Source organism: Dama dama, chromosome 33, assembly GCF_033118175.1.
Source record: "Dama dama isolate Ldn47 chromosome 33, ASM3311817v1, whole genome shotgun sequence".
Lineage (NCBI taxonomy): Eukaryota > Metazoa > Chordata > Mammalia > Artiodactyla > Cervidae > Dama > Dama dama.
The window spans coordinates 66,203,010-66,275,098 of record NC_083713.1 but is presented as its reverse complement, the minus strand read 5'-3'; the positions used below and the strand labels follow the sequence as shown (position 1 = coordinate 66,275,098).

Here is a 72,089-nt window from a genome sequence, read left to right as displayed (position 1 = left end):
TATTCCATGGTGTATATGTACCATAGCTTCTTTATCCATTCATCTGCTGATGGGCATCTAGGTTGCTTCCATGTCCTGGCTATTATAAACAGTGCTGCGATGAACATTGGGGTGCACGTGTCTCTTTCAGATCTGGTTTCCTCGGTGTGTATGCCCAGAAGTGGTATTGCTGGGTCATATGGCAGTTCTATTTCCAGTTTTTTAAGAAACCTCCACACTGTTTTCCATAGTGGCTGTACTAGTTTGCATTCCCACCAACAGTGTAAGAGGGTTCCCTTTTCTCCACACCCTCTCCAGCATTTATTGCTTGTAGACTTTTGGATAGCAGCCATCCTGACTGGCGTGTAATGGTACCTCATGGAAAAAAAAAAAACACATTTTTTTCTTGAGAGTATAGGAATAAGCATTTGGACACTGCCCTTTCAGTTGGAATAGGGAACTAGAGGGTCTCCCCATCCAAATTTTATAGGCTCTTGTCCAGCTGTAGATTTGGCAGATATTGTCTAATCAGAAAAGCATGACACTTACTAATTGGCTAAATTCCATCTCATACTTGAACCTTGCTGTTTCCACTGTAGCCACATAAGTAATTCATGCTTATAGCAGATGGCAAAGGTGTAACTTTCAGGAAAGTACTTTCAATCTTCTTTGCTCTATGGCATTCGAGCAACTACCAAGCCCAAGTTAATATTTCTCACAATATTATACATATGTAGACTGTAAGTCTTTATTTTGAAAACTTCCTAGGACAATTGCAAAACAGAATACAATAAATAGTCATACACTCTTCTTCTAGAGTCTCTAATTGTTAACATTCCACCATATTTGCTTTGTCAACAGCTTTTTATATCTATCAGTACATGCAAGTGCACATATATGTGTCTTATTATTACTACTATTTGTATTGTTGAATCTTTTAATAGTAAGCTGCAGATATCTTAACCCCTTGCCCTTTCCTAATATATCTCCTATGAACAAGGACATTCTCATACATAACCACAGGATGATGACCAAATGTGTTCAGTTTGACACCATAATACTATCTAATGGTCAGTCCGTATTCAAATTGCACCAGCTGGTCTTTCTAGGGTTTTCTCTTTCTGATCCACTGCATTGTGCTTAGTTGTCATCTTATGACATATTTGATACTCTCCTTCTCTTCCTATCTCTGTATTTGGAGCTTTTATGAGTCTTTCTTTCCTCTATTTAGGTCATTAAGCACCAATTGTTTAGCACTTGTTAAATGGTTAGCACTACATTAGGCCAAAGGAGGACCAAAAGAAGATGAGGTGAAATTTCATATTGTATCATCTCTTGGAAAGACAATATTTCCATTCATAAAATGATTAGACTATAGCTTCTAAACTTCATATAGTGTGAGGTAGATTCTACCCAACTGCTCAAGAAATTTAGAGGAGAAAGAAAGAAAGCAAAAGAAGGAAAGAAAGAAAGAAAGTTTAAATATCCCTATAAGGTTTACTGAACTGTCTCCACTACAGTTTTTCCCTGTGGGTAGGATCTGAGGCAGCCCTCAACTCTGCGTTAGGTTTCATATTTCCCTTCTGTATACCTAGCAGAGGTGCAAACTGGTCACCAAAAGTTTTTAAAACTCTCTTTGGAATTCTACATCAGTCCTTAGGTTGAGAATCATTGCACTAGAATCAGAAAACATCACAGTGAGCAAAACCTCCTGTATATTCTTGTACCTTTTTCTGATGTTGGCTAAACTTATTTCTGTTTGCAGGTTTGAGATGTCTATATAAATCCCAAACACTTTATTCCAAGTGATAATTTTCTGCTGGTGGAATCCTCCACAGAGGATTTAGTTTAGTGTTCAGTAAATCTGTAACATATTTCCATTCATTAGACCAAAGCATCTCAACCTCAGCACTATTGACATTTGGGGCAGTGACTATTTGGAGGCACCAGTGGCATTATTATGGAGCTGTCCTGTGTATTAGAGGTGTTGAGAAGCCTTTCTTGCCTCTACCTACTAGAGGTTAGTAGTGCCTTTCTGTTGTAACAACCAAAAATTGTGTCCAGATATTGCCAGATGTTCTTTGTGGGGGGATAAAATTAGCCCATTGAGAACAAGCACGTTAGATGGAGCACTGCAAGAATAGGGGCCATTGCTGACTAATTTGCTATTATGTGGCAAGCACCACACCTGGCACAAAATAAGTACAGGATAAAGAGCAAGCTAATGAATCAAAGCACTAGATTCCCGCTAGTTCGTTTAGTTATTCCTGCTGTGTTTGTACTGAATTGTCTCCACAACAGTTTTCTTTCCAAGAATGGTGTGAGAAAGGGTTGAGTCGAATCCTAGTCATCTTTCTCTTTTCACTTTACTAATTTTTTATTGGAGTAGAGTCGCTTTACAATGTTGTGTTAGTTTCTGCTGTCCGGCAAAGTGAATCAGCCATATGTACGTGTACTGTTTTGCTTTCCTTCCCATTTAGGTCACCGCGGAGAACTGAGCAGGGTTCCCTGAGCTATACAGTAAGTTCTCATCAGTTATCTATTTTACACACAGTAGTACATGTCAATCCCAATCTCCTAATTCAGTCACCCACCCCTTCTCCCCCTTGGTTTCCATACATTTATTCTCTACATCTGTGTCTCAGTTTCTTCTTTGCAAATAAATTCATCTGTACCATTTTTCCAGATTCCATATATAAATGATATCATACAATCTTTGTTTTTCTCTTTCTGAATTTCTTTACCCTGTATGACGGCACGTTTTGATTAAAACTCAAGGCCTTAGCTGACCAATAAGGCCCAGGCAGATACATCCGGCATGGTGTGCGATTAGGTTTAGAAAATGTATTCCTTTCACGTACTTAAGGAAAAAAGGTCATTGACAGTGTAAGTCTGGCTGGGAAGGTGGGGGAATGAAGGCAGCTGATACATCCTACTGATGATGGGAAAGTCTGTGAAATAGCACAGGAGCCGCTTTGAGTGCCCATGGGGCAGTGATCGACTTGATCTATGAGGAAAATTGAAGGGTAATCATGATGAACTATCAGAGACTTACCCTAGCTGCAATAAATGCATGTTGTGAAAAACAAACCTTTTCACTTGTTTATCTTTTTCAGACGAGAAAGGCATGAAAAATTGTCTTCATGTAGAATTTAAAATACTGTCGATCTGTTTAGGGATGTTGGTAGAGGGGAGAAGTTGGGTGGAAGGATTACAGAGAAATTCTTTGTACTTTCTACTTAATCTGATTGTGAAAGTAAAACTGCTCTAAAAAAGTAAAAAATTAACCTTTGCTAAGATGTTAACGCTAAGTTTAGTGGACTCTAACCACATTTTTCAAATTTTCCTAGTTTATGTGTTCTTCTCATACCTAATGACCTCAAAAGTCTATTTCAGTGACAACAGCTGCTTCAAGGAGCCATTAATGAGGCAAATTCCTGGCAGGGGGAGAATCTGAAGTTAAGGTCATTCTAAGATGAGGATTTTCTGAGAATTTTGGCTGCCTGGTCTTCTCATCACCCACAAATTCTTGATTTTGAAAGTAACTATTTTCTCTCTTAATGCTTAACTGAACTGCAATTAAAAATTCTGGAAATCACAATACAGGGGACTTGGGAAGGTGAAACAGAACTGTGGGTAATTTAGATTTTGCAAGGTTTAGCTTTTAAAATCTAACCTAACAATATCCATGTAAGCAAATTGCTCAGTGCATAAAAAATTGCAACCTAGAGATTCTTTTAGGAGGCAAATTAAGGACATTTTCTATAGGATTTCCACTCCCTGCCTCTTGCAAGACATGTCTTGGTTGCTGTGCATGTGTGCCCTCAGTCACTTGGTTGTGTCCGACTCTTTGTGACCTAGAAGTTTTCCAGGCAAGAATGCTGGAGTGGGTTGCCATTTCCGCCTCCATGGGATCTTCCCTACCCAGAGATCGAAACCATGTCTCCTGTGTCTCTGCATTGCAGGAGGATTCTTTACCCGATGAGCCATAGCGACTCCTTATCAAATCCAAGACTGCCATCTTCCTTAGCACTCTGAAAATAATCTTTTAATTTCTCAATTTTCTCTGTATCCACCCTCCTATTCATTCTTCATATGGCAGTCAGAGTCTTTTTTTTTTTTTTTTTAATTTTGTGTTGGCCAGTGCTTACCAGTTAACCCATCTTATACCTCTTCTTGCCCACTGAGGCCTCAGCCACACCTGGTCTTCCTTCTTAAACCACCTGTTATTTCCTCCATTGGTTGCTCTCCCCACAGCTATTCACATTGATGGTTCAATCTCAGTCTTCTGAACACAAGTCACCTCTTTAGACAGGCCTTCCCTAACAGGTCCACTGGAAACTGGTCTCTCCTACTTACTATCACATTTCCATCTTTATTTTCTTCAGAGCACTTATCGCAATCTGTGTTTACTTGTTTTTAGTTTTGTTTATTTATTGCCTACTCCCCACCTCTAGAAAATAAATTCCAGAATATAAGGGCTTTATTTATTTATTTTTAAATATTTATTGATTGATTGTTTGACTGATTTGGCTGTGCTGGTCTTAGGACATTTTCTATAGGATTTACACTCCCTGCCTCTTGGAAGACATGTCTTGGTTGTGCTGGGATCTACTTCTCTGACCAGGGACTGAACCTGGGCCCTTGGTATTGTAAGCACAGACTCCTAGCCAGTGGACCACCAGGGAAGTCCCCAGGGCTTTATTTATTTTATTTACTGTTATATCTCCAGTGCTTTGAAGTTAAAGTCATTTTCAGATAGTCTATTGTCTTGAAAAGAGGGTGAAACATAACAGGCTGTCAAGCAATATTTGTGAGTCAATGAATATATTCCCCCATTGCCTAGCAATGGTCATACAAGAGAGCATCAATAAATAATTTTTGATCAATGGCCACATGAGGACCTATGATAGAAAACAATATCTTTTCAGACTTACAATATGTTTTAAGTTATAACTCTAGAATATTTTATTCCTTGGAATTACCAAGAATTATAGTGTTATGAACTTATGGTGTAAAATATTTAGTATCATAAATAATATATATACATACATTTGTACATACTTGTATTGCACACTTTCTAAAGGGTGTCCTGTGCATAAAAAGGCACTTTTAAATATTTAAAAATATTAAAAATGTAAAAATCAAACCCCTTCATGGACCACAGCCTTGTCATGGTGAAGGGGCTTGTGCAACTCAATGAATTTATGAGCCGTGCTGTGCAGGGCACCCGAGATGGATGGATCATGGTGGAGAGTTCTGACAGAACATGGTCCATTGGAGGAGGGGACGGTAAACCACTCCATATTCTTGCTGCAAGAACTCCATGAACAGTATGAACAGGCAAAAAGATATGACACCAGAAGATGAAGCTCTCAGGTCGGAAGGTGTCCAATATGCTACCGGAAAAGAGCATATTATGAATAGCAATTAGCTCCAGAGAGAATGAGGCAGCTGGGCCAAAGCAGAAACAACACTCAGTTGTGGATGCATCTGGTGGTGAAAGTCTGATGCTGTAAAGAACAATATTGCAGATGAACCTGGAATGCTGGGTACACGAATCAAGGTAAACTGGATGTGGACAAGCAGAGATGGCAAGAGTGTAACCTTGACATTTTAGGAATCACTGACCTACAATGGACAGGAATGGGCAAATTTAATTCAGATGACCATTGTATCTACTACTGTGAGCAAGAATCCCTTAATAAAAATGGAATAGCCCTCATAGTCAACAAAAGAGTCCTGCAATGCAGTACTTGGGTGAAATCTCAAAAACAATGGGATGATCCCGAATAACTGACTGGTTCCAAACTGGGAAAGGAATATAGCAAGGCTGTATATTGTCGTCCTGTTTCTGAAGCCTCCACGGATAAAGGACAAGGCAGAGCAAGGGTTCCAGGGAAGGGACAAGAAAGGTCTTACCTTGGCTGTAATATGACATCTGTGACTTCTGAGAATGGTACAGTGGTGTGTGCTGAAGTTTGCCTATGTCATCCCTCAAGCACTAATCGTTCAATTATTAGGAATTTTGTATGGTTGTTAAATCCAGTCATCATTAAAAACTAAATTATGGACGTCCCTGGTGTTTCAGTGGTTAAGAATCCACCTGCCAACACAGGAGATGTGGGTTTGATCCTTGGTCCGGGAGGATCCCACATGCCATGGTGCAATTAAGCCCGTGCACCACAGCTGTTAAGCCTGCACTCTAGAGACTATGAGCCACAACTACTGAAGCCACTACAATGAGAAGCCTCTGCACAACAATTAGAGAGTAATCCCTGCTTGCTGCAACTAGAGAAAGCCTGTGTTCAGCATCGAAGACTCAGCACAGCCAAAAATAAATAAAAGACTTAAAAAAAAACTATATATAATGTGCTTAGTCGTTCAGTCATGTCCAGCTCTTCGTGACCCCATGGACTGTAGCCCGTCAGGCTCCTCTGTCCATGGGATTTTCCAGTCAAGAATTTTGGAGTGTACTGCCATTTCCTACTCCATTTATATATATATACTTAAGGTTAAATAATTTTTTTAAAATCAGGGATAATATGCAATAGTTCCTAGTTACTTGATTACATTTTTTTCTATTATGTCTGGGGCTTCCACAGTGGCTTAGTGATAAACAGTCTGCAATGCCGAAGATGCAGTTTCAATCCCTAGGTCAGGAAGATCCCCTGGAGGACGACTTGGCAACCCACTCCAGTATTCTTGCCTGGACAATGCCATGAACAGAGGAGCCTGGCAGGCTACAGTTCATGTGGTTGCAGAGAGCTGGACATAACTGAGCAACTGAGCACACACTTCATCTCTGTTCTTGTCTTGAGTTTATTTATATCTACTGTATCTGCATGGTGGAAACACTTTATAAAGGTGTCCTACCATGCCTCTTTCCCACATAAGTTGGCTGTGGCAGGCGACAGGAGCCAAGCAATCACACCATGGAAGGCAGAAATGCTACAAATCTGGACTTTTCCTGAAGATCAGGTGGTAAATCTCTATTGGAACACCACTGGCATGGTATATTCCAAATGCAGATCTTGACTTCATGGAATGCTTCTGCTGGGAAATATTTTCCTGTAGTTCCACTGGCACAGTCCTGTTTCATTTACTTGACCACTTATAATTCCCTCCACCCCCCAAGTAGTTCTCTGTTACAGACCTCATCTCTCTAGGCAGTCCTAGTTGGTAGAGTCACTCTTAAGAAGCCCAGTATGCAATGAAAACTCATTTCCTTTTGTTGATAATATTAAAAAAATATAAGGTAAATAAGTGCTAGGGATGTAATGTAACACCAGGATAAATATAATTAACACTGCTGAATGTTATATATGAAAGTTGTTGAGAACAAATCCTTAGTCCTCATCACAAGGCAGAAACTGTTTTCTGTTTCTTTAATATTCTATCTATCTATGTGAGACAACGGATGTTCATGAAACTTATTGTGGTAATAATTTTATGATGTATGTAAGTCAAATCATTATGTTTAAACTTATACAGTGCCATATGTCAATTTTATGCCAATAAAACTGAAAGAAAAAGAGAAGAAAAAGAAAGAAACCCAGTATGCCTCCTTCCTATGTGGTCCACTTTTGGCCCAGGAGAAGTTCATCTTAAGTTTTGTGCCTGGAAATATAGGCCATTCCCATCAGAATCCTCTTTCCTTGTCCTGCAGACTGAGCAGCAAGGCTCCTATATGCCCTAGTTACATCCTCTTACCCCTGGACTTGGGTACCATGCTTTGTGTCCCTTAAATTAAGAGAACGTGTGCCAAGACTGTGGAATACCCTCTTGAAGTGCCTGCCTCCTCCCTCACTTATCTTGAAATGGGGAGAAACACATCTCCCAAATCTATACAGGGATGCTGATGGGAATATTCAGATCAGGTGGCAACCCGCTTGAAACAAATGCATGCTTTTCCATCTTTAGATCCTTCTCATGGATTCATAGTCTACATATACAGAGTGGATACACGTGGTGTGCTGTCAGTAAAACTGGGTTAGGACACCTCCTTTGCAGTCTAATACCTCACCTTAGAACATGACTGTCTTTGCTCCTTATTTTTATTCTGTGCTTTGGGGCCTCTGCTCAAAGCAGGAGACAACACAAAGAGTCACATCTAAAAGCCTATTACATATATCACAGCCTCAGATTGCTTTTTATAAATTTTCTCATTTGGACATTGAGGCAACCTGGGCTTATTCCAGGGCCACATGGGCGGTGGAAGTGTTCCAGGTACTGTGAAGCACAGGCTGCGTTGTTTGCTTATGGCCTGGCAGCAGATGGGAGCGCAGGTGTTGGTGAAATGATAAGAAAGAAAAGACCCAAGGTCGTACTGGGGAAGTGGTATCAGGTATCAAGTTGTTGATATCGAGTATCATGATCAGAGCATAAGACCAAGATGGGAGAAGAAGAGAGAAGCTGAGGAGGTCAGGATCATGTTGGGAAGTGGATGAGGCTGTCAACGAGCTCCTCATTACCATGCTCTAACCTGCTGGTGAGGCTTCCCTGGTGGCTCAGACGGTAAAGAATATGCCTGCAGAGCAGGAGACTCAGGTTCAAACCCTGAGTTGGGAAGATCCCCTACAGAAGGGAATGGCTACCCACTCCAGTATTCTTGGAATTCCATGGACTGAGGAGGCTGGTGGCCTACAGTCCATGGGGTCACAAAGGGTCAGGCATGACTGAGTGACTAACAAACACAATAACGACCTGCTGCCATGGGCCACTCAGCCGGCAGGACGATGATCAGCTGGCTGGACGTTCATCAGCTGGCTGAAAGCACAGGGTGAGCATGCACAGTGCCCCATTAGATTCCTCAGCCCCAATCAGATGGGGCCCTTATTTCCTTACCTAATTCCTTACCAAGTATGCCTTCAACAGTAAGATATAAAATGAAGTCATACTCAAGTGAGACCATTTTCAAAAAGAGCATCAGCATCAATCTGGTGTCTGGCATGGTGCAGAGTGCTAAGAGGATACTAGACATATATGTTTAGATTCAGTATTTTTTAGCTTAGCAAATACCTGCCTTACTTTGATAATCAGTTTTGTCTCTAACATGGTTTCCTTGAGCGTGATGTCTTATGTAGTGCTCTATTTAAAAGCTCTTAGTTTCTCAAAGTCCAAACTCCCTGAATTAGTTTCTGCAGCTAGTAGAACCTTACCATGATATCTGCAACCTTGATGGAATTTTAATTCCTATTGCTTTGGCCACCTATTGCTCTATATACATGCTGTGTTCTGCCAAGTGTTTTAGTTTTTATTTGGCTGTGCCAGGTCTTAATTGTGGCATGTGAGGTCCTTAGTTGCAACATGTGAACTTACAGTTGTGGCATATGGGATCTAGTTCCCTTCAGTTCCGTTCAGTTCAGTTCAGTCACTCAGTCGTGTCCGACTCTTTGCGACTCCATGAATCGCAGCACGCCAGGCCTCCCTGTCCATCACCAACTCCCGAAGTTTACTCAAACTCATGTCCATCGAGTCGGTGATGCCATCCAGCCATCTCATCCTCTGTCATCCCCTTCTCCTCCTGCCCCCAATCCCTCCCAGCATCAGGGTCTTTTCCAATGAGTCAACTCTTCACATGAGGAGGCCACAGCATTGGAGTTTCAGCTTCAGCATCAGTCCTTCCAACGAACACCCAGGACTGATCTCTTTTAGGATGGATTGGTTCGATCTCCTTGCAGTCCAAGGGACTCTCAAGAGTCTTCTCCAACACCACAGTTCAAAAGCATCAATTCTTCGGTGCTCAGCTTTCTTCACAGTCCAGCTCTCACATCCATACATGACCACTGAAAAAACCATAGCCTTGACTAGACGGACCTTTGTTGGCAAAATAATGTCTCTGCTTTTTAATATGCTATCTAGGTTGGTCATAACTTTCCTTCCAAGGAGTAAGCGTCTTTTAATTTCATGGCTGCAATCACCATTTGCAGTGATTTTGGAGCCCTGAAAAATAAAGTCTGACACTGTTTCCACTGTTTCCCCATCTATCTGCCATGAAGTGATGGGACCAGATGCCATGATCTTAGTTTTCTGAATGTTGAGCTTTAAGCCAACTTTTTCACTCTCCTCTTTCACTTTCATCAAGAGGCTTTTTAGTTCCTCTTCACTTTCTGCCATAAGGGTGGTGTCATCTGTCCCTTACCAGGGATCAAACTGGGGCCCCCTGCATTGTGAGTGCAGCCTTGACCACTGGCCCACCAGCCAAGTTCTCAGCCAAGTGTTTTATAAGTTGCCTCTGGACACGTCTTTTTCTCTTGCTCATGTTGAGGACCAGAATGTGTCATTTTGACATAAGGAATATTTTAAGGGCTTCCCTGGTGGCTCAGACGGTAAAGCATCTGCCTGTAATGCAGGAGACCTGGGTTTGATCCCTGGGTCAAGAAGATCCCCTGGAGAAGGAAATGGCAACCCACTCCAGTACTCTTGCCTGGAAAATTCCATGGAGGGAGGAGCCTGGTACACAACAGTCCACGGGGTTGCAAAGAATCAGACACGACTGAGCAGCTTCACTGGCTCACTGCATTGTGAATGCAGTCTTAGCCACTGGCCCACCAGGCAAGTTCCCTGCCAAGTATTTTATAAGTTGCTTCTGGATATGTCTTTTTCTCTTGCTCATGTTGAGGATGAGAATATGTCACTTTGGCATAAGGAATATTTTAAGTTGGAGGCAAATGAGAATCAATAGATGCGGACTAAGTTCCTGACTAAAAGCAGAAACTTCTGAAAAGGACTGCCACACATACATTCCCTCTCCTTGGTAAGCTTTTTAAAAAAATTAATTTTTGCACTGTGGTGGGTCTCGATGCTGCTCGAGAGGGCTTTCTCTACTTGCAGCGAGTGGGGGCTACTCTCTAGTTGTGGTACACGGGCTTCTCATTGTGGTGGTTTCTCTTGTTGTGGCGCACAGGCTCCAGGCGTGCAGGCTTCAGTAGTTGTGGCTCATGGGCTCTAGCGTGCGAGCTCAGCAGTCGTGGCACATAGGCTTAGCTGCTCCACAGCACGTGGGATCTTCCCAGACCAGGGATTGAATGGGGGAAGCCCTCCTTGGGAAGTTTTACAGCCATGAAGATGACAGAAAGCCAAGATGGAGCTGCACAAACCAACCTTATTCTGTTACCAGTCCCACATATCAATATTTACCTTCCCATGGTTTGCCGCTCATGAAAGTCTGAAACTCTTTTCCTTTGCCACATCTCTACAAATTACTCTTGTTTTGTTAAAGACGCTACATTAGCCCACCTTCTAACCACCAATTTGAGTTACTCTTCATTTAGATTCCTCCCCAATGATTTGCCCTGTAAGTGTTAATAAACTGCTGTTTTCCCCTTGTTCACATGGTTTTTCTCAGTCTAATTTTATAGGACCCCAGCTGGAAAACCAGGAGGGTAAAAGGAAAAAAGAACTTTCCTCCCCTACACTCATATTCTTTTATTAGAAAAAAAATCATTACTCTATCCCATCCCCATTAAAATTCTACCCATTTTAAAATGAAGTTCAGATCCACCTGTTTTCTAAAGTTTTCTTTATATTTACCTGAAGAGATCATGCCTGCAGAACTCTGGTCCATACCCTCAAGGGCATGGCAATGAGTGGCCATTAATCAAGCATTGTCTTAAGATGCCTATTTTATGGGTGTTTAGAATGTTTATTCAATTGTCTGTTGATATTTTGCTCCTCCAAACTGCCTGTAGACTCTTTAAAATGTAGGACTTGATTGTACACAATAAACCCTTAGGACCTTAGATCTAAATCTCAGAACCTCCCAAGGTTCTGACTTACCCTGTAAAATGCAGTGATTCAAATTCAAAAGCAGTCTCTTATGTACAGTAACGAAAACAAAATTGTGAATGCCAATCCATTAGACCATGTGTTAGATACAAATCAATCAATTATTTACTGAGCTTCCGTGCCCAGCATTCTATGATAAAATACAAGCGACAAGAATAGACTGTTGGTCAGCACTTGATGAATAACTGCCAGCTTCCAAAGTTTTTGTCTGGTTTCCAACTTAGAACCAGAGAAAGGCAAATATGCATCCCTCCAACCACAAAGGATGCCTTGTTTCTGGTTAGCTTTCCTTGTTTCCCCATGCCAACCATCAGGGTATACCTGAAGCCTTTCCCTGTTTCTACTGGAAAGCTTTTACACTTCCCTGTCTTTGAATCTCTGCCAAATGCAAGGGATGAGGGCTGACTGCCTTGCTATAGCAAGCTCTGAATAAATCTCTTCTGCTTGTTCTCATTTGAGTGTTCTTTATTTCCACACTTGGAATTCACAGAACTATTATAAGTGGTTTCAACTTAATAGTTGAAAGCTGGAAGCTCCAAAGACTCATGACAAAGCCATTTGTAATTTTACTAAGGCTTGAATTTAAAATGTAATCTTTGATACTGGTATACAGGAGTTAACTATGGACTGCCCCATACACTCACACATGACCTTCATATTCATGTTGTGACACATGTAATTACTGGGGAAATTATATTCTCTATATTTCAGGTAACTTTTTTTAATATATCGGACTTAATAACATGAAGCTTAAGGGTCTACTACTGAGAGATTTCAGAAGAACTTAAAGAGTGATCAACTTTGAAGAGTAAAAAGGAAATTAATAAAAATGAAAAATCAATCTTTTAAGATTGTGAGACTACAAAAATAGTGGTACCAACAGAAATGAAGATATGAGGAAGAAAATAGGCTTCAAAATGTCAAGAGACAGCGAGATGTTCCAGTTTATTCAAGACATTGACCACACTTCTGTGTTAGGCCCCAGTCTAGATGCTGAGGGTATAGTGGAGGATAAAGGCAAAAATTCTTGTTCTTGTGGAATTTATATTTGAAAATGTAGACAGTTGGGATTTTGTAGGGAGGGAAATGTAAAGTTCTTGCTTCTAAGAATTAATCACACAGAAATAAGAGTTAAAATTATACCAGAAATCAGCTTTCTAAGACTTCAAAGTTACTAAGGGCTTGGCCTTGGACAAGATATGTGGGGACATGAGAAAGAAATGCCTGAGTTCAGGATGCCACAGCAGAGAAATCACACCAGGGTCTGTTGACTCAGTAGTCCAGTGGAATTTTCCTCAGAGTGTGCTGGGAAAACACGTTAATGGAAGATTAACCCAGGACTAGAGGCACTGTCCTTTAGCAGATGCTCTGGAAATAAGTGGTAACAATGGTGATTTATATACATTTACAAAGTACTTACATTTGCATTATTTATTTAAGAAATAGGTAACAGTATCAGCATTATTTCTAATGAAGAATTGAGGTAGAGAGAATAATAGTCCTTAAGATCACAGAATAAAGTATGGTCAGATTAAGAAGTACAACCTAATTTTCCTGATTCTTAGATCCTGGAAGGTATTCATAATGCCACTATTTTTCTTCAGTCTACTATGGGCCTGCCACTCTAAAGAAACAAGAATAAAGCATCTACTGGAATAATTTGATCAACGTCTGCAAACAAATTTCCCCTAAGTAATTTAAATGGTTAAGATTTTTCTATTCTGCATGATAACTTTCTGAATATTTATTAGAGGAGCTTAATGCTGATGGTTTATTAGAAATTGACTGGGTCAACACAAAAAATGTTCAATGGTATTGCTTTACTAGTTAATTGAACAAATTCAATATATTCAATCTCAATAAAACAGGAGAAATTCAGAAGATAAGAAATGCACTACATTGTGATTACAGAAGAAAAAAACTTAATTTCTTCACACCACCTCATAAAGATGTTACAAATGCGCTGGTGGTAGACAACTCCAGTGAAGTCTCATTTTCGTTTTCTAAATACATATCAGGACGCTGGTCAAGGCTTTTTCTTATGGGATATTCAAAAGCTAATTTTAAAAATCTGTACAATTTAATAATTATTAACATTTGTGTTCTACCTGCATGAATTATCTAAACGCTTCACATTTGTATGCTCAAGTAATCCTAGCATATATACAAATTAATAGACGAGGCAGGTACTATTATTATGCCCACTTTTCAGTAATCTGAGGGCCAGGGAGGTGAAAAGTTTGCCCTTACTGACAGAATTTCTAATTCCCGAAGCTGGGATCTATTTTACATACAAGAGTTTCCAGAAAGCAAAAGTTCTCCCAGGCCATTCTGCTCTCCAGAAAGCAAAAGTTCTCTCAAGCCATTCTGCTCTTCCGTCCTCTTCTCGAGAAAGAACTCTTGAGAGTTTCCGGACCGAATTTTGTAACAAATGCCGTTGTTAGCTCTTGTCTTGGTGCGGGGCCATCTGGAGGCTCAGTCACCCCCCTCGTCCTTCGCTCCACTTCAACCACCCACGCCTTCTTCCCTCTTCTCATTCCACCGCGCCCTGCTTCCCTTCTTCCCAGCTCCTCTCTGCCGTCCCAGCGGCGTCTTCTGGCTCTGTGCTCAGCGCCTGTCAATAGACAAACCACCCTAGAGGTTCACCCTCACGTGGCCTGCTGTCGCGCAATCGTGACGAAACCCGTGCGCCACCGCCCTTGGGCCAGGGAGAGGGGGCGGGGCCGCAGGCCGGGCTGGCAGGCTGGCCGGCCGGGGGCGGGGCCGGGGCCAGGGTCCAGCTCCGGGCCTCCGCGGCCATCGCTGCCTGCTCGGTTCCTTACCTTCGCCCGGCCCCAGCCCTCCCGAACCGAGGGGAGCCGATTGGCGTCGGCAGCGTCGCCCCGAGGGGCACCGCGGCTTCAGGGGCTGGGCCTCCGCGCAGCGCAATGACAGGCGGCACGAAAGCTCTGTGAGTCCGAGGCCGCGGCCGTGGCCCTGGGCGGCGGCGGGTCCGGGCCGGGTTCGCTCATGGTGCCGCCACGACACCATCCCGGGGCAGGAAGGCCAGGTAAGTAGGCACAGGAGGGCCGCGAAAGCACTTGGAACCGAAGCCGGGGACCGAGGGCCCCGAACGGCCCCACTCTTCAGCCTCTGGTAGCGGCCGAGGTGCTCTGACCGAAACGGCCAGTGTCTGGGGACCTGTTGAGGGGGAGGCTGACAGGGGCGCGCGAGCCCAGTGTAGACTCTGGTAGTTGAGGAAGCTGCCCGGCGTCGCCGCCTCACGGCTTTAATCTCCTTCTCCGGGGAGACGTCACTGCCTTAACTTTTTTTTTTCTTTCCCCCTCCTCGGAAAAAGGAAGATTCCCTTGAACAGCTGTTTCCCCACCCACCTCGTGAATGACTATTTCAGATCGAAATAGTAGACACAGTGACAGGGGTGGGTGGGGGAAGCGTGGAGGATCCTTCTCTTGACCATGTGAGGTGCTTGGAAACGTGCCCTCAATACTCAAAACAAATCACTTCCTCTCACATCTGCCAAGTCCACTCAAGATCAGGGACGAAGACGACACTTAGAAACAGGCGCGTGTCTAGACACTGTCCCAGGGTTGGATACCTCTGGAGAGAGTAGCAAGAGCGGCGAATCCAGTTGTTTTTATGAAACTATTATGAAGCTGTTCTTCACTAGTTAAGTATTCTTAAATATGCTGTTTGTTGAATTTTGCTTTTTTTCTTTGTACCGTGTTCTTTGAGTATAATTTGAAATGTATAGTAGATAACATAAAAGTGTAGAGAAAAATGTCAGTTATATTTCACATACTTTGATATTCTTTCATTTGCTTTTATTTTAAAGGTGAAGAGTGAAAAAGAGCTTATGAGTCTTATTTTGAGTGGTCGATGTTTTCACAAGCATTATTCTGTGGTGATTTTTAGGTGCGCTGAGTTCTTCACCTCCGTTTAGACTCAGATCTGCTAAGTTTTCAGGCATTGCTCTTCAAGATCTCAGAAAGGCCTTTAAAATAAGGTAAATTCAACACTTAAAAAAAAGCAAAACAAAAACTGTATGACTTTGAACATTAGCTTAACAAATATCATACTTCTGTGGTACTTATATTCTCCTTTTTACATGGTTATTTTTTTAAAGATCCTTTCTAATGTGATCTGTATTTTTCTAAAAACAGACTGCAAATGGTGTGTGTGTTTATCATGAACCGAATGAATTCCCAGAGCAGTGGTTTCACTCAGCGGAAGCGAATGGCTCTTGGGATTGTTATTCTCCTACTTGTTGATGTGATATGGGTTGCATCCTCAGAACTTACTTCGGTATGTAAGCTTTATCTAGGAATGATGCTGTGTTATTGAAATATCATTATATCTCTAGCCATTACTGTCTCTCATGCCCACTTAAGTGATATTTTGAATATTGTTAAATTTTCTTTTATAACGAACTAGCATGCATTGGAGAAGGAAATGGCAACCCACTCCAGTGTTCTTGCCTGGAGAATCCCAGGGATGGAGGAGCCTGGTGGGCTGCCGTCTATGGGGTCGCACAGAGTCGGACACGACTGAAGCGACTTAGCAGCAGCAGCAGCAGTATCAATTCAAGTTGAAGCTGAACAGATACTGTTTTTATTGTTTCAGTTTTCTTAAATCCTTAAAAGGAGGTTATTTAGAAAATGAGATACATGCCTATTTTCTTAATATTTGTGGGTTTTATGTGTTTTCTTTCCCCCTAAATTTATTTCTTTTTTTATAAATAGTATTTTCTAGTGGAACAACCATCCAGGAGTCACCATTTAGTAGAAAGGGAAAATACGTTTGGACAAATGAGCGAATGTGATCCGAGTTTTCATGTATGGCCACTATTGTACACATACATGAGTTCATGGACATTTATGTGTTTGCTGCTTTAAACGTTCTTGTGAAGTATATGTATAGAGTGATTGCCTGTAATTAAATTTTATTTTGTTTTTATTGATGACCTATTGGTAGTAATGTGATATTTTGAGTTCACAAGCTAGTTTTTCTTTCGACTTGTATAGGTACTTTATTTACTTTGGTTAATGATCCCTGCAAAAATTTATTTTCAGAAATTATTGTGTTTCAACTTACATGTTGCTATCTTAAGGCAAAAGGAAGAGTAGCATTTATAAAATGAACTTAAATGTCAAAGGAAGCAGTGTGATACTGCTGGTCATCCCAAGTGGTAGCTAAGTAAATGGTTGACATTGACACTGTATCTGATGAATAAATTTTTAGCCTTTTTGGAATTAGACTCTGGAATACATTAGGCCATTGATTTTTCACTCTTCTACAACCTTTTTTCTTTTTCTAAGATTAGCATTCTGTAGTTTAACTACAAAGAACTCTCTTTAATGTTGATAGGGAAATAAGCTTATCTTTAAAATTTTATTTTAGTTTTAAATAGTTTGGTTTTTATCTATTGTCTTGGTTACTTCCTTTGACATCACAACATGAGGCTGGTAATGACTATAAGTCTTACTTTGGATGATGCCAATTTGAGCGCTGTAAGTTCCTCATCAGTCTTTACGTAGTTGTTGAATATCCATATGATTATTGTCCAGATAGAGTATTTAACTAGAGGTTATAAAATGTTGATTTTTCTAAAGAGTATTTAACTAGAGCTTATAAAATGTTGATTTTTCTAAAGAGTATTTAACTAGAGGTTATAAAATGTTGATTTTTCTAAGGGTCATTTCTTCTGCATTTATTAGTTGGAATTCTTTAAAGAGAACTTTTCTGCAACTACTATTTTGTTATCCTGAAACATGGTTCATATAGGAAAGTTTGGATAAATCTTTATTCCTATTCATTTTAAACTAATGTTACCTAGCAACTTCCAGAAATAATCATTGAGCATTTTTTGTATATCATTACACATTTATGGATTTTTGTATGTTTGATGTGTTTTAAACATTTGTGGTTATTAATTACTATATGTAAACTTAGATAGCCAGTGGAAATTTGCTGTATTTGCTGTATGACACAGGGAGCTCAAACCCACTGCTCTGGGACAACTTAATGGGTGGGATGGGGTGAGAGGTGGGAGGGAGGTTCAAGGGGGTGGCAACATACATACATGTCTATGGCTGATTCATGTTGATATGTGGCAGAAACCATTACAATATTGTAAAGCAATTATCCTCCAATTAAAAATAAATTTAAATTTAAAAAAGAAATAGAATTGTGCTTATTATCCCTTTGATGCTTAAACTGCCCTATCTTTGGCCAGTGGGAGCACCTTTAAATTGTCTCTAGTGTCCTTTCAGTAGGACCCCATCCTGTTTACCTTCTGACACAAAATGTCCTAGACTTAGCTCATACATTCCTGCCCCATACTTGGATTTGACCCTTTCTTCAAGGATCAGTGGTTTTTTTGTTTTCAAAATGGCACAGATTATCATCTGGATTCTTGAGGTGCTCATTTCTTCTGGGTTATTTTTTTCTAGGGCTTTCAATGCACATAACTAGGATTTTTTTTTTTAAATAAAAATTATGAGTTCTTTCTGATATTTTCAATTTAAATGATGATTACAAGGATATCGTATATAGCGCAGGGAACTATATTCAATACCATGTAATAACTTATAATGGAAAGAATTTGAAAAAGAATATATTTTTATATATATATATATATATCTACATACACATACACACAAAACTGAATCACTTTGCTGTACATCTGAAACTAACACAGCATTGTAAATCAACTATACTTTAAAAAAATCAAACAAAAATGATAATTGCAGGTTTTTTTTTTTTTTAAATAACTTCCTAATAACTTTAAACTTCATGCAGTTTTCTTATTAGCCCCTATTTTCTCATTGGCTTTCTTTGTGCTATTTCCTCTGTTTGGGCTATTATTTAGCCTTTCAGATATGGATCAAGAATAGCTTCTTTTGGAAAACTTCTATAACCTTCAAAATGCTCTTTCTTTGGTACTCCCATGGTACCCTGAACCCCGCTGTCATGGTATTAGCATATTACACTGTGTATTTTTCTTATCTATATCTATCTATCTATATAAAATCTGTATTTTTATAATCTCCTCTCAGGAAAGCCTGTTTTATTTTGCCTTATCCCCTAATATAAATACTGTTGCATAGTAGGTTTTCAGTGTAAACTGAAAACTTTTTATTGCAAGTTGTTTAAAAATATTATGCTTTGCGTGTAAGAAAAAGACAGTATTCAGAAATGAATTCAAAGTATTTTTGTAATCTCTTTTGATCTTTCCAAACAAACATTTAGAGTTAAAAATCATGTAATAATCTTATTTTATTGTCAATGAGTAATAAGGTTTGTCTCATAGTTTGTGTAACTGTTTTCCTCCACAGTATGTTTTTACTCAGTACAACAAACCATTCTTCAGCACCTTTGCAAAAACGTCTATGTTTGTTCTGTACCTTTTGGGCTTTATAGTTTGGAAGCCATGGAGACAACAGTGTACAAGAGGATTTCGAGGAAAGCATGCTACTTTTGTAAGTTTTAAATTTCCAGTGTTTGTTGGAGAGGACTTTTTCAATTTTTCAAAGTACTAGTTTCTTGAAAGATGTCAGATTTTAAGTTGTTCAGTTAAATGAGTGAAAATAGCATGATATAAGAAAAACCTACTTTTGTCCATACCTTAAAATTTTTTCTAATTAGCATGGTGTCAGAATATTTTGTGAGAGATCAAAGGTACATAATCAGTTTCTTTCCCTTACCTCATGATATCCTGAGTTGTTAAATACTGTTTAACTAGCCCAAATCAATAAATATGGAGAAAATAATGGAAGAGAAGGGATAAGAAGAGTATCTAGAGTTTTGGTCATTTGCAGACTAGATGAATATCATCTAATTAGTTGATTATAGAAGAAAAATAATTCAAAGTTTGTATGTTAAAATGAAAATAACATATTTCAGGGCATTTTTCAGATGTTTGGCTAATCAAGTCATATTCTTTCATTAATGTGACATAACATGCTTGTTTTTAAGTGTTGGAAAAAATGACAGTTTATATAGTGATATATCTCCCTTGTAGTGGAAACTGAATTTTTGATAATGAAGAATATAAAACTATCTCTTACATTCTTTTCTTGTTTTTTTTTAGATTCTCTATCCCTCTCTTTCTTTTTAGAATTGTGGTAACATATACATAACATCAAATTTACCATTTTAATCATTTTTTTCTTTTACCCTATTTTTTATTGTACTCAAATATATATAACATAAAATTTACTGTTTTAACCATTTTAAAATGTGTAGTTCAGTGGAATTAAGTACATTTATTTTGCTGTGTAACCATTACCACTATCCATCTCCAGAACTTTTTTGTCATCCCAAGCAGAAACTCTGCTTGAATGCCCACTCTTTCCTTCCCCCAGCTCTGGGTAACCATTGTTTTATTTTCTATTTCCATTAATCCTTTTCTTTTATGTGTACTACTTTTTGTGAATTAAAACAATATTATTCCTTGTCTTACCTAATGAATGCATGTTTGAGAAATGAACTTTTTTTATTTTTATCGGGCTTTTCAGTAATTTTTGAGGTAAAGACTAGAAATTATACTCCTGTTTACAAAAACTTACCAAAATTATGAATGTGTATATTCCTTACTTTGTAAAAATTAAGATGTATACATTATAGAAATGCATGTTCATTGTAGTATTACATGTAGGAATATGTTACATGTGTATTAAATACATGTATGTTGTTGAAAATTTTAAAGATCTAAAGGAACAAAACAAAGAAAATAATAAATTCTACCATTCAAGGAATAATCACTGACAGTATTTTGGCATATATACTGCCATTGTTTTACATGTGTGTGTTTTTATTTCACTTTTTATAAAAATGAGATTGTACTGTTGCATCTTGCTTTTTGTGCTTGATAGTATATCACAAACAACTTTTTATGAAACTTAACATTGCTGTAACATTTTTCAGTGTTAAGTATTTTTTAATTGCAGTAGTAATAAAGTTCATTATTGGAGACAAATTATGTTAACAGGAAGAATAAGAATAATCTATTCGTACTCTTACCATTCTAAGACCACTATAAATATTTGATACTATCCGTAGATATCTATTTATATGTATATATTAAAAAAGATTTATAGCAGAAATAGGTTTGGTCTATATATATTGCTTTCTAACCTGACTTGATTTTTCATTTACTATATCATGAATACTTTTCCAGACTAATAAATAAGCATTTGTTATCATTGTTTCATATTTTATTTAACTAACAATTTTTAGAGTGTTGTCACTTTCTCTTTTGTTGTAAATAAATAGGAATGCCTTTGTATTCATATGTAGTTATTTACTTAGGCTGGATTCCTAAAAGCATAATTGCTAGGTAAAACACTAGTGTCATTTTATAGCTTTTGATTCCTTTCACTAAATTAGCATCTATAGTAGTTTCACTTGATTCATGTCTGTTAGCAGTGTATAAGATTGGACTGTTAGCAAAACCCTGATGATTTGCCAGTGGGATAGGTAGGCAGTGGTATCTTGTTTAATTTGCATGTTTTTGGTTACTTTTTTCATGTATTTGTTGCACAGTAGAATTCTGTGAGTTGTCCATATCTTGTCCATTTATCTACATTGACCCTTACTGATTTGAGCTGTGACTCACATCAGTTCTACTTTGTAACATGAGTTTAATTGAATTTTATGTCTCATAATTTGTAGTTTGCAGATGCTGAAGGGTACTTTGCTGCTTGCACAACAGATACAAATATGAATAGTTCTTTGGTAAGTGTTTCTTTTCTCGTCAGGGAGAGACTGGGTGGAGTTGACCATGGCGGGAAGGACTGAAATAACTGTGATAGCCCCACAGCTATGTTAAGATAGTTATATCTCCATGTTAGGTGCTCTCCACAAGAGTTGTAATTTGGTACTTTCTTTCCTTTGAGATACCTGGGGCCTAGAAGCAAGCAATTCAGCCACCTCTAAGGGGAGAAGGGAAGAGGAAATTGGTTAAGGAGTGAAAAGAGAAAAGGAAGTCCCTTGTTTCTTACCAGCTTTGTCACATCATGTTTGTTATATTTTATCACTTAGAAGCAAATGCATTTACTTGAAACAGACTCTATAAGCAGATTGTATATTCATTTCACAAATTTTTAAGAGCGCTTAATATGTTAAACACTTCTTCTAGACTCTTGAAATACAGCTTATGTTCCAGTGTGTGTTTGAGGAAGGGAGAGAGACAGATAATAAAGAAGCTTACAAAGGAATTAACATAGTCACTCTATTTAAGCATTTATAATCTTGTTGGAGACAGCATGCAAAAATACTCTTCTTAGATCATTACTAAGGTATCTATTTAAAATGTATCATTCCAAGTGTGGTATTCTATTTGAGAAAGATTTTAAAGTTACTCTAAAATTTAATACCAATTTATGAAGCACTAGCTTGGTGACCTTATTGACAGTACTGTTTTTTAGTTCATCTGGCTCTTAGAACTATGGTTGCTTGCAAGGTAGGTTACTTGATGCATTGTAGGGTTGTTGAACTTAGAGAAAGTGTCATTTCTTTTCTCTCTGGGATCTTTAGTGCCAACAAGACTAATAATTGGGAATTCCCTGATGGTTGAGTGGTTGGGACCCTCTGCTTTTACTACCAAGGGTATGTGTTTGATCCATGATCAGGGAACTAAGATATCACAAAGCTGCACAGCGCAGCAAAAAACAAAACAAAACAAAAACAAATCACAAAATAACAACAGGAAAAAGAAAACTAGGGAGAGAAAACACAAGACTGTTATCAGTTGTCTCTGTCAGTGTAGAAGACAGAGTTGAAATGGCAGCCTACTCTTCTACTCCTGCTGTGCTGGGCTCAGTCGTGTCTGACTCTTGGGACCCCAGGGACTGTAGCCCTCCAGGCTCCTCTGTCCATTGGATTTTCCATGCAAGAGTACTGGAGTGGATTGATCTTCCTGATGTACAAATCAAACCCCATCTCTTGTGTCTCTTGCATTGCAATATTGCAGATGAATTCTTTACCACTGTGCCACCTGGGAAGCCCTACTCTTTTGCTAATTTTTGCTGTTATCAGTAAGATAGACATGTCAAATTGTTCTAGGCCAAATGCTGTAATGCAACAAAGAGACTCTATTTCCAAATCCTGTTATCTCTTCATTTACTGAATATTTTTAATTGACAGAGTCTGTATCAGGAGTTAAATAAAAATAAAAAATATTTTATGTTTATTTAAGAAACAGTGTGTTTGGAGAATTGTACCTTGAATACAGATCATCTGAGAAACATTTGCAAAAACAGTTGAGGCATTTAGAACCACTTAAAAATGTAGAAAGAAAGCTGAGCACTGAAGAATTTATGCTTTTGAACTGTGGTGTTGGAGAAGACTCTTGAGAGTCCCTTGGACTGCAAGGAGATCCACCCAGTCCATCCTAAAGGAGATCAGTCCTGGGTGTGCATTGGAAGGACTGATGTTGAAGCTGAGACTCCAATACTTTGGCCACCTGATGCGAAGAGCTGACTCATTTGAAAAGACCCTGATGCTGGGAAAGATTGAGGGCAGGAGGAGAAGGGGATGACAGAGGATGAGATGGTTGGATGGCATCACCGACTCAATGGACATGGGTTTGGGTGGATTCCGGGAGTTGGTGATGGACAGGGAGGCGTGGCATGCTGTGGTTCATGGGGTCACAAAGAGTCAGACATGACTGAGCGACTGAATGGAACTGAAAAATGTAAATCTTTAGAGTATGGTTAGACAGAACTGAATTTAATTCTGTTGTCTACCACTCAGTTATTTTATATCTCAACTTCTAGAAAAGTTCCTTTAAAATTCCACTTTATAAAGTTGTGAGGACTGATGAGAAATATAAGTTTACCTACTCTGGACATGATAAGTAAGAACTGATAAGAGGAAGCTATTTTTCTATCTATTAATCTAGTTAAGATTTTTAGGAGTTTTTGGTGTTAGGTGACTCAAGTAGTAAGGGGAAGCAATTTGGCAAATTTGTATACATATTATACATGTGATTATCTGTTCATTATCTGCCTTCCCCATTAGACTGACTGATCATTGAGAACAGAGATTTTGTTTCTATTCACTGTTACATCCCCAGGACCTAGAACAGCACCTGACACAATAGGAGCTCAATATGTGTATCTTAAACAAATGAATGAAAAGGAAGGGAGATAATCTATTAGCTGAGAGAGGTCTGTTTTTATGACATTTAAGTGTTAAATATCGTAATGTGCCAGTGCTGTCCAATCACATTTCTAAACTTTAACTTGTTCTTTCTGTCTTTGTACCTGAGTGGATCATTTGAGTTTCTTTTTTAAGTCTTGAAAATGCATTTTGGGAAAATTATGCTGTATAAGCATAGTGGTAAAAGGCTCTGTTTTGGGTGGTATCTGTGTCTATAGACCATTCACTTAAATTTAGCCAGTGTATATTATACTTGCTGTTTATATTTGTTTCTGTTTTTGCTGTATTCCAGAGTGAACCTCTATATGTTCCTGTGAAATTTCATGATCTTCCAAGTGAAAAACCTGAGAACACAAGCATTGATACTGAAAAAAGTAAGCAAAACTTAGAATTTCATGACTTAAAAATGAATGAAAATTTTAGCTTTTCATTCAAGCCATCCCAAAACTTAGTGGTTCTGTGGGTTGCCTGAGATCACCTGGCAGGTCTTCTGTTCCATGTGGTATTGGCTCAACCTATAGTTGTCTGGTAGTTTGACTGGAAATTTTCATTAATTCAGTGGAAATAGCTTCCAAAATACCAGAAATCTCTATGGTGTTATTATAAACATAGATTTTTTTTTTAATGAACAATATCTTCTCCAACAAGGCCATCAAAGACATTGATAGTGAATTATGGGAGTTTTGCCAGTTGTGAACGTGATAAGGAAAGCCAGCTTCAGTGTAAGGTGCAGAACTTATCCATGATATTCTCTTCCAAGTAGTGGAATTGTAGAAGAATGTTCTGCATGCTTGACTAGGAAAATAATTCTCATAAATTGAATATCTATGAGGAAAAATCCAAATAAGGTTTTACTATAAATGCTGGGCTGGATGAGTTACAAGCTGAAATCAAGATTGCCAGGAGAAATAATAACCTCTGATACGCAGATGACACCACTCTAACGTCAGAAAGCGAAGAGGAACTAAAGAGCTTCTTGATGAGGGTGAAAGAGGAGAGTGAAAAAGCTGGTTTAAAACTCAGTATTAAAAAAGTTAAGATCATGGCATCTTGTCCCATCACTTCATGGCAAATAGAAGGGGAGAAGATAGAAGCAGTGACAGATTTCCTCTTCTTGAGCTCTAAAATCATTACTAGGTCCTAGTCAGAGTCAAAGGTCCTAGTCAAAGCTATGTTTTTTCTAGTAGTCATGTCTGGATGTAAGAGTTGGACCAAAAAGAAAGCTGAGTGTGAAAGAATTGAAGCTTTTGAACTGTGGTGTTGGAGAAGACTCTTGAGAATACTTTGGACTGCAAGGAGATCAAACCAGTTAATCCTAAAGGGAATCAGTCCTGACTATTCATTGGAAGGACTGATGCTGAAGCTGAAACTCCAGTACTTTGGCCACCCGATGCGAAGAACCAACTCATTGGAAAAGACCTTGATGCTGGGAAAGGTTGAAGGCAGAAGGAGAAGAGGGCCACAAAGGATGAGATAGTTGGATGGCATCAGCGATTCACTGGACAGGAACTTGAGCAAACTCTGGGAGATGGTGAGGGACAGGGAGGCCTGGCATGCTGTAGGCCATGGGGTTGCAAAGAGTTGGACATGACTTTGTGACTGAAAACATAAATGCTAAAATAATATTCATACTATATCCTGAATCAGGCAGTTGTGTGTGTATACAGTTGAAACTTTATTTGAATATTGGTCTCATTTTGAAATCTTCAAAATGGTTTATAAATGGAAACATTTTTCCTGCAAACTCTTTTGAATAAGCAGAGCTGTCCCATATAATAACGTAACTGGTTTTTTTGGACTGTTCAAATGTGATCATAGATTTATTAAATTATATGCATTTATCCTTATATTAAAACTTGTGACTTTTGTTGGGTGTGAGGGAAATGTTTAATGATTTTGTACTATACTTTTCCTTTTAAGTTCCCAAAAAGTCTCGTGTAAGATTTAGTAATATTATGGAGATTCGACAACTTCCATCAAGCCATGCATTGGAAGCTAAGTTGTCTCGCATGTCATATCCTACTGTGAAAGAACAAGAATCCTTACTCAAAACTGTGGGGAAACTTACAGCAACTCAAGTAGCAAAAATAAGCTTTTTTTTTTGTTTTGTGGTAAGTCTTCTCTTTATTATATGTTTGGAATTTGAATTTTAAGAAGTATACATACCAACAATATACTATGGGAGTGTAAGACAATTTTGGTTGCTTAATGATAACTAAACTTTGTTATCTGTCATCAGAGGGAAATTAGAGTATTAAAGTTAATAAATACTAGTCATATGTGAAAGAATTTAATAAATACTGTACATTGCAACTACTCATATATATTTAGAATTTGAATAATGAATAGTTATTTTATACTATGATATATGTTAATACAAATGCTAGTAAATATCCATATAAGAGTTTGCATTGACTGCATTGATTTCTTCAAATAATTGCTTTTGTAGTTTTACTTTAAATTCATATGTGTGCTGTCGCTTCAGTTGGGTCTGATTCTTTGCGAACTTAAGGACTGTAGCCCACCAGGCTCCTCTGTCCATGGGATTCTCCAGGCAAGAATACTGGAGTGGGTTGCCATTTCCTTTTCTAGGGGATCTTCCCAACCCAGGGATCAAATCCGGATCTCTTATGTCTGCTGCTTTGACAGGCGGGTTCTTTACCACTAGTGCCACCTGGGAAGCCATATAAGTGTGGTCAAAATTTTACAAGTATTCATAGTAAACATTTTTTCAGAATATTTTATTATAGCTTCTCAATTATTTTGATATAGAAACCAAAAATATGCTTAATGTTTCACATACAAATTCATTTAGCAAATAAAATATTATTTTAGGCTAATCTTGGATTAGACAACTTGTCTGAGTTAGTAAAAACTCTGATTTACAGTTTAAAAATGAATTTTAATGCTCAACCTATTCCAAGGTTGTTTTGTATGAACCTTTAGGATTTAAATATATACTGAGCATTTAAAGACACTAGGTAGTGATGCAGTGCTAATGTCAATATTATTAGCCTGATTATTAGATTTTTTTTTTTTTACATTACAGTTTTACTTCATATATACTGCATAGCCAATTTTTCATCATCCTCTGCCTGAATAACCTCTGTTTTAGTGATACCTTGATTAATATATTCAGGAATGCAAATCAAAGAATCTTTGGGAGTTGTAATATGGTAACTACACATGTAATAAGGTTAACTTAAAGGCTCATATATTTAGATTATGCTATTATGATTTCTGTTACCTTGTTTTAAATGTGTAAGGCAAGACTAAAATTAATTAATTTTATCTCTTAACTTTTAAAGGAGACATGAGGTGAAATGCAAGGAATCTGTATAGTAAAAGTTTAAAAGGAGGAGGGAGATGAGAACCAGATTAAACAGATGATGTCTGTATAGGGGGCAAACCGACTGTGGAATGGGTTGATTGTGTCAGAAACTTCCGCTGAGAGGAAGCACGCAGTTTATCTCTAGGCAGTTTGACAGAAAGGGAAGAAGGAAACCTTTCTGATTTACATAGCTTGTTGTCTATTAAAAAGAAGTATTTCTCTTTATTGATATAGTTAAGTTTTCCCAACTCAAAACTGAGAGAATAAATTTCATAGGCAGTAAGACATTGTTCTGTATAGCAGATTTACAGGTAGATATGCACAGATAATAACCTTTTAGAAAGATTGAAGTAAAATATACATATCACAAAGCTTACTATTTTAATGATTTTTGAGTATACAGCCCAGTGGCATTAAGTACATTCACACTGTTTTGCAAACATCTCCAGTGCCTGTCAGGAGAACTTTTTTCATCTTGCAAAACTGAAACTCTATACCCATTAAATGATAACTTCCCTTTCCCACCTCCCTCAGCTGCTGACAGCTATCATTTTATTTTTTGTCTCTATGAGCTTGACTGCTCTGAGTACCTCATTTAAATAGAATTATACAACATTTTCCCTCTTGTGACTGGCTTATTTCACTTTGTAATTTAATAAATTATTCTTCAAGGTTTATCTTTGTAGCATGTGTCAGAATATTTTTCTTTTTAAGGCTATATAAAGTCCATTCTTGTATATACCACATTTTGTTTATCTGTTCATCCATTGATGTACACTTGGATTGCTTCCACATTTAATAGTCTTTTTTGAAAAATCAACCTTAAGTAAATTATTAATATAAGAGCAGGGAGCTATGTTAATCTTTAGTAAAGGCATTTCTATAGGAAGTCAGAGTAATATAGTCCAGGAATTCAACTTTTTAGAAACCTGACTCAATAGAGTGATAACCTTAGTTGAGGTCTAGAGCAGTGCTATTCAATAGAAATATAATGTGAGCCTCAAATATAGGTCATATCTGTATTTTTAAATTTTCTAGTAGCCACGTTAAAAAAAGAGAAAGTTATTTTTTTTCTTGTATCCTTATTTGAGAATTATTTGAAACTTTAGATGTTTTAGAATTTTGCCAACCATAAATGAGTTTTCATCAACTCCGGGGCCCATAATGAGGCTTTGTACTTAGTATGATGTCTTTCATCCTTGGCCTTTGAAACACTTTATGGGCCTTAATTAATTCTTTGTTTTTCTTTTACTGGAGTATAATTACTTTACAGCGTTGTGTTAGCTTCTGCTGTGCAGAGTGAGCCAGCTATATGTACACACATACCCCTCTCTCTTGAGCCTCCCTGCCATCCGCTGCACCCCGCTCCTCTGGGTCATCCAGAGCACTGAGCTGAGATCCCTGTGCTGTGTGGTGGCTTCCCGCTAGCTGTCTGTTTTACACGTGCTAGGGTATGTACATCAGTCCCAACCTCCAGTTCACCCCACCCTCCCTCCTGCTGCATCCACAGGTCTGCTCCAAGTCTGCTTCTCAGTTTCCACCCTGCACGTAGGTTCATTGGTCCCGTGTTTCTAGATTCCGTATTATTCATCAATATATGATATTTGGTTTTCTCTTTGTGAGTTACCTCGCTCTGTGTGACAGACTCTAGGTCCATCCACACCACATAAGTAAAGTTAATTTTAATGCTATATTTTTATTTAATCCACTGTATATAAAACACTTCAACATACTATTGATATAAAGATGATTGATGAGATAGTTTGCATTCTTTTTTTGTACTAAAATCTTCTAAACATTTAAATTTTTAAATATTTCTTTTTCTATTTCATTTCAATTTCTGTTTTTATTTCAATTTCTAAACATTTCAATTCAAGCTAGCCACGTTTCATTTGCTTAATAGTGACATGTGGCTGCTGGCTAGTGTATTGGACATTGCAGTTCAAAAGGAGTTAATGATTACTGTATTTGCCAACCCTCCTTTAATTCTTTTGTCTCATTAGGGCTTATGGTGTTACAGCTGTTTTTCTGTAAAATATAATTTAGGTCTCACAGGCTTTTACGTTAGTTTTAAAATTAATTGCCATTCATGAAATAATGAGGTATTATATAAATTATTTGTGATAGCTCAATTATTAGTAAGTGGTTATCCTCAACTCTGAAATAATGAAGAGAAACATTGTAACAATAATTTTTACTGGAGGGTAATTGAGATGGTCTTCCTTTGTGATGAGGCTGCCTTGAGTTTGAGAGCCAGAGAATGGAGTTTGGGGAGAACTGGAGAGTGGGAAGGTTTTTCTGGAAAGAGTTCATAGCTAATGAGTAGTTAGAATCTTTGAGTTTCTACCATCTAAATGGTCTGATTTTATTTCTTTATCTTGCATTAGCAGAGAGCAGTGAGATTGTTTGGAAAATGAGCACAGTATTTAAGTATTAAAGTGGTAAGGAAAGTAGGTCAAGAAAGCTAATTATCACCTGATAAGCATTACCTATTCTTGCAGAAAATCTCCAAAAGATAACTAAAGGGCAGAATCTTCTGCTTCTTGTTTAGTGCATCAACTGCAAGCAATTGTGGCCCCTTTTTTCCACATATATTTGATATTGCCCATCATACCAGTTGCTAACCTCATTTTCTTATTTAGATAGTCAAGTGAAATTAGGATGTCAGAAGACTACAGATGGAATCAGAGTCTCTGCTGTGCTTTCAGTCTGGCTTTAGCTTTGAGTACAGTGTAGACTGAATGGAGACTTCTAGGCTCTCAACCATCTGCTGCCTCTTAGCAGTGCGCTAAGATCATGTGTCTGTACTGCTTCTTTGAAATATAAATGCTGATAATCATACCATTCACTTAACTAAAAGTTCTGAAAGAGATCAGGAGATGTCCCTTCTTAACAGAGACAAGTCATTGTCCAGCAGAACATGATTATCCAGTCCATCTGTTTAAGCAACAGAAAACAGGTAGACAAGCAGTTAATTTACTTAGACCAGCAGTCTGCTTCTTAATGTATGCTACATTAGGGACACTCATGCACATGTGTCCCAGGAGGCGTATGCTAAAATGTTCTTGGCAGCATTGTTTGGTATAGTCAAAAAGTGTCCATCAACAGAAAATGGATAAGTTGTTGTAAATTGCATTAGAATATCTGATGGCAGTGAAAATAACTTTATATGCACATACATACAAACATCAGGCTTCATCAAAAGAGGCCTCATTTCTTATTCTTTAAATCAAAATGGGCCCAGCATTGGGAATATAAGGATACTCTAGCCTTGATGAGCAAAAGGGAAGAAAGAAGGGGAAAAAATCCCCATAACTGTAAAACCTCCTTTATTATATCCAAAGTTATGAGAACTTTTGGTATTATGTCTCAAAACTGAGAATCAGAGAAACAATTACAGTTAGCCAGTAAATTCACAGTATTCTTGGACATTCTAAAATTTCCAAAGTGAATACAGCCTTTTGTCTGTATCAGTCTGGCTAGTTCCATTCCCTTAAGCATCACCTGTTCAATCGATTTCTCTTAAATTTGATTTAGATAAATTTAATACTATCAGTGCTTAGATAAACCAAATTTCAATGTTGATTTGATATTCAGTTTATCCTAATATTTAAAGAAGCCTGAAAAGTGCTAATTTTTAACCAATTTGTTCATTTCTTAAGGAAAATTGGATAGCAAAGATTTTTGGTCTGATATAAGTGTTTGTCTTCTTTTTAGACCTGTGATTTTTCAATGCAAAACAAAATTGAAACTTCTTATAATAGTATTTAGTGGGAGAAAAGAAGGAGGGGACTATAGATTATAATGACAAATACAAATAAGTAATTTATTAGGTTTCATTATTTTCTGTTTCTTCAGTGGTTTTTGGCAAATTTGTCATATCAAGAAGCACTTTCAGACACACAAGTTGCTATAGTTAATATTTTGTCCTCAACTTCTGGTAAGAAATCTGTCTTATCTGTATTATAACTCAAGGCCTATTTCTGATATATATGTGTACATATAAATATTTTTATCTTGTTATGAATTATTTCATTCTTTTAAACATATATTAATGTATTATAACTACTACTTAATCTTTAAGTTTAGTACCATAACCTTGTACTGTTTATATTCCTTCTAATACTTTACAGTATTTTCTATGCAACAAAAATACATTGTATATAAAGTTTTACAGGCTGACCCTTTGTATTGTAGCTATCTTTCCTTTCACATATTCTTTCTAAGGATATTTTTTTTGACCCTTTGGCTAAATGTGGTTGCTTATTTCAGATCTATAATTTGCCCTATGAAAGGTGTTTTATTTTTAAAATTGAATCACCTTCCAGGTCTAGAAGATAAAAAAAGGATTTTTGAGCTGTAAAAGTAACTTTAGCACACATGCTTGATTATGATGAGGTCAGAATGTTACTCTGAATGCTGAGTCTAACTCTCTTAGTAGTTTTAAAATAAATAGGACTGTACTTGATCTGTATTGGTGAGATAAACAGTTTAATTTGGAGACTGTTTCCATGTATGGTCTTTTTTCAGCCTCGGTAACTGTAGTTGTATTCTTAGTCGTTTAAAAATGACAAGATTTAAAAGTTAGGTAATAAGTAATTTACTTATTTAAGCAATCAAGTTGGTAATAAATAATTTTGACAGTATTTATTTAAGCGAATGTATCTTTTTAAAAATCTTTTTCTTTCCACAGGACTTTTTACCTTAATCCTTGCTGCAATGTTTCCAAGTAACAGTGGCGATAGATTCACTCTTTCTAAACTTTTAGCTGTAATCTTAAGGTAAGAATATAATACAATAGCTAGTTCTTAAAAATGCAGTGTTTAAAGCATTTCTGGTAGTGATAGAGGAGGGTTTATATTATAATATATAGGCAGAGAAAGATGAAGATAAAAGAAGGTTTTAAATGAACATCAGCTCTGCATCACATCCTTGGCTAGTTTTAGTTTTCAAAACCTTCCTAGGGCGTATAACTGAAGGGAGGATCTTAAAGGGGCCTTGGTTCCCATTCATGAGACTATGAACTTAACTAAGTATTGTACTGACATTCACGTTTAACTGCATGTTATTCACCCTCATAACCTCCCAAGTTTCTGTTTCCTTTTCCTAAAGCAAGCTTCCCTTTTTGTTTAGTTTTTAGTTTTTACTTCTCCCATTTATAGAAATCTAACATGCAGTCTTCTCTGATTGTCTCAGCCTTAATCTTTTAGTTATTTTCTGTATAAACCATCTGGCAATTTTGTTTTACTATTTGTGATAAAGTACATAAGTACCATTAGTAACTAATTTAAATCTTTTCTTTTTATTTGACTTTGTATGTATTTGTCTTGTCTTCCCTAGGAGATTGTAAACCGTTGAAGGCTAAATCCTTGTTTTCTGCTGCTTTGTGTTATCAAAGGCCTAGCATAGGGCTTTGCTTACAGTCAGTACTCAAGAAAGATATATTGATTTGATGAAACTCTTGTTTTTGTAAGAGAAAATCAGAAATCAGAGAAGGTACCAGAATAATTTACCAGAAAGATTGGTGTTTTTGAGCTATCAGAGCTGGCTTTGAATCAGAGCTCTGTTTTCCCCTGGCCACTTCCCCTTAACTCTCTGAGAGGATTTCCTTGATGACAAAATGATGATAGTATCATCTAATTTACAGTTTTGTTTTAAAGTTTGAAAGTATCTATATAAAAAGTGATTATTATAGAGACTGGTTCTTGACAGTCACATAAGTGGTGTTTCTCTCTTTTAGATGCAAGGGTAAATTGGTAGTTTTCATGGGCGGTCTGGTTGAGCCAACTGATTTACCAGTTAGACTTCATGGATGCTAGAAATTTATTCTTTTACATGACTGGCTCATGATTTAGCCAGATGAATTTTTACACTAGGAAAATACAGTATATTTATATTAGGGAAGTAATGAGGTTTATCCAGCTTTGTTCACAATTCATGCCTATTTCTAACTTTTTTTTGTGTTGTCTTAATAAAAGTAGAAAGATGCACAGAAATAGAAAGACAATATAAGGCTCCATGAGGATGGGAATCACATCTCTCTTGTTCAATGCTTAACCTAAACTATTGCTCAATAAGCAACAGTTGAATGAAGAAATAACCTCTGATTTCTCTGCCTCCTTTATTTGGTCTTATTTTATCCATTAAAATGATGGAATTATTTATTTAAATATTTAAGATTAATTTTATTATTAATTTTGATTTTACCTGGTGGCTTAGTGATAAAGAACCCGCCTGCCAATGCAGGAGATGCAGGTTTGACCCCTGGGTCAGGAAGATCCCCTAGAGTAAGAAATGGCAACCCACTCCAGTATTCTTGCCTGGGAAATACCATGGACAGAGGAGCCTGGTGGGCTGCAAGCCATGGGGTTGTACAGTCAGACACAACTTAGTGACTAAACACATAATAATAACAAGAGTTATTACTATTGCTAGGTTTATATAGGTTTAATACACGTACATTAAAAAAAAAAAAGATTGAAGGAGGGATGACGAATTGACTTTTTCCTAATTGAAAGGCAGAAGATAGCATAGCAAGTTAAGAACACTAGACTCTGGAAGTAGACTGCCTGCGTTTCAGTCCTAGCTATGTGATTTTGGTCAAGTTACTTCATTTTTTTGTGCGTTAGTTTTCTCATGTGTAAAATGGGAATGGTAATGATAATAATACCTTCCTTATAAGGTAATGTCAGTCATTTTATGTGGATTAAATTAATTAATACAACCACAGAACTTATAGTATACTGATATTATTCAGTATTAATTAAATCATGAATTCTTTGATGGTTTGACCTAAAGTTAAGATTAGTCTTTATTACTTGTAAATAACTTTGATCTTTATGATTAGTCTTTTAAAGGAATTTATTATGTTACTCATCAGTAATGACTGTTATTTCTCATAGCATTGGAGGTGTTGTGCTGGTAAATCTGTCAGGATCTGAAAAATCTCCTGGAAGAAACACAATAGGTAAGTATCTGACTCTGAATTCTTCCTGTTAGAATATACAAGAAAGACCTGTGCATATCATCGTGCATGTGCACATACACACACGTGTATGCATATGCACACGTGTGCACACACATACACACAGGGTGGGCACTAATAAGGTTTTATTAAAAAAGTTTTCCTTTGGAAATAATGTAAGAAAATTAAAAAATAGAACACAAAACTCTCATATAACCTTCACTCAGATTCTCTTAACTGTTTATAACATACATAGCTACAGATTTAAAAATCAGGAATTAACAGCTATTACAGTCATTTTTATTTAGTCTGTAGGTTCTTTTCAAATTTCACCATTTTTTCCCACTAATGTTCTTTTTCTGGTCCAAGATCATTTGTTGCATTTAGATATCATGTCTCCTTGGTTTTCTTTAATCTGTGACTATCCCACTGTCATTTTTTGCCTTTTATAACTTTAATATTTTTTGAGAATACTGTCCACTTTTTTTGTAGAATGTCCTTCAATTTATTTTTCTGGTATTTCTTTATGGTTAAACGTATATTGTGCATTTTTGACAAGAATACCATGGAAGTGATATTGTGTCCTGACAAATCCATCATATCAAGAAGGCTCATGATATTTATTTGTTGTATTACTAATGACATTAATTTTAAAGTGATGTCTGTCAGGTTGCTCTAGTGTAGCTCCTAGTTTTTCCCTGTGTAAGTAATCAGCATTTTGTTAGAGATATGGAGACTATACATATATCCTGCCCATCATGCTTGCAGCCACTAATTTTGTCATTCACTTCTGATTTTTACCTGAAACAATTACTACTATGGTAAGCACTTAGTTTTTGATCCATTGTTTAGATTTAGCAGAAGAATCCAGCTTCCTTGGTTTCCTTCTGTATACTTTCTTTAGATATTTAAAGTCCACTGAATAGAATAATGCTTTCTAAACTATTCCTGGATAGTGCCCAGGGAGCTGTGTCTCTTGAACTGTCTTAGCTCTTTCTCACCTAGAGTAGCTCTGTATGTTTAAAACAATGTATGTGTTTTGTGTGTGAGATTTTGTTGACAGACTTTCCTTTATAGCACTAATAAATAGATTTATTGAAACGTTGAACCTTTGGATAATTGATTTAAAGTATTGAATGTGGTCACTTGGCAAATAGCACCTTATTATAGGTGTTTTTTAAAGGCTTACTTAAATGTTTTTGAGAGTGAGTTAATATATTAAAGAGAATCAGTATTCATTACGCAGGAAGGAACTGCTGGTCGTACATTATGTTAGATATTTTAGAACATTAAAAAGTATAAATTATGTGTTTGCAGTTGTCAAGAAGTTTTTCTTTTAATCAGTATATATGATTGACAAAATGAAACCCCTAGAGAATAAAATCATACTACATTCAGCTGTAGTATTAAATTGTCTAAAATAGAAGACAAGCAGGATGGAAGTTTAGTGGAGTAGAAAGAGGATGCTTGGTGACAGTGTGGAACTTTAAAAGAGTCTTGAAGATGGTGGTAGAATGTGTATTAAAATGATACATGGCAGAGGGGAGAACAATATAAATAGCCTAGAGTGGGAAGAAAACATTGTTAAGTTGGCTATGTCAGGTTTCAGAATTGTTTATGTAGGGGAAGATAGGAAGTATGTACTTCAAAATTAAATACCAAAGTGTTGGTATTATAACATGTATAACTGATTGGTTAAATCATCAAGGTGAATGATTTTGTATTTGTTGGTTTATACTTTAAAGTCCTTCCTATATTCCTGGAGGACATGGATAAGGTGGGTTATACTTTATCTTTTCATATTTGAATAGCACTCATTTCTTGAAATAGGACCTGACTGTGTCAGATTTTAATTATGTGTTGAATGAGTTCATGAACAAATACTTTATTATATTGACTTTTACAGGTTCCATTTGGTCTCTTGTTGGAGCCATGCTCTATGCTGTTTATATTGTTATGATTAAGAGAAAAGTAGACAGAGAAGATAAGTTGGATATTCCAATGTTCTTTGGTAAGAATATGTTTAACTTGTTGAGGCTATGTACTCTGAATGATTAACTTAGAGTTTTGTTTTTGCTTTTTGGAGGGAGTAGGGAAGGCTCCCTTCCCACTCCCCCATGTAATTCTTTAAAACCATTAAACTTTAAAGATTATGAAGTCCACTCTCAGTGTTTTTCTCTTATCTTGGTTCTGCATAATTGTGGACCTGGAGGAAATGTTCACTCTCCCAATGTGAGGTAAAAGAAATTCTTTTAATGTACCTTTTTCAAATTAATATCTTTAACCTGTAAATCAGATATTTTCCTCATTGATATCACTGGTTATGCTGTTATAAGCATGTGAGGGTTTACCTATTGTGTTATACATTTTGCCATTTTTGAATTGTTAGAAGCATAGGATTGGGGAAACTGCCCCAAAATGATGTCTAATACTAGTTCTGTCTATGAGCTAATTTTTACTAAAAATTGTAGGTCATTTGCACTTTAAGACTCAGACTCTTTTATGACATAGATTTTTTAATTACCCAATTACAGTTTCTGGCATCAATTCTTAATTTTGGTAAATGCCTAATATAATTTATAAATTCTTATTTGCCTGAAATGAGCTCAGTAAAGAAGTCCGATATCTAGGATTACAAAAGAAGAGTACATTGACATGATATGTTCCAATATCAATAGATAATGGAGCCTAGGGATGAGAATTCAAAGTACAGCTTACAGGAAACCAGGAGACCTGGACTCTAGCTGTTGTAACTTCATTTATCTCAAACTCATCTGAAAATGAGGAGATTAGACTAGGTTAGTAGCTGATTTATGAAGGATCCTGGGAAGATTGGAAGGAAGTGGAGTTGCATGTATGAGTTTGGTTCCCAGACTGCTCTGCTGCTTGTACTGAAGCAATTCTGCTTTGTTGTTTTTTTAGCATTATAAATTAATTTGTAGAGATGATTTTTCTACTAAAAGTTTGAATATCTGTACCTAATGATTAACAAAAATAAAACCTTTGAAAACCCACCAGACTGGGTGATCACTCAAGTCCTTTCAAGTAGAGAATTCCTAAGTATACCTTAAATATGAAGATAATTTTAATGACATCTTATTTTGAAGTCATAGAAAAGTCCATCTGGAATGAATTGAAATGCTAATATTTTGCAGTTTTTTGTTTTTTTTTTTAAAGATTGGCAGCTTTGAAGAAAAATCACTTCTTTACTCTTACTGGAGAGTATATGTAGATATATGCCATGATATGGAAAGCGATATGACTTTGACCTGAGCTTTAGAATAGACAGAATTAGAGAAGAAGTAGTTAGAATTGGGATGTGGAAAGTTCTTTGGGCATCACGGTGTGAGCAGAGCAGAGCAGGGAATAGTGAGTAGATCCAGTGTGCTGGAGCATTCAGTTGAGGAAAGAAGAGAAGCGTATGAGGCGTATGAGACTCTGCAGAACTGGTGAAGTGATTTGGACCTTTCATCTCTAGATCCAAAGGTTGTCACTTCATGTGGAATTTCACAGGCTTCAAGTTCAGGGAACAAGAAGAGATCTGCTTCTTGATAATGCCAAAGTGAAAGTAAAGTTGCTCAGTTGTGTCCGACTCTTTGCAATCCCGTGGACTGTAGCCTACAAGGCTCCTCCATCCATGGGATTCTCCAGGCAAGAATACTGGAGTGGGTTGCCATTTCCTCCTCCAGGGGATCTTCCTGACCCAGGGATCAAACTTGGGTCTCCTGCATCGCAGGCAGAAGCTTTACCCCAAAGTTTGGTGTTTTAACTACAACAATTTTTTAGTTATACAAGCTTTTTGTGTGTGTGTTGTTTATTTTTATCATTAGGTATCTTAAGTCAGTTTTCCTAGAAGCAGGATATGAGACAGTAATTTGGTGTGGGAGATTCATGGAAGGGGTGCTCTGCAGGAAAGACTGACAAGGGAGAGAAAGAAGCAGACCAGGGAGGGGGCAAGAACCATGTGATCTCTGGTGCAGCTGAGGCTTAGCCAGCTTGTCATAGGTCCCTGGGCAGGGAGCATAGCGGAGCAGAGGCAGTCCTCAAAATTGTCCTAGCCTAGAGCCGTTAGGGTTTGGCTGCAGATGGTGTGGAGTGGGGAGAGGGTGGGATCTTTTTGGGAAAGACAGACTTGGTCGCTTGCTCTCCAAGACAGTCTTTCAGAGAAGGCAGGTACTGTAAGTCTTAGTGGCAGATAGAGTGGGCGTTCCAGCCATATTACAATTTAACTAGGCATCCTAAATACAAGTTTATTATTTAGCAGCAAATATAAAATATATATCTACTGTAATTTAATTTTCTTTTAGGAAAGCTCTATAATTACCTCTGGAGCCACAGTGAAACTGTGATGTTAAATTGTATAGAAAGTTCAATAAAAACTACTATAAAATTATAACATTTGTGTCTTTACATTTCCATGTGTGTAGTCATATATAAGCTCACATTTCTATATTTAAAATAATAGTTAGCATTTGTTGACTGTTTACTCATGCCATGTATTGTGTTATATTTTTGTCTAATCTTCCTAGTAACCTAATTAAATATTATTTTATACTTATAGATTGGAAAACCGAGGTTTGCAAGAGGTTAGCATGTTGCCTAAAGATTACAGTAGGAGTGAATGGTAGAGTGGGACTGGATCCCAGGGCAGTCAAACTGCAGAGCATGCGCTTAACCACTAAATGGTATACCCTTCCTTTACACACAGACCATGCTTAGTTCATACTTACATAGCTATTTGTGTGTGTATGTAATCTCACAGACCAGCTTATGAGCTCTAGGAAGGCAGGAAACAAGAATTTTATCTTTTTTTGGAACCTTCCTCCATTATCCCTAGCATAGCATGGGTGCTTTAAACATAAATAGAGATTGAATCAGAGAGTAAACAGTGTATGTAGTTCCTCATAATAATTTACACTGAACACATGTGCACACACATATGCACGAGTTACTCCTTCTAAGTTCCAGGACTCTATATTATCATAATCTAAGGTTGACAGCCAATCTTTTTGAATCGCTATAAATGTTTTTTCTTCAGTAGTTGCTCTATGCAGTAGGGATAGTTGAACCTTGAAGACTCCGTTATCCCCAGTCACTTGATAAAGTTTTTGCTTGTGTTCATCTCTCCGCAGGACTTAACTTAAAAACAAAAGTAACAGAACTTTCAGTTAAGGAAACCTAATGAAGCTCATTATGGGAAACCTAATGTTTTCTGATTGTAGAGCTGCAATTTTGAAAGATTGAAATGAATCACAGTTACTAACTTTTGTCTCTTGTATGTGTTTAGGTTTTGTAGGTCTCTTTAATCTGCTGCTGTTATGGCCAGGTTTCTTTTTACTCCATTATACTGGATTTGAGGACTTTGAGTTCCCCAATAAAGTAGTGTTAATGTGCATTGTCGTTAATGGCCTCATTGGAACAGTGCTCTCAGAGTTCCTGTGGTTGTGGTATGTACTGTTTATTACCCCGTGATTTATTAGTTACGAATTTATTGACTTTTGGCTAGTTTAAGCATTTCTATTTTTTCTGTCTTCTGATGGCCCTTCCTATGCACTTTCTCACCTTATACACTTACAACTTAACACAGTAACTCCGTTAGAGCAGGAACTTTTTTTTTTTTTTTAATTTCTGTGTTCCCATTGCATAGAGTAGTGGCTTGCATATAGAAGTTCATAAATCTTTGTTGAATGATTAGATGAATATGAATGACCTATATTTATAGAACTGCTTTATAAAGTAGAGTGTTATGCAGATTAAAGGCATCATTTTCTAATGGACACTCACACTTAGGAGATGTGTATCCCAGGTATGCATATGTGAGTTCTAAGTGAGAATCTGGGAACTTTGCTTATTCAGGTGTCTGGAATGTCTGATTGTTCAGACTTTTGTTTATTCTCAGGATTTTTCATATGAGTGAGGCAGATATATAAACCCTAAGCTTTAGGGTTTGATTAATTTGAGATTTTAACATACTTTGATGTAATATCAACTATGTTGATATGTGATAATAATCTTAAAATAGTTTGAAGACAATATCATATATAGTGTTTAAGAAAACCTTCAAATACAGAGCTTAACACTTAGTTCTATTTCCATCTAATAGAAACTTAGAAACACAAATCGTACTTAACCTCCTGAATGAATTTTATTACATACCATTTAAAACTACTGATTAGTTTTCCCTTGCAAAAGACTGCAACAAAAACAGCCTTTTCCATGAAGCCTTGCTTAATGCTCTGCCTGCACATCTCTCCCTTCTCCAATTAGGGAAGTATCTCTTTCCTTGATGTCCTCCACTCTCACTCCCTTTTATGTAGTACTTAAAGGTTTAGTTTATGTTGTAGTAATTCATGTAATTGAGTTTTCCGGATAGCTCAAACAATAAAGAATCTCTCTACAGTGCAGGAGACCCAAATTCAATTCCAGGGTCAGGAGGATCCCCTGGAGAAGTGAGTGGCTGCCCAGTCCAGTATTCTTTCCTGGAGAATTCCAGAGACAAAGGAGCCTGGCAGGATACAGTCCGTGGGATTGCCAAGACTGAGCATGAGGTTGTTAGGCCGAGTAACACACACACACACACACACACACACACACACACAATCTATGTAATTATCTCAAATTCCTTTGTTGATCTAAAACCCTTTGGTATCAAAATCTATTTCCTCATTTGTACAAATTATTTCAGGTGCTCATTTTTTTTTTTTAACCAGAAGGACTTGCTCTTTTAATGTGTTAATATGTATCATATGTCTTGTTCTTTTATCCTATCACTTCTTTTGTTACATCATTTCTCTTGTCTCTTTCCACTCTTGGTTCTGGGCTGATGAAACTACTTACTGGTGATGTTTTGAGTGTACTTGGTTGAGCCATAAGGAATTGTTGATCTTCAGCCATTTTTTATGGCTGTTTGAGAGGGTTCAACTCAGTGAACCCTATGCTTTAAATGATTATGCACTCACTGTATTTTAATAGAAGTTTATATTCTGTACTAACTTTAGTTTAAATTAGAAAATTTCAAAGCAAAGAGTTCTTACATATTTGAAAGAAATAATTTTTTAAAATTTTGGATATTAGACTAGAGAAAGGTTTATTATGGTTCATATTACATTAAGATTTATAGTAAACATGGACAATGCCACTTCCAAATATTAAAATACTCATTCCTTATTGAGAGCTTTATTTTAATAAATATATAGAATAGAGTTCATTATGCCAGCAGATTTTAATGTAGGCTTTGAGAATGAATAAATACTAGTTGTGACATATGTATGGAGAAGACAATGGCACCCCACTCCAGTACGCTTGCCTGGAAAACCCCATGGACAGAGGAGCCTGGTAGGCTGCAGTCCATGGGGTCGCTAAGACTCTAAGAGTCGGACATAACTGAGCGAGTTCACTTTCATGCATTGGAGAAGGAAATGGCAACCCACTCCAGTGTTCTTGCCTGGAGAATCCCTGGGATGAGGGAGCCTGGTGGGCTGCCGTCTATGGGGTTGCACAGAGTCGGACACGACTGAAGTGACTTAGCAGCAGCAGCAGCAGTTACATGTGTAAGCTCTCTTATGTGAGCATTCTAAGTTTGCACACTTGGAAAATTTTACTCTTAAATAATAAAAGAACATGTTTTGAAGTATTCTTTTTTTTTTTTCCCATTTATTTTTATTGGTTGGAGGCTAATTACTTTACAGTATTGTAGTGGTTTTTGTCATACATTGACATGAATCAGCCATGGATTTACATGTATTCCCCATCCCGATCCCCCCACCCACCTCCCTCCCCACCCCATCCCTCTGGGTCTTCCCAGTGCACCAGCCCCGAGCACTTGTCTCATGCATCCAACCTGGGCTGGTGATCTGTTTCACCCTTGATAATATACATGTTTCGATGCTGTTCTCTCAAAACATCCCACCCTCGCCTTCTCCCAGAGTCCAAAAGTCTGTTCTGTACATCTGTGTCTCTTTTTCTGTTTTGCATATAGGGTTATCGTTACCATCTTTCTAAATTCCATACATATGCGTTAGTGTACTGTATTGGTCTTTATCTTTCTGGCTTACTTCACTCTGCATAATGGGCTCCAGTTTCATCCATCTCATTAGAACTGATTCAAATGAATTCTTTTTAATGGCTGAGTAATATTGCATGGTGTATATGTACCACAGCTTCCTTATCCATTCGTCTGCTGATGGGCATCTATGAGTATTCTTTTTTATATTTAACTTTTTTAAATTTAAAGAGAGTAATAAATTTTTAAAAATGTACAAAATGGATTATAATGAAAAGATAATCTTTCCCTTCTACCCCAAATTTTCATTTCTTTTTCTCAAAGGCAACCACTGTTAATTTCTTAGCCTTCTACAATACAGAATTATCTGTACATACAGAAGTGTGTATCAATCTCTTGATCCTCCCCCCTCCAATTTGTTTTATTTTTAACGTGCAAACTGTGGGTATCATTCTATACTTTTCTTTGTTCCCACAAGTTGTTGTCTTGTAAATCCTTACATATCAGCCACTAGATTCATTTTTTAAAGCCTGTGTAGTATTCTAATCTGTTATGCTCCAATCCATTATGTAACATAATGCATAGAACATAATGTGTTTTACCAGTTCCTTCTTGAGAGACGTTTTTGTTTGTAGTCTTTTGCTTTGAAAGTAATATGGTATTAAGCATCCTTATATATGTTTCTGCATATACATGTAATTATTCTATAGGATAAATACTGAAAAAACTGAATCAAAACATGGACTTCTGATTCTGATAGAGAGTTACAAAATATTCTCCACAGAAGGAACACAGTTTATGTTCCCAAGTGTGTATATGAATCTTTGTTGTTGAAAAAACTGGACACTCAAAGTCATATATTATGATCAAAGCTACTTGGGCTGGATTTTTCAGGACTTCAAAAAAGTTTTATTTTTCAGATATACTTCTAAACTCAAGCACTTAAGAGTACTTTTAGTAACAACTCAGTAGCAGTAAATTAATCTGTAATGGAACACATTTCATGTCCCTTAAATTCTAGGTGTTATTGTAACTCAAAACAATTATAAGAAGCATATCTATATGTTTTATGTCATTTTATATCTTAAAAATGATTAAATTACAAGTCATAATCTACGTGTATGATGATTTCTTTCTTTTTAGGAAGGCAAGATTATCATATGTTAACTATAAATAGACAACTAACTTTAGCATATATAATCATGTACTGAGTAGCATACTCAAGATTTAAAAGTGCAGTTGTTAATTTTTTTGGAAATTAGAGATGTGTACTTGTCACTCATTGTTTATTTAAAAAATTTTTTTCAAGTGCACCGTTAACTCCATATACTGTACTGCTAGTGTAGATGAGAGGTTATCCACCTAGTCCTTGATCTCCGCATTTCCTGAAGTGTACTGAATGGATAATAGATCAAATGAATTCAGCCATCAGCTAAATTGGGAAACCTGCTATAAGTCAAATGGGTTTTTTAATACTTCATCTCAGACTCGGTCTGGTATTGCTTTGCACTATGAATCTCTAAGAACAAATGTATTTAAAAAACTCAGGACTTCCCTGGTGGTCCAACAGTTAAGAATCTACCTTCCAATGCAGGCAGTGCGGGTTTAGGATCCCTGGTCAGGGAACTAAGATCCCAAATGTTGTGGGGCAACTAACCTCACATGCCGCTTCTAAAGAGCAGCCCACGTGCCGCAACGAAGAGCCTTCGAGCCACAAAGATCCCACTTGCCGCAGCTAAGACCTGACACAACCAAATAAATAAATAATTTAAAAAAAAACAAACCCTCGGGGAATTCCCTGGGGATACAGTGGTTAGAACTCAGTGCTTTCACTGCCAGTCCAGGCCTTGGTTCTGGTCAGGGAACTAAGGTGCTGTAAGTTGTGTGGCCAAAAAAAAGAAAAGACCAATAATAATTTTTTAAACCCAGTATTTGATCCCCCAATACTCTTTTCACAGAGAAATTTATGAATTGTGGGCTATCTCTTGAATTCTGTTTACACATCAATAAGAACTAATTGTCCAGCCTCTGTTGAACACTTAAAGTGACACACTTTATCAAGAGTTAGCCTCTTTTATTTCAGGACAATATTTTTATCCCTAACAGCTAGAATTTACTTACCTATAATTTCCATAGTTCTACAGTCCTAACTATATATATTACAGCTTTATAATTAATTTCTATACACTCAATATCTATTCAATACAATGCTTTTCTTCATTTTTTTATTCAGTTATATAAAATTATATTTTATATTTATATATTTATATATTATATATATAAATATATAAAATTATATATTCAGTTATATAAAATTTATATTCAGTTATATAAAATTATATGCAGTTGATATGTCAGAATTTGATACTAACATTGATAACTCAATGTGAAAATAAAATGAAGAGCTTATGTTTTGGTTATATCAATTACTAGAAAAGTGAAAAACAGCAAGGAAATATCCTTAAAAAATACTCAGTTCTTTATTTCTGATACTAAGCCAAACCAAAAGAGCAACAAACATCTAAAGACTACTTAATTTTTAATGAGGGCAAGATATTTTTGCTTTAATGACAGACTCACCTGTTGGTTATCACTTTCTTACTGTGTTATAAGTTATTGTCCTGAACTTTTATTATAGCTGTTTCTTTTGTTATCTAAGTGTCATTATCATGAAACTAAGAATTTTTCTGACAGTTTTATAAAAAATGTTAACAAAATATAAGTTATACATCCAAAGTTGAATATCATCTGTAAGCAGATTTAGAAAATAGGATAAAATATTTTGAAATTTATATATTGGATTTTTAATATTTGAAGATGAATTTTAAGAATTATCCTAGTAACTTTATTTTTTATTATGTTAGTCCATCCTAAGCTTTTATCCTGATCTCTCTTGCCTATATGGTAGGATAATTTTTATTTTTTAAAAAAAGACTTTTTGGATGTGAACCATTTTTAAAATCTTTATTGGATTTGTTACAATATTGCTTCTGTTTTATGTTTTGGAGTTTTGGCCACAAGGCATATGGGATTTTAGCTCCCCAACCAGAAATCAAATCTGCACCACTTGCGTTGGAAGGTGAGGTCTTATACTGGACCATCAGGGAAGTTCCCCTAGGATAGATAATTTTTGATCATTGTTTTTCGTTGGTTCTTTTGTGGTTTTGGTATGGAAATGTATATTTTCTTTCTTTTATTTTTTTAGGGGCTGCTTTCTTACCTCATCATTGATAGGCACACTTGCACTAAGCCTTACAATACCTCTATCCATAATAGCTGACATGTGTATGCAAAAGGTAAGGTAAACTATTTATTAGATATTTTAAGTATATTATTAAATCAGAGCTAATAATGAAAGTTAAGGGATGTGACTAAATTATAAAGATGACCATGAATAATACTTGGTGCCTTCTCTTCCAAACTGTTTTACTACATAGAGATATAAAAAGTACCAAAGAAATGGTCATCTTTGTAATTTAGTCGCATTTAGTTTTTTATCTAAAAAACAATTCTTTGTTATTTAATTTTGTTTTCTGATTCAGTAGTTTTTTTATTTGCTGTGGTTAAGAATGGAAATCTCTGTAATTGAGAATTAATTATTCTACATATACCATGATTTTCAAAGTGTGAATATTATAAAATATATATAACACTAAAATCATACATCATATAATATCCAGGCCTTTCCACATCTTCAGGTCATAATCTTGAATATCAACTAAAATTAGTCAAACTAGGGAAATGATGCTTATCAAAGGATTTTGGTAGCTGCTGTGTAAATGTACTTTACCATACTGATATTTTGAAAAATCAGTTTTTTTGCAGATTTGAAAAATAAAAGTTGAAGATTAATTTTATTTTTGAATTTTTTAAGAAGACCTGTAATAGCGAATTTAATTTTAGTAAATGCTACTGTAATTTGTTCAAATACTTTAAGATGGAGGCAAAACAGAAGGGAAAATATATGTATATATAATTGATTAGAAAAACACACCGACAGTCACTTCTTGATTGCGCATCAGGCATTTAGTTAAATGAGTAGGCTGGGCCTTTGGTGGGAATTGAGGGCAGAAGATACATTCTGGAAAAAGTAGCAGGGTGTGTCCCAGAGCTGCAATAGAAACATGGTGGGAGTAACTTACTTTCTTAGGTTTTTTTAATTCTAATAGTCAAGTGTATTTATATATATCAATAGTTTCTGAAATTTTTGCATTCATTAACTTTATTTATTGTGCTTAAGATACTTATTTTTTTAACTTATTGATATTTGGTATAATAGGAAGCATCCCTGATTGCATTCAGACTTACATTCATATATATTCAGAAATTAGACTTTTTTTTGTTTACTTGGGCAGTTTTCATTTGATAAATGTCTTCATTTTTTTAAAAAAATTTGTCCTTATAGCTTGCTGGAAATCAAATTAGAAGTTTTTTATTATTTGGCAACATAAAAATAACTGCGTTGTTAAAAGTGAACTTTGCCTGTAAAAGTCATCTAGAGTTTTATCTATCTTTATGAAGTTTGGTTTTTTTCAGTAAGATTTTTTTAGTTGAATAGTCATGATATCATTCTGTCATCTATATTTGCGTTTTTAACTCTCATTAGTCGTAAGTTTTTTTATGCTGCACTTTTTCTGTTCTTAGGTCATTTAAATTAATCATGGTTTTTCTAGATTATTAAATATCCTGCAAATATTCCAAGAATATGTTATACCAATAGTTTGATAACACTGTGAAGGGCTTTTAGTACTGACTGCTGGGTGTTCTTAGGCTGACTCAGCCTGTGTGTATGTACCATATGAGAAGAATGTGCATGCTGAAATTTGTCAGTGGTTTTCCTTGGATTTTCCTGGTGGCTCAGAGGTTAAAGCATCTGCCTGCAATGCGGGAGACCCAGGTTCGATTCCTGGAGAAGGATCCCCTGGAGAAGGAAACGGCAACCCACTCCAGCATTCTTGCCTGGAGAATCCCATGGACAGAGGAGCCTGGTGGGCTACAGTCCACAGGGTCACAAAGAGTCAGACACGACTGAGCGACCTAACTAACTTTCCTTGTGTTATGCATTATGAGTCCTTTGTAAATAAATAATTATTTTCACAAAACTCCTTTACTCTGACTAAAGCTAATATGAAATGAAATAGTACATGTTTCCCACAAGAGAGAGTCTTGCCTTTGATTGTAAAGCTCATTTCTTTAATACTTAGAAAGGGTAAGCAGTTTTTCTTCCCTATTTTAAAGATAGGAGTCACTGTTTTCGTCATTATTTTGAAAGCAAACTACTAGTGTGTTGCAGCTGAGTCTCAATAATTAATCAGTGTAGGCTTTTTTTGGCAATTGTTTTTGATCCTAAGTTGAATCTAGGTGGTAAAGGAAATAATTTTGTTTTTATAACTTTATGGGATCTCATTATTTTTAATTTTCTTGATGACCCAGGTAAAATGATGGTTTGGAGGGTCAGGATTAGCAATCTGAGAGCTCCTCACCACTGAGGCTTTGTCTGTTTCCTTTGGCTCACATTTCCTAGTAAAAGTATTTCTCTTGGTAGTCTTTATTTTACTTAGTCGTGATTTCCTTTGGAATCTTTTTCTTTTCAAGCTATATTTCATCTGTAAATTGTTTGCCAAAGTTTCACTTAAGAGTTTCATCTGTTTTCAGTACTGTCGTAAGAAAAGACCCATACCATAACACAGCATCACAGCTATAGCATAACTTAGTTTTTTATAGATGGGAATTAAAAAAAAAATGACTTCAGAAACTAGAGGGGAAGAATCAACTTGAAAATAGTCAGTAAAGAACAAATGGGCAGTGTGATGTGTAAGACAGATGCTTAAAAATTTGTAATTCTGTTTCTGATGTACTCTGCCTAATAACTGAAAAGCATGCTTTCCTCTCTTTCCTTTAGGATATTTTCTAAGTAAGAGGTATTTTTGTTGGTAATTGAAGCAAGTGATTAGTATAAGTAAATCCTTATATTTAATAATAGCATTCTTAATATATTGTCAGTGCTTAGTATTATTTTCTTGGTGTTTTATTTGTCCAAGTTATCACAAATAGAAAAGTTGTGTTTAAGGAAAAATTGTCTTAATGATAATTGTGGGTTTTTTTTTTTTTTCTTTTTTCCTATCTCTTATTTTTAGGTGCAGTTTTCTTGGTTATTTTTTGCAGGCGCTATCCCTGTATTTTTTTCATTTTTTATTGCAACTCTCCTGTGCCATTACAATAATTGGGATCCTGTGATGGTGGGAATTAGAAGAATTTTTGCCTTTATATGCAGAAAACATCGAATTCAGAAGTAGGTTAAGTTCCAATATAAATTTTTCAAAATGTTTGCTAAGTAAGTTGGGAATCATACCATGCTGACCTAGCTTTTAGAGATTCTGTGAAGAATTTTTAAAAGATTATAATATTATATATACAATGCCAGTTAAAAGAATTTGTTTAGATCTATGGGTGATAGGATAATTTCTTCAAAACTGCTGTTTTTAAAAAAAATGTTTTAATTCACAGGTGAAATCAAAGTGCTTACAGTTTTGCTGTAACAAATTTAAATGTAGAAAACATTTATTGATGTGAACAAAATTCATAATAAAATATGGTAACATTGCCTCATTTTCTTTTTCATTTTTTTTTAAGAGAGAAAGTGTTTTATATTCTCTAAAACATTGTATTGCAGAATGTAAAGAACTTACATTCTGTAAAGAACTTGGGACAGTCTTGCTGTAGTCTTAGGTTTGACCTCAGGCATTAGCCAGTGGAATAGATCATTTGTAAAAGTTCCTTTCAGGTGTAAAGCTTTCCTAACTATTGTCTTTTTTTCTTTTTTCTTTTTTTTTTAAGGGTTCCAGAAGACAGTGAACAGTGTGAGAGTCTCATTCCTATGCATGGTGTTTCTCAGGAGGATGGGGCTAGTTAGCTATAGTCCAGGTTTGTATGTTAGTGGACATTAGTACTGAATAAGGTTCTTATTCTTTTAAAAATTGTATTTATTTTTATTTTTGGCTGTGCTGGGTCTTCGTTGCTGTGCAGGCTTTTCTTTAGCTGTGAACAGGGGCTACTTGGTTGCAGTGCACAGGCTTCTCATCACGGTGGCTTCTCTTGTTGCAGAATAGGCTCTAGAACACACAGGCTTCAGTAGTTCTAGCATCTGAGCTCATTAGTTGCAGCACCTGAGCTCTCGAGCACAGTCTCAATAGTTGTGGCACACAGGCTTAGTTGCTCCACAGCTTGTGGGATCTTCCCAGATCAGCAATCGAACTCACATCCCCTGCATTGACAGGCAGATTCTTTACCACCGAACCACTAGGGAAGCCCAGGTCCTTATTCTTGTATTGCTCAAATACAGAATCGATTTCCTATAATTAATTTCTTTGAGAGTTGATACAGCTTAGAGGCTGAGAAAGTCCAACTCTAGAGTCAAACTGCCTGGGATCCAATTCCAGCCTTTGTGTGTACTAGCTGTGTGACCTTATGCAAGGTTCGTAACCTCATTGTGCCTCAGTTTTCTTCTCTGTGAATTGGGGTTGCGGAAGAACCTCCCTCACAAAGTAGTTAGAAGTATTAAATACTTGGTAAGTTTAAAACACATGAAATATGGTACCTGACCCAAATAAGTGATTCCCAAGCATATCCAGTCCTTTCTCCATGCATGTGTGTGTTTACCATAACTGGCATGATACATCCAACATATCCTGATTCTCTGACTATGCTTTTTCACTTAACAATGTTTCGAGAACATTTTTTTTTTAAATTTTAAGAAATAGTATCTTTTATATTTCTTACATGACAGAAAGAGTTTTGTTGTGTTTTGGCTGCTGTGTCTTCACTGCTATGTGTGGGCTTTCTCTAGTTGCCGCAAGTGGGGGCTACTCTCTAGTTGCGATGCATGGGCTTCTTGTGGTGGTGGCTTCTTTTGTTATGGAGCACAGACTCTCGGGCCTGCAGCTTTAATAGTTGTGATACGTGGGCTTAGTTGTTCTATGGTGTGTGGGATCTTCCGAGACCAGGGATCAAACCTGTGTCCTCTGCATTGGCAGGCGGATTCCTAACCACTGGACCACCAGGGAACCCCTGATTGGTCACTTTTTATTCTAGATTTTACTCTTAGGATGGCTATACATGCAATAGTGTGAAGAGTTAAGAGTTCTACAAGACTTCTTGTCTCCTGCCCTGCCTATACTGCTCTCATTTTTTTTCCCACCCTGAGGAGTCCCTTTAAACTCCTCATTGATTCTTTCTGTATTTTCCTCTCCATCTAAGTACCATGCTTATACTTCTGTTTCTTGCTTTCTCAGTTTCAGGCATCTTCAGTTGATTTCCCCACTATGGCAGTGTAAGATAGGTTACTTTCAGCTTCCCCCTCCTCTGCTCCCACTCCACTTGCCTGCCTTCCTTCCTCCTCATCATCCAGGATAGTTACCGTGTGGTTTGGACAGATGTGTTATCAGTGTTTACCAAGTTATGACCATATCAATGTTATTTTTCCTGAACCGTGTAGGATTGTGCCTGGCATTTAACCAGTCCAAGACCCTTTCTTCCTACCCCTTTCAGAGAATTAACCTTAGATCTTCCCCTGGGATAGAGAAGAGGCACTTGACTAGCTGTGAAAAGTGAGGGGAGGGCATCTGAGTATCTAGTTGCCTTTTTCTATAAACTTTGTACCAATTTTAGTACATTTTTAGTTGTACATTTTTTTTGTTTTTTAGTTGTACATTTTTAGTTGAGGCTGAGCAGGCTGAGCAGGGACCTCAGATTGGAGAAGGCAATGGCAACCAACTCCAGTATTCTTGCCTGGAGAATCCGGTGGACAGAGGAGCCTGGTGGGCTGCTGTCCATGGGGTCGCACAGAGTCGGACATGACTGCAGCGACTTAGCATGCATTTTTAGTTGTTTCTTTACCTCTCCCTACAGAGATACGTGGTTGTATTTCTTCATTGCTAACTAAGAATTAGCTGCTATATTCTTGTCTCTGTTCTTTGTCCATGTGATTTAAACCGTTAAAAGAAAATCCCTTTATTGTCGTTTTCCTGAGGTTTTGGAGATAGTAGAACTAAATATGTATTTTGCCATATTTAAATTTTTTTAAAATGCAAATAGGTATTTAAAGCTTTTTTAGAAAATATGTTATTTACTTATTTCACTGTGTTGGGTCTTAGTTGCTACACCTGGGGTCTTTCACGGAGGCAGGTTTGCTTCTCCCAAGATACGGCGCATGGGCTCTTGAGTGCACAGGCTCTCTAGTTGCAGGGCACAGCCTTAGTTGCCCCACAGCATGTGGGATCCAGTTCCTTGACCAGGAATTGAACCTGCATCCCCTGCATTGGAAGGTGGATTCTTAACCACTGAACCATCAGGGAAGTCCCTCTTTCAATCTTTTGAATGTTTTAATTTATGCATTTTCCCTCCCTGGTATGCTGTGTATCATTTTCATACTCACGTTCATACCCACTCTCACCCAGAAATTTTTGGAAGTGAGAGCAGGATAAAGAGAAGATAGTGAAGACTAAAGAAGATAGACTACAATAGAGTAGAATAAGGTAGGCTGGGTTAGAGGAGTCTTTGTCTCCACAGGGATAATGGTAGGATGTATTATGAGTAAAACTGTTATTTTGTGATCTTTAAAATAGCATTAGATGTCAGTGAACATGTAGAACTCACTTAACATCAGTCCTTAGTACTCACCTCAAGTTCTAGTATCCAGTTATTAAGTATATAGACTGTATTTGATATATATTTCAATGTTAAGATAATTTGCTTTTTAAAATATAAATTAGAAAATTAAAGCTGACAGTTGTAATCTAATGATGATTATGTGTTTATTTTTATTTTTAGCTTGGTGATGGAATAGTATACAGCGAAGAGACAATCTCTGGCAAGTTTTTGTAGAAAAATGTTTCAGTGCCTAGTCTGAAAAATAACAGTTTCAGTTCTTTGGAACTCTAAAACATATTTTCCTCATATCTTTTGTCTTCATTTTCATAATGAAGTACTTTGCTATGTAGCTGTGTACATACCACTACAGTTATAGGAAATTTCAGTCTACAGTCCATCTAAAGGACCAACCTGCCTTATACATCTCAAGGAATTCAACTGATAAAATAATTTGAACTAATCAAAGGATAAAATTTTAATGTTCTGGAGACTTTATTTTCACATATTATTTGTTAAATGCTGGACTATATTAGGAAAATGTTTTCAGAAATCATTTTAAGTATATAGATCAGTGTTTCTTACAGGTAAAATGCTCAAATAAGCTGCCTATAATAGGTACGAATTATATTTTTGAGTTTTGTAGAATATTACAAATTAATAAAAAATGTTTAATTTATGCAACAGATATGTTCACACAAATTTGGTAGGACTTTAAAAAGAATCAACGTTTGACAGAAGATCTGTTTCATTTACACTGCATATACTGTATTATCCTTTCATAGCATTAGGTGCCTTGTACTTTAAATCTGTGACAAACCATGACGAATTTTTAAAGGGGAAGTATTACTGTAAAATGAAGAATTATGTATTTCTAAAGGCTGTAATGCTGTAAGTTTAATTGATAAAGCTCTGCTTATTTAGAGTTTTGAAGAAATATCCTCTCTTCAATTAAACATTTTCATAATGGAATGATGTAAATTGAAGTGATAAAGTATTATTAAAATAAAATGTTTATATATATATGTGTGTGTGTGTATTACAGATCTACCAATTGGTTTCTGGTTTTTTCATATATAAATATGCAAAATTGTACTAGAACTGGATGTCTCTTTTTAAAATAATTTTAGTTTTCCTAAATAAATTTTTATGGTTAAAAACCAAAGAAAGAAGGCAAGAAGAAATTCTACTTTAAAAATTACAGTTGAACTTTTCCTCTACCAAGATTAAATTAATTATAAAATACTCCTGATTTAACTCTTAGATCTACGTCCTTATTGTGCAGCTGCTCCTGGACTTTACTCACTGTAGACCTCAGAGGATGAATGTATATCCCAGATCCATTCAGTCTTTTGATTAATCAGAGCCCATTTCCTTCTCAAGTTTTGTGAGACTAGTTCATTTCTCTTTAGAATTTCTTAAGAATTGAATTATGATTCAATTCAAAGAATTATGATTTTTAAGAATTCCCTTTGTAATGCTTAGCTTCAGTTTGTCTTATTCATAATCTTAAAATTGCTTTGTTGTTACTATAAGTCTAAAGTGAAGTTTAGCTTGTCCTGAGAACTTTTATATTACATTAATTTAAAAGACTTGTTTCTTGCTAACATTAAATTTAAAAAATAGACATCTGTTCTCCTATTTGGTGCCACCAATAAATCTTATGCTGAAAATCATAATTGATTTTGTTAGCTTGACACAGGTTAAAGCATGTAAAGAATGTGGAATTATAAGAAATTTTATCCTGGAAAGAACTACTGAAGTAACATTTAAGTTGCTCAAAGACTAAGTTTGGTTGAAATTTATTATCTGTATACCTCTCTACTTTCTATTTTTGCTGTTTTGACAGTTTGCCGGTACCTCTTGGCAATTACAGGATGAAATAGTTGAAACAGTGATGGTGAAATTAAATTATTCTCTAAATATGGTAGGAAAAGAAATTAAAGTCAAAAGTTTTTATTTGTCCATGTGCTCTATGTTCATATGCCGTACAGATCATGTGTTGTCACTCAGGATTCCAAGAAGTAGTAAACCTTCTTAATATATTGGAAAAATCTTGAGAGGGTCTTCTTCCACTTGGCTATTGTGCTTTTTATCAATGAGCAGCCTCTTTAGAAGGAAGCAGTGTTATTGCTTACCTGAAAGTATGAATTACTACTGCTTTGCAGTATTATCTTCTCTCCTAGTTATATTTATCTTAATGATTTTTATATTTGAATACTGTAACCATGGCAAATGAGCAGTTGAGGACTTCCTTCCTGCATCTTTGTAGTTGAGGGTTCATCTTCTCAAGAAATAAGTTATGGTAGATTACTTCCATGCTGTGATTACCTGGAAATCTAGGTGTCAGGGCTCTAGGGTGACAGCAGTCACATTGTGGACCTTTGTAAATATTGGGAGAGGCTACACTGAAGCATTTGCTAATGTCCTTCATCTCTGTTGGGACAGTGTTGGCCTGTGATTATATTTTTCTGAATCTAAAGACCAAAATAGAGATTTCTAATACCTTGTTTCAGTCTTCTACTTTTCTTCCCATACATAATTTAAATCCCATTATTGTATAATGTTTCAAATTATGACCTTGATGAAAGGGAGTCTGCTGTTTTGTCAGACTTTCTGTTAAATGAACCTCAGAATCTCTATTAAAACAAAACCGAAAAACGAGGCAGCTTTAAAAGCTTAGGTGAATGCTTTTTGAAGCTTAGAAAAGCCATTAGCGGTGCATAAGACACCTATAATTACTCCTGTAAATAAGTTTTGATTTTTAAAAAATTTATTTTTTTATTGACTTCTATCAGCCTGATTAACCCCTTAAACTGATTTTTCCACTGGCAGGGAACGAATAATTTTCATTGTTTCTATAGAAGTGAGCTCACAAGGTAAAATGAATATTCTCAGAGTTACACAGTCTTATTTCAGGAAGAATGCTAATGCCTACTTTATAGTCGGTTTTGCAGAGCCAGTTTGGGGATGTAAAGTATGTCTTCTGTGGAATCTGAGGTTCTTTGTAAGGCACTTCGGTAGGGTCTGTAACACTAATTCTCAGTGTGCTGGTTGGGGAAACAAAATGTCCTTAAAGAAGGATAAAGTAGGAAATTAATTTTAAAATATATTTCCGAGAATCATATTAGCAAATAAATGAAATGTTATTTTTATATCAAGCAATTCTAGTTGTTGTAATCCTGCATCATTTCTGCCTACTTTCTTTTTGAAATAGTTATTACTAAATAATATTATAGAAGAGTGAAAAAAAAAACCTAAGAAATGATTGTTACTTGTGACATCTGCAGATGTAACTTATATGGCTAACAACTGTGTGCCGGCTTTTCTTCAGTAGACACAAGGCGTACGTGCAGAATTTGAAGGTAGGGTTCTACTTTAGTATGTCATGAACCAAAGATTCCATTCAGATAAATTGAGGTACATTTTTTAAGACTTGCAATTTTTAGACCCGCCCCATTTCCTTTTTTGTACTATTAGTTTCATTAATCTGTGGAAAAATTAATAACAAGTATTTCATAGTTCATACTCTATATGTACTCTATAGGAAATTTCCTTTTAAATATTGGGAACCTTTGAAAAACTGGAGATAGAAAAGGGGTTCGTTATAAATTTGAAGCAAATAATGACCATTGAGAATTTACTGTTATATTAACATAAAACTTTTTTTTTTTTTGTCATCAGGCATCAAGATTACATGATAATTGAAATCTCTATTTTAATTTTAACTCATTTTAATGATTACCTTATTTTCATTGTGATTTTTTTGTTTCCTAAGAAAAAATTGTGCTTTATGTATCTTGGAAACTTATCTTTTAATGTCATTGCATTTATAAAACAATGCTTTCCTATAAATTTCCTATATGAAATATGCATATTAGAATGGCAGCTAATGAAATCATTGCCATATATTTAAGGGAAAATTGCATATGAAAAGAAATTAGTATTCTCTGCTTAGGCATATTTGCCAAAATGCTAAAATGAAATGGCAAAATCTCCAATGAGAACATTTTGAATTTTTGTAACATAAATGATTTTATTTTTCATATGGGGGTTTGGAGTGGAGAAGTACTCAGATGATAACAGGATTTCCTTCATGATGCTAATATTTTAAAGGTGGAAAAGAAAACCGTCCAAATTGAAACTTTGCACAAGGTAATTCACTAAATTCCTACTTGGTTTTCCTATACCTAGTTTTAATAATGGCAAGTAATAATAAAGTTAGGCACTGGTATTTGTTAACTTCAGTGGATCTTTGTAAGACAGGCAGAGATTTCTGTTTCAAGAATCTTATTTATTTTAGAAATAAGGTGAAACAGTCTCAGAATCTTACTGCCAGTATTTGTTTATTCAGAATAACTCTCAATTTTCTTTTTTTCTCAACAAAAAAATTCAGTGTCAGTTAGATCATGTAACATCCAAAGCAAAATTTTGTTGAAGGCTATCTATGTCATGATATTCTGGTATGAAGGGTAATACACTAAGTTCTTGTGACCTCTGCAGTAGTTTAGTGTAAAATTACATGTATTTTAATATACGTGTTCCAAGTAGAGTTTTTGAGAGACAACGTGCTAAAAGAGCAGTGGCTCTAAAGCTTGAGGATTTCACCAGCACCACTTGCAGGGCTTGCTGGTCCCCATTCCACAGTTTCTGATTAAGCACTGTTAGAGAAGCCCTAGGAATTTGTATGTCTAACAGTTTCCAGGTAATGCTCCTGTTGCTGGTCCTAGGAATCATTTGTGAATCATTATCCTGAGGAAACAGTCTTGTTCTGATGGGTGGGGCCATGCTCAGTAAATCCAATTTTCTGTCTCCCTTGGGTGGGGCTGTGTTCCCTCCCTGTTGTTTGACCTGAAGCCAAGTGCTGGTGGAGGTAATGAAGATAATGGCTGCTGCTGCTGCTAATTCGCTTCAGTCGTGTCCGACTCTGTGCGACCCCATAGACGGCAGCCCACCAGGCTCCCCTATCCCTGGGATTCTCCAGGCAGGAACACTGGAGTGGGTTGCCATTTCCTTCTCTAATGCATGCAAGTGAAAAGTGAAAGTGAAGTCGCTCAGTCATGTCCAACTCTTAGCAACCCCATGGATTGCAACCCACCAGGCTCCTCCGTCCATGGGATTTTCCAGGCAAGAGTACTGGAGTGGGGTGCCATTGCCTTCTCTGGAAGATAATGGCAACCTCCTTCAAAAGGAGGATTAGAGATTTACTGAGCATGGCCTCTTCTGCCAAGAGAATGCACTGGTCATAGCAAACACCCTCTTCCAACAACACAGAGAAGACTCTACACATGGACATCACCAGATGGTCAATACCAAAATCAGGTTAATTATATTCTTTGCAGCCAAAGATGGAGAAGCTCTATACAGTCAGCAAAAAAAGACCGGCAGCTGACTGTGGCTCAGATCATGAACTCCTTATTCCCAAATTCAGACTTAAATTGAAGAAAGTAGGGAAAACCACTAGACCATTCATGTATGATCTAAATCAAATCCCTAACAATTATACAGTGGAAGTGAGCAATAGATTTAAGGGACTAGATCTGATAGACAAAGTGCCTGATGAACTATGGGCAGAGGTTCGTGACATTGTACAGGAGACAGGGATCAAGACTATCCCCAAGAAAAAGAAATGCAAAAAAGGCAAAATGGTTGTCTGAGGAGGCCTTACAAATAGCTGTGAAAAGAAGAGAAGCAAAAATCAAAGGAGAAAAGGAAAGATATTCCCATTTGAATGCAGAGTTCCAAAGAATAGCAAGGAGAGATAAGAAAGCCTTCCTTAGTGATCAATGCAAAGAAATAGAGGGAAACAACAGAATGGGAAAGACTAGAGGTCTCTTCAAGAAAATTAGAGAAACCAAGGGAACATTTCATGCAAAATGGGCTCAATAATGGACAGAAATGGTATGGACCTAACAGAAGCAGAAGATATTAAGAAGAGGTGGCAAGAATACACAAAAGAGCTATCCAAAAAAGATCCTCAAGACCTGGATAACCACGATGGTGTGATCACTCATCTAGAGCCAGACATCCTGGAATGCGAAGTCAAGTGGGCCTTAGGAAGCACCACTAGGAACAAAGCTAGTGGAGGTGATGAAATTCCAGTTGAGCTATTTCAAATCCTAAAATATGATGCTGTGAAAGTGCTGCACTCAGTATTACAGCAAATTAGGAAAACTCAGCAGTGGCCACAGGACTGGAAAAGGTCAGTTTTCATTCCAATCCCTAAGAAAGGCAAGGCCAAAGAATGCTCAAAGTACCATACAGTTGCACTCATCTCACACACTAGCAAAGTAATGCTCAAAATTCTCCAAGCCAGGCTTCAACAGTACGTGAACCGTGAACTACCAGATGTTCAAGATGGATTTAGAAAAGACAGAGGAACCAGAGATCAAATTGCCAACATCCACTCGATCATTGAAAAAACAAGAGAGTTCCAGAAAAACATCTACTTCAGCTTTATTGACTATGCCAAAGCTTTTGACTATGGATCACAAAAAACTGTGGAAAACTCTTTAAGAGAAGGGCATACCAGACCGCCTGACCTGCATCCTGAGAACTCTATATGCAGGTCAGGAAGCAACAGTTAGATCCAGACATGGAACAACAGACTGTTTCCAAACCAGGAAAGCAGTCCATCAAGGCTGTATATTGTCACCCTGCTTATTTAACTTACATGCAGAGTACATCACATGAAATGCCAGGCTGGATGAAGCACAAGCTGGAATTAAGATTGCCAGGAGAAATATAAATAACCTCAGATATGCAGGTGACACCACTCTTATGGCAGAAAGCAAAGAAGGACTAAAGAGCCTCTTGATGAAAGTGAAAGAGGAGAGTGAAAAAGTTGGCTTAAAACTCAACATTCAGAAAACTAAATCATGGCATCTGATTCCATCACTTCATGGCAAATAGATTGGGAAACAGTGGAAACAGTGAGAGACTTTATTTTTTTGGCTCCAAAATCACTGCAGATGGTGAGTGTAGCCATGAAATTAAAAGACACTTGCTCCTTGGAAGAAAAGCTATGACCAATCCAGACAGCATATTAAAAAGCCAGAGACATTACTTTACCAACAAAGGTCCATCTAGTCAAAGCTATTGTTTTTCCAGTAGTCATGTATGGACGTGAGAGTTGGACTATAAAGAAAGCTGAGCGCCAAAGAAGTGATGCTTTTGTTTTTGTGTGTGTGTGTGTTACTTTTTATTTTTATTGAATCTTCAAGGTGTTATAAAAGTCAAATATTTAAGCAGAGTACTTGAAAATAAAGAAAAATAATAATTGATGGTGTCATCCAGTCATCTCATCCTCTGATGCCCTCTTCTCCATACGCTGTCAGTCTTTCCCAGCATCAGGGACTTTATGAAACCTCTAAAGCCCCTATATGAAGCCACTTAGGGCCCAGATACAGAACCATTACTTTGGGTTTTTTTTTTTTTTTCTTTTTACTGTGGTGTTTGAGAAGACTCTTGAGAGTCCCTTGGACTGCAAGGAGATCAAACCAGTCAATCCTCAAGGAAATCAGTCCTGAATATTCATTGAAAGGACTGATGTTGAAGCTGAAACTCCAATATTTTGCCCACCTGATGTGAAGAACTGACTCATTAGAAAATACCCTGATGCTGGGAAAGATTGAAGGCAGGAGGGAAAGGGGACAACAAAGGATGAGATGGTTGGATGGAATCACTGACTTGATGGACTTGAGTTTGTGCAAGCTCTAGGTGTTGGTGATGGACAGGGAAGCCTGGTGTGCTTCAGTTCATGGTGTTTCAACGAGTTGGACACAACTGAACTGAACTGACCCTGAGGAAAGAGCAGTAGCTTGAAGATGGTATCCCCTTGTTCTCCATTAGTGGATTTATTGGGAGGCATTTAATCCAGATAGGTCTGCATTTCCTTAGCTGTAAAATGGAGGTTAATGCTACCTACCTGGGACTGTAGGAAATGAGATAGCCAAGTTGGAAGTGCCCCGTCCTGCATACCTGAGACTCGATAAATGCTGATTCCTTTGGTTCATTCTTCCCTTCCTATTCTCAAGTGGAAAGTAAGGGACTAAACTTAGCATCTTCTAAGTTCCTGTCAACTCTCATGTTCTATGTGTCTGAAAGTTCTCTAGTTTAAGAGACAATGCCAAACAGTGTTTTGGTGCTTGATAGAGTGGTGTGGTGGTAACATTGCATAGACCATAGTTTTGTTTTTTGCTTTTGTTACAGCTCAGCATCTAAACTCTAAAAGTTTTCAGTCAGATTTATAAAGCAGCATTGAAGAAGTTGTATCTGAATTTGTGATGGTTTCTGGATGCTGAGGGTATCAGATATATGGGTACACTTTTCTAAGTAACTGGCCTTGTTAAATCTGTACTATGTTGCCTCCTATAAGGCATTCTCAAATATATAGTTTTCATTATTTCCTTTATTTTCAGACAGTGTTAAATAAACTAGAAAACAAATTCAAGCTAAAATTGTAAGCATATAATTTTTATAGCATGAAATTGTTCAATGTTTTAAAAATAATCACTAGTGTTTTATTCACTGTTGTGAATTTATAATCTGAAAACTTGGGGATGCTCAAAGTACTGGGCTAAAATGCTATTAGATGTGTTGTGCTGTTTAATTCCACCTTATTAAAGACAATAATCACAACTAGGGTCCTTTTGCCTCCCCTCTCACCTACCATCTAAATCTATAGAGTAAATATGGGGATGAGTACATATAACATAACAAAAAGCATATGCGGCTAATTGGTTGGAGTTTGGAGACATATGTGGAACTTGAATAAAACATTTGCATCCATCCATAATGGTCTCCTTACACTGCAGACTGCTGGGGGCCTGCAAGATGAGCACTGGAGACTTGGGTGGGAGAGCTTTCCCCTTATGTTGTAGGCTCCGACTGCATTTGAAATACCTATTTTTAAAAACGTGAGCAGAAAGAGGCTAGTAAGAATGCAGATAGGACATTGAAATGCTAATTCCCTTGGTTAGTATAACATGAAAAATCTGGTAGTGGCAAAACAAAAAAAAAGTCAAATGTCAGGATGCAATGTAAGGTAAAACTTCATCTAGTATAATCTAAAGTGGGTCTTCATATTCAGATTAGTGTTAAGAGATTAGGCAGCAGTATTTTTGTGGGACCAGGAATATGTATTTATTTCGCATTTCTTTGTAGTCACCCTGGTACATTCTTGTGGAAGCTTGTTTTGCTCCCTAGATATTTTCTATGCAGTTGACTCTTGAACAGCATAGGGGTTCACCTGCATGTAATTTATCATCGCCTTCCGTACCCACGGTCCCACCACATCTGTGTGTTCACCAACCACAGACCTTATGGTCCTGTGCTGTGCTGTGCTTGGTTGATTTGGTCCTGTCTGACTCTGCGACCCCCTGGACTGTAGCCTGCCAGACTCCTCTGTCTATGGGATTCTCCAGGCAAGAATATGGAGTGGGCTGCCATTTCCCCCTCCAGAGTATCTTCCCAACCCAGGGATAGAATCCATCTCTTAAGACCCACCATCTCTGAAGTCTCCGGCATTGGTAGGAGGGTACTTTGCCACTGGCGCCACTAGGAAGCCCTTATAGTATTTACTGTTGAACAATATTCACGTGTTAGTGAAGCTGTCCAGTTCAGACCTGGACAGTTGTTCAAGGGTCAACTGTATTAAAATTGTATATAGTATATTCTTAATCCCCTTTGGTTAGTAAACTAAGGCTGAAATTATCATGTGTCAACAAATTGTGATTTGTATTTTTACATAAGACAAGAATGCATCGTTCTGGTCAAGTTGCCACATTTTTTTATCTGATAGTTCTGTATTGAGTGATCAGTAGCTAAGTGCAAATACTCCCATCCCTGTAGTAGAGATCATTTTATATAAAAGTCACCTTAATTACTAGAACTAGAAGGCCAGAGGTAATGAAAAGTAGGAAGATGAAATGTTAATGATAAATTAAAGGGAATAATCTTAGATAGATTTTATTAAGCATAACTTAATGCAGACTTTTATCTCAGATTTGTTATTAAACTGATAATTTTATTCTTCCACCTGTTTAATAAAATGAATATTTTCAGATTTTCCAAACTTGGCATATTTAAAATTTAAATATAAAAATTAATTCAATTACTTATGTTATAAATTCTGTTCTAATACAAGGTCAGAATTATCCCAATTTTGGAGGCAATTTGAAACATTGCTTATTTTTATACTATATGATTTGGGAAAGATTATCGACTGAATAACCTAATGTAAAAGATATATGATTTTTTTTAATGCATTTGTGTAAAATCATTTGTATATTCTACTTACAGTTTGTAGTTTCTGTTTCAGTAAAAATACGTGAAAAGTTCAGATATATCCTTGTGCAAACCACTATTTGATTTCTAAAGTTTTTTTTTTTTTTAATTTTTTTTTGCACAAGATCAATTTAATGGGAACAAACTTTTGTTTACAAAAGCATGTGCTGATTCACAGAAGAAAACATTGCTCTTACTTGGGTCTCAATCTAGAATGCACAAATTCTAGTAAGTCAATGAAGTTTTCTTTTATTGAGACATCTGCACTTATTCTTTCATGCCTGAATCTCCAAGATATATCTCCTGTGATAAAGCAGATCTTCCTGTAGAACAATGTGGTTCAGCTTTAAGAGACCAAACATTAAGCACGATGAGTTGCATATTATACTTGGCAAGGTCTAAACCCTAGTGGCTCAGATGATAAAGAATCTACCTGCAATGTGGGAGACCTAGGTTTGATCCCTGGGTTGGGAAGATCCCCTGGAGGAGGGCATAGAAACCCACCCCAGTATTCTTGCCTGGAGAATCCCATGGACAGAGGGGCCTGGCGGCCTACAGTCCATGGGGTCGCAAAGAGTCGGATACAACTGAAGTGACTAAGCACAGCATAGCACAAAGCCAACTCACGAGGTGACATTTTTGAATAATTACTCTTGGGAAGGTTCCCTGTAGGAGAACCACATTCTATCTCACAGTAAGGCCCTTCCAGTGAGTTTTCCTCCAGACTTGAAACAACCCACTATTTTACTGAGTATTATAACAATCATTTCCACCCAGAGAACAAAAACTACTCAAGTATTTTAAACAGGGATTTTAAAACAAGATTGATGCTGTTGTGTTAAAAGAGCTGAGAGAACCAGCAAAAGACTGAAGCAGCTTGGAAGTAAGCATCAGCAGGAAGCCAGTCCTCTCTCTAGGTTGGTGGGACAAAGCCCACAGCCAGGTCTGCAGGAGAAAGGTGAACCTCAACAGAGAAGAGCAGGAGCTGTTCATGTGAGACAGCTAGAAACAAGGCAAAGACTCTGTTTTCCCTTTTCTTTCTGCCACTGACTCCCACTGCAGGACTTGCCTGGAAGCCAGTTGCCACAAGAGCTTGGAAATTGGAGCCTTTGGATGTCAACTTGTCTGAGTTAGAGAGCAGAGGTCATGCAGGCCAGAGTTGGCACAGGTACTAAGTAGCTGGCTTGCACTTGGAGGCCCAATTGTGTGGAAAACATATATCTCTAAAAAACAGAGTTACAAAAAAAAAAAAACAGAGTTACAGTACCTGAAGATGTCATGTACTGTGACAAGAGTACGAGAAACACTCTGAAACAGGATTGGTTTTGTTCATCTCAAGTCCACTCCAAAAAGAGGAATTGGGGGAAGATGCCTGCCCTGGACATCTGTCATCATTCCTGTCCCTCCTCCTCCATTTCTCACTGCCATCCTTTCCTCTCTTCCTAAAAAAACTGGCTGCTTTAAAACCAAACATAAATATAGAACATGGAAAACATTTTTTTAGTGACTGAGAGTTTAATAACTAGAGCATTCAGGATAGTGTATTCGTGGAAGTGTTGGAAAGAGGAACTAAAACAATTTCTTAATTTCTTGAAAGACTCTTGAAAGACTGAAAATAGAATCTTAAGGAGATAGTGTTTTGAAAACTTTGCTCTATTTAAAACTCTTCATCTTAATTTTTTTTTGAACAGCCATTAAGCACTTGTCAATTCTCACCATTAGAGATAAATATTTTAAACTGGTTTGCTAACCATAGGATCATTGTTTTATAGTTGGAAGTTTCTCTACAGAATATTTAGTGATAGAATTGGGGTGACCATATATCCCAGTTTGTAGAGGACAGTCCTGGTTTATATCTGTTGTACTAGCATAATCATTAAGAAGGCTCCAATGAAGAATATAATTTACATTCAATTAATGATATACTGGGCTTCCCTGGTGGCTCAGTGGTAAGGAATCTACCCGTCAATGCAGGAAACACAGGTTCTATCCCTGAGCTGGAAAGATCCCCTAGAGAAGGAAATGGCAATCCACTCTAGTATTCTTGCCTGGGAAATCCCATGGACAGAAGGCTGGTGGACTGCAGTTCATGGGGTCAAAAAAGAGTCAGACACAACTTAGCGACTAGACAACAACAATTATATGGCTGCCCTAATGTACTCTATGTTTCCTGACAAGTAGGCTACGGACAAATTTCACATTCTCTGACTCCGAGTCTAGTGTTCGTTACTCTAGATCTGTGTGCTTGCATGAAAGAAGCCATATTGAGCAACGATCTTGGGTCTTTTGATCAGGAAGATAACTCCTGTCTCTAAGCAGTTTTCCTCTTTGAAAAGAATGCTAGGAGACTTCATGGAGGGTAAGTGAAGAACCTGATTATCTGCTTGCTCTATTGGCCCAAATTATTCTTTCTAGGGCCATAAACCAGTTATTAAACAAATTAACAAGCAAATTTTTGTTTTTCAAATTTATTGAGGTATAATTGAAAAACTCAGTTGTATGTTTAAAGTGTGAGGATTTGATCCATGTATACATTGTGAAAGGATTTTTACTATAAAGTTAATTAACATGTCCGTTACCTCACATAATTATTTATTTTTTGATGAGAAAGCTCAAGATCTACTCTCAGCAAATTTCAGTTATACCATAAAGTATTATCAACCATAGTCACCATGCAATACATTAGATCCTTAGAACTTAACTCATTTTATAACTGAAAGTTTGTACCCTTTACCAACTTCTCCCCATCTCCCTCAACTCCCAGGCCTTGGAAACTACTGTTCCACTATTTGTTGTTGTTTTCTTTTTAGATTCTACATATGAGTGATACCATGCAGTATCTGTCTTTCTTCTGTCTGGATTATTCACTTATCATAGTGCCTTCCAGGTTCATCTGTGTTGCAAAGGGTAGGATTTCCTTCTTGTTGAGGTCTGAATAATATTGCATGTAAATATTATGCACACACACATATATACAGACATTTGGGTTTACCTCAGCCATTGTGAATAATGCTGCAACCAACATGGGAATACAGATATTGCTTTGAGATAGTGATTTTGTTTTCTTAGGATATATATCTAGAAGTGGAATTGTTGGGTCATATGGTAGTTCTGTTTTTTAATTTATTGGGAAACTGCTTTAATATTTTCCATAGTGGCTGTTGTACCATTTTACATGTCTGCTAACAGTGTACAAGGGTTTCCTTTTTTATATATATTTACCAACTTCTGTTATCTTGTCTTTTTTTTATAAAAGCCATCAGGCTGCGAGGTGATATCTTACTGCAGTTTTGATTTGTATTTCCCTGATAATTAGTGATGCTGAGTTTCTTTCCATATACCAGTTGAACGCTTGTATGTCTTCTTTGGAAAAATGTCTATTCAGGTTCTTTGCCCATTTTAAATTTAAATTATTTGATTTCTTTTGCTATTGAGCTATATGAGTTCCTTTTATGTTTTTGCTATTAAAAAAGCCATTTTTGACAACCCCACAGCTAACTGCATGCTCAACAGTGAAAAGCTAAAGGTTTTTCTTCTAAGTTCAGAAAGATAAGGATGCCTATTCTTACCACTTCTATTTAACATAATACCAGAAGTCCTATTCAGAGCAATTAGAGAAGAAAGAGAAATGGCATCCAAATCAGAAAGAGAAGAATTAAAATTGCCTCTGTTTGCAGATGACATGGTCTCATATATTGAAAAAAACCCTAAATATGCCATAAAAACTCTTAGAATTGATAAATGCTTTCAGTAAACCTGCTGAGTACAAAAATTTATATGTAAAAATCAATATTACTAATTAGCATCATTTTGTTTCAGCTTGAAGAACTCCCTTAAACATTTCTTGTAAGGCCAATCTAGTGGTAATGAACTCCTTCAGCTTTTGTCTCTGATCTTTATCTCTTCTTTAATTCTGAGGGATCAGTTTGCTGGGTAGAATATTCTTGGTTGGCAGCATTTTCAATATGTCATCCCAGTCTCTCCTGGTCTACAAAGTTTCTGCTGAAAAATCCAATGATAGTTGTATGGAGGCTTTTTACCTCCTTGATACTCCTGATGTGTGTAGGCTAACTGAGTCTGACCTTCAGGCAGCAGCTAGAAAAGTCAGGACTTTAGCTATGCAGTCTGGGCGCTATCAGGAAAAAACCAAGAGCTGGTGGCTTTGCTTGCTCTGTGCTAAGTCAGATGGAAACGTCGCTGAAAGGGCTTGTGCGCCCATATGGAACTGCCTGCTTGTTTTGTGTGGTCTTGGGGACCTGGTGAACACTGAGCCCTGTCAGTTCCCAGAACCAGGTGACTTGGGAGCCAGGTCCTCAAGCAGTCGTAACAGTTGAATGCTAGATGTGTGGACAGACTCCTTCCAGGAAGAAGCTGGAGACTTGGTTTTACTGGGGAATGAGCCAGGGGAGATGGTGTGGGTTGTACCTGCTGCTCTCTCAGACTCCTGGGAGGATCCTAGTTGACTTCATGCAGGCTGAATAGAAGAAGCTGGATCCTCAGACAGCATGTGGCTGGGAAAGTATGCAGTCAAATTCCTTTCAAGGAGACACTGAAAGATGAGTATTCTTGTCTGTCCCCTCCATACTGAGCCTGGAGGGGATAACTGTGGAAAATGCTTGCTGCCCATTCCAAAACTGCTGTTTTGTTTTGTTTTATATAGTCCTGTGAGACTCATGGATGATGAGTTCCACTGACTTTCAGAGCTAGATGATTTGAGGCGCCGTCTCTCAGAAGCCATAAAAAAGTTGTAGCTCTAGATGTATGTACAAGCTCCTTCCAGGGAGAAGCTGGCAACTTGGTTTTATTGTCTGAGCAAGTCAGAGGGAGACATGTGTGCGGGGGGAAGTGTCCCCTGGCACTGATAGGCTCCTGGGAGGATGCCAGCCAGTACCCAGATGTAGCAGCAGCTGGAATAGCATGCAGTCAGACTCCTTCCTTGGAGAGAGTGGGAGATGGGCACTTTTGCCTGACCTCTCTGTGTTAAGTCTGGGGGTCTAGCCACAGGAAATGCTCACATGCCTATTTAAAACTGCTGCTTTGTTTACCATGGTCCTGTGGGACTTGTGAGTGCCATGTTTGGTCAGCTTTTAGAGACAGGTGATTTAAGGACCTGTCCCAGTGTGGCAGCTATAAGAGTCGGGGCACTAGATGTGGGTCCAAACCCTTCTCTCTTCATGGAGAAGCTGGTAGTTGAAGGTCCTCTCCTGATTGTAAGGCATTGTGCCAGGGGTGGGCTTTATGGCAAGAGTGTTTCAACCTTTCCTGCCCATTTTGTTGTATTAACCTCCCTGTGTGTTGTAGTCACTCACCTAGTTTCTGCATTTATCTTGGGGGGAATTAATCCATGTGTATCTGTATGTTTGTTGCATCCATGGGAGGAGGGAAAGTTAGGAGCCTCTTACCTAGCCTTCTTGGTGATGTCCACAATGTGACATTCTTAAGGGGCCTTTGGGCTGCTCAGACATTCCTCTTGCCTGAGCATCTCCACTTGAATCTTGCCACACACATTTAGTTTTAAATTGGCTTTGAGGAGAAACATCTAGAATGAAATCTAACTACATAGACCCAAATTACCCCAAGAACTAAAGGAATCTAAAACATACAACAGGTACTGCTTTCATAAATAGTAAGGGAAAAAAAACCTTAACAGGTAAGTAACAACTCTCAAACAAAAAGCAGATAATCATGCTTTTGTTAAATGATAGACTATTACATCATCTCTAAATGTCTTACAGTATTCCAGAATGACCTGGATCATAATCCAGGTGGTGAGTTCTTAAAATATATATATGACTTTGGTGAGTGCATTTAAAACTTGCTTTAATAAGGGAGCAGTTATCATTTCATAGACCAGGAGACATTTCTGGTTTATACCCCCAAAGAATGCAGATAGTTAAGCCTAATACAGAATGACAAACTCCATGAGCCTATGTAGGCTTAAAGTCTTACAAGTAATGTATTTCACGAACAGTGTGGAGAATGTGATCAGGTACTTTAAAAAACATCAGTTATTAAACTTCTATAAATATGACACAGAGAAAAAAAGACTAGTCTTGACCATTAGCATTAGTCTGAGCTGCACTAAACCCAGTCTGAGAAAAATCCCAGAAGTTTAATCAAGAATGTTTGGAAATATTTCAACAATCAAATTAAGGACACAACTATGAGACCTTTTCTTTTGGGTACATTTAATTCAGAACTATTAACCCTATTTTTCTGGATAGTGTTGAGAAACCACTCAATCTTGGATGTGCTTGTATAAACCTGAATTTCCAACTCAGATCCTTTTCTTTCTTGACATTTACTTTAGATGGATTACTTAAACATACCCACATGAAACTATTTCTTCGCTCAAGTCCTGCTGAATACCAGTGTCCCATGAGATTAATTCAGTGAGTCTTCTGAAAGAAAAGCATAAAACCAAAAGCTAATTCCATGGTTGAATAAATTGGGAAACATGCTTACATGTCCCTGCCTCACTGCAGGATCATATGAAAGATTTAACATCCTATGTAAATAAAGACTTCCTGAAGGAGTTGAGGTCCAATTTGCAGTTTTCTTCAAACTTATTTGATCACTGATTCCCCCCACACCCACCCCATAAACTCTTGCTCTTTTTGGCTAAACATCTATCCCTTTATGAAGAGATACTTCCTTTCCACAGAATATGGTTTAGAAATTGCTGATATTGAAGATATCAAATGACTGACAGGAGGTCAGGAATCTTTATGTATTTTTGTGTTGTTTGAGTTTTCGGTAGAAGAAATGCTTTCCTCTTGCATTAATGAAGGGACTGAATGCACAGCATGTTTCCCTAGCACAGATGGCCAATTCGAGGTGCTCCGGCAAACAACTTTGCGTCCCTAATAAGCACAGAGTATTTTTACCCTCAGCTTATAGTAAAACCTCACACAACATGAAATTGATAAGCAGTTCAAAAATAATGTCTCCTATCCTTTTAAAATTAGATTCATAAAAACCCGAGGAACCATTGCAATTACTGCCAAAATGTTTCAGAGAGCACTAGGTTAATAGAAGCTGGAGAGAAGTGGAAAGGAGATAGATGCTCGTCACCAAGGATAGGACTCTATTTGCTACGAGGATTTATAAGGGTAGCACTTTGTTATTGGGTATTCATTTTGAAATTGGAATTGTATTTGTTGAATTTTATTCATAAGCAGGAAAATACATCTTCCTGAATGTAAGAAAACACAGTAGCTAATTTGGGATATAAATGTAAAATTTGCTCTTAGCATGTGGCATGCAATCATAGGAACACTAACTTTATGATACAGTATTTTTCTTTGGTGAAATTTTGCTTTAAAACCTGTTGGGTTTAGCAAGGGAGAGGAAGGGGATGAAGGTCAAGACCTGGTCGTTTTGCAGATGATTACAAGACACACATATACACATGTGCACACCGATTCATTAAACTTTAACCTATATTTCATTCAGCAGGAATGTTTGCTACTAGAAATAATTCTACTTGCATCTTAATCTTGCTTCCTCAATGAGTATGTTAAGTGTTTTGTAAAGTTTACCTTTAAAAACATCATAAATATATTAAACAGCAGTTCCGTAGTTGAAAGTGCTCATTTAATTCAACAAATACCTGTGTGGATTCCTACTGTTGGCAAAGCTTCAGTGAACACATTATGAATAAGATCATCTTTAATCTCAAGGAATTTATGATGTTTTGAAGGGAGATGATGAGAAAAGTACCAACGGCAACAAAGCAGGTTACAGTAGTAGTTTATGTAGGATTGAAAGGAAGCCCATCAAGCGAAAAGGAAAAGCTTCACACAGAAAGTGGCTCTTGAGATGGACATTAAAGGTTGAAGTCAGACTTTGAGAGATATAGTTGGTAGGCAGAAGATAACAAACGGTTATAGAATTGTTATAGAAGATAATAAACAGTGCATAGAACTGGAATAATTTGTGAATGAGGAAAAGCCAATCACCAAGTTTAGCAAGCATTGTATGGAATACGTTTTGAAGAGTAATGGGAAATAGAGCTAGGAAAGCAAACTGTGAAGTATTTGTATCAGTCAGCTTGTGTGTGCGTGTGCTCAGTCGTGTCCAACTCTTTGCGACTTCATGGACTGTAGCCCACCCGGCTCTGTCCATGGGATTTTCCAGGCAAGAATACTAGAGTGGGTTGCCATTTCCTACTCCAGGGGATCTTTCCAACTCAGGGATTGAACCTGTGTTTCTTGCGTCTCCTGCATTGGGAGGTGGATTCTTTATCAGTCGACTGAAGGAAATGGCAACCCACTCCAGTATTCTTGCCTGGAGAATCCCATGGATGGAGGATCTTAGTGGGCTACAGTCCACGGGGTTGCAAAGAGTCGGACACGACTGAGCGACTTCACTTCACTTCACTTCACTTAGCAAAGTTAGACTGTGGTTAACAAAGGACTCCAAATCACAGCAATGAAGCAAGCTTATTTTTCATTTACATCAGTCTTCCATTGTGGGTTGCCCATAGCCCTGCTCCTTGCATCTTTGTGCTGGGTCCCAGCTGAGAAAGCAGCCCTTCTATGGAGTATATTGGTTCTAGCTGAGGGAAAGAGAATATAGCAGAACTCTGCAACAGCGCTCCTGGTGCCTGCCTGAAAGAGCCATGTGTTACTTCACATGTTCATTGGCCAAAGCACAGCATATGGCCAAGTCCGCCATCACTGGGGTAGGGACATATAATCCACTTACAGGAAGGGACAAAAGATACTTTGAGCAATTTACCAAAGGCTTAAAAGTCAAGATTGGGTTTTTTAGACTTAGTTCTTTAAATGTTTAGGAGGTCTGGCAAGTTTCTGGATAAGAGTGTATAGTTTGATTTTTTAAAAATCAGGGCATTTTTTGTATTGCTCCCACATGTATGTGTGAGCATGTATGTATGTGTGTGTGTGTGTACACATAAAAATTCATTCACCTTTTTATAAAGGTGGGTTCCAGGATTCCAGAAGGTCTGATTCAGAGGGCCAGTAATCTGCATTTCTCGTTAATCTTTTATTTTTTATTATTATTTCAAAAATTTTTGATTGGAGAAGACTCTTGAGAGTCTCCTGGACAGCAAGGTGATCAAACAAGTCAATCCTAAAGGAAAGCAACCCTGAATATTCACTGGAAGGATTGATGCTGAAGCTCCAATACTTTGGCCACCTGATGCGAAGAGCCAACTCACTAGGAAAGACCCTGATGCTGGGAAAGATTGAGGGCAGGAGGAGATGGGGATGACAGAGGATGAGATGGTTGGATGGCATCACCGACTCAATGGACATGAGTTTGAGTAGACTCTGGGAAACAGTGCCATTCCCAGGACAAGCAAACCTGGTGTGCTGCAGTCCATGGGGTTGCAAACTACAGATGGGACCGAACAACAATAGTTGCTTTACAATGTGGTGTCGGTTTCTGTTACACAGCAAAGTGAATCAGTTGTACGTACACATGTATCCCTGCTTCTTTGGATTTCCTCCCCATTTAGATCATCATGGAGCATTGAGTAGGGTTGAGTAGGGTTTCCTGTGCTATACGGTAAATTCTCATTGTGTGTGTGTTCAGTTGTGTCCGACTCTTCGCTACCTCATGGACTCTAGCCCACCAGCCTCCTCTGTCCATGGAGTTTTCCAGGCAAGAATACTGGAGTTGGTTGCCATTTCCTACTCCAGGGGATCTTCCTGGCCCAGTGATTGAACCTTTATTTCCTATGTCTCCTGCATTGGCAGGTGAATTCTTTACCACTCAGCCACCTGGAAAGCCCCGGGTTTCTCTTTAGTTGTCTATTTTGTACATATTAGTGTATATATGTCAGTCCCACTCGCCCGATTCATCCCACCTTCCCTTTTCCCCCTTGTTATTCATATGTTTATTCTCGACATCTGTGTCTCTATTCTGCTGTATAGATAAGATCATCTATACCAATTTTGTCA

At 37.1% G+C, this 72,089-nt stretch overlaps 1 protein-coding gene across 3 annotated transcripts; it reads left to right on the top strand.

Annotated features, from left to right (window-relative positions):
- Positions 1–14,531: 14,531 nt before the first annotated feature.
- SLC35F5 (solute carrier family 35 member F5) lies at positions 14,532–52,896 on the top strand. Of its 3 annotated transcripts, none has more exons than XM_061135628.1 (16): positions 14,532–14,719; positions 15,682–15,772; positions 15,930–16,071; positions 19,104–19,247; positions 21,442–21,504; positions 24,224–24,305; positions 25,852–26,042; positions 31,121–31,202; positions 31,956–32,043; positions 34,165–34,229; positions 36,133–36,237; positions 39,514–39,673; positions 45,434–45,524; positions 48,366–48,520; positions 49,066–49,152; positions 52,057–52,896. In XM_061135628.1, exons 3-15 carry the CDS (start codon positions 15,937–15,939, stop codon positions 49,139–49,141), a joined length of 1,437 nt encoding a protein of 478 aa, XP_060991611.1. In that variant the 5' UTR covers positions 14,532–14,719; positions 15,682–15,772; positions 15,930–15,936; the 3' UTR covers positions 49,142–49,152; positions 52,057–52,896. The 3 variants fall into 3 exon arrangements, with proteins under 3 accessions (XP_060991611.1, XP_060991609.1, XP_060991610.1); XM_061135626.1 differs by having other exon boundaries at positions 14,532–14,818; XM_061135627.1 differs by having other exon boundaries at positions 14,532–14,818; positions 15,602–15,772.
- The last annotated feature ends 19,193 nt before the right edge of the window (positions 52,897–72,089 follow it).

What these genes read in the sequence shown, in the direction of transcription:
- SLC35F5 (XM_061135626.1), top strand. Translation starts at nt 14,779, where the DNA reads ATGGTGCCGCCACGACACCATCCCGGGGCAGGAAGGCCAG. An exon ending in CTGACATGTGTATGCAAAAG is followed by an intron (nt 45,525 to 48,365) that starts GTAAGGTAAACT and finishes TCTTATTTTTAG; the next exon opens with GTGCAGTTTTCTTGGTTATT. An exon ending in AGAAAACATCGAATTCAGAA is followed by an intron (nt 48,521 to 49,065) that starts GTAGGTTAAGTT and finishes TTTTTTTTTAAG; the next exon opens with GGTTCCAGAAGACAGTGAAC.